The following is a 72,089-nucleotide window of genomic DNA, read 5'->3' on the forward strand; positions in this document are numbered from 1 at the left end:
GGTGTTAGGCCCAGTGTGGCTTGCACGTGATTGCACAAAGGTGAGAAAGGGTACCGTATCCCCGGATAACATGTATGGATAGCGTACACATTCAAAAGATATGTCTATACATCAGGAGGCAGGCTCAGACAGTGTCAAGCACAGTATGGATTTGACGGCCCAGACTACACAGCGGAGGAGCAGGGAGAGGTAAAGATTGCAAATGCTGGGGCCCTGCCCAAGCAAGGGGTCCCACTCGTGGGCGTCGGTACTGGCACTGGGCCCCTCATAGTACGGCGGTGTGTCTGACGGCGGGTGTGCACCACCACCGTCAGAGACACTTGATTGCACTATGAGGGACCCTGTGCCAGTGCCCGCGCCCAAGAGTCTGCCTACCCACCTGTCCAGGGCAACGGCACTCGCACGGTGTCGTGCGCTAGGTGGTGACGGGGGGGAGGCTGCACAGTTAGGTAGTTTTAGAAAGTGGCATATGTTGATGTTGGACATTCAGCTGATGCAAAAGGCGAAATAGGTCAAGTCCCAAGAAGAGGTGGACCAAAGCAAGCCATTTTTCTGTCACCCTGTGTCATCAGGGGAAGGTGGGACAAAATCCTTGGAAACCCATGCATGGTTCATTTTAATGAAGGTTAGATCATCCACATTTTGGGTTGACAGACGGGTCCTTTTTTCTATCAGGATTGATCCAGCTGCACTGAAGACTCTTTCCGATAGCACACTTGCAGCTGGGCAAGCGAGCTCCTGTAAGGCATATTGTGCCAATTCAGGCCAGGTGTCCAGTTTAGCGGCCCAATAGTCAAAGGGGAATGACCTGTGTGGGAGAATATCGATATGGGAGGAAAAGTAGTTTGTAACCATAGTTGACAACTGCTGTCTCCTGTCACTTTCCATCGATGCTGTATTACCAGTTGTGTGAGCGGTACTTGAAAAATCAGTCCACAACATTGTCATGAAACCCCTGTCTCCAACGCCACTTTTGCTGTGTGCACCATGAACACCTCTGCCAAGCTGCCCCCGGCCCGTACGGCTCGTGTGAGAACCATCACCGCTGCTGTGTGCTGGGAATGCCTCAAGCAACCGATTTACCAGAGTTGCTTGTTTATTAGCCAATATTAGGTCAAGGTTCTCCTGTGGCATGATGTTTTGTAATTTGCCTTTATAGCGTGGATCCAGGATGCTGGCCAACCAGTAGTCGTCATCGTTCATCATTTTGGCAATGCGAGGGTCCCTTTTTAGGATCCGCAAGGCATAATCTGACATGTGGGCCAATGTTCCCGATGTCAATGATGCACTGCGAGTGCTGGTTGGAGGAGCACTTTCTGGCAAATCCACATCCCTCCAGTCACGCACAAACCCTGTACCAGACCTTGCCACGCCAACATTTTCACTTGCCCCACGAGATGCATCCTCCTCCCCTAAGTAATCATCCCCATCATCATCCTCCTCCTCCTCTTCTTCCTCCAACTCGTCCAGGAGAGGTCCCTGAGCAGACAATGGCTGAATGTCATCAAGGATTCCCTCCACCTCTTCCTCCTCGTCAACATTGGCTGCAGACGCCTGCTCCTTAAGGTGCGTCAAAGTTTGCATGAGCAGACGCATAAGTGGGATGCTCATGCTTAGGATGGCGTCGTCTGCGCTTACCAGCCGTGTGCATTCCTCAAAACACTGAAGGACTTTACAGAGGTCTTTCAGCTTCGACCACTGCACACCTGTCAACTCCATGTCTGCTCTCAAAGTGCCTGGCTGTGTATCCTCCCACAAATGCATTATGGCCTGCCTCTGCTCGCACAGCCGCTCCACCATGTGCAGGGTGGAGTTCCACCTTGTTGCAATGTCGATAATGAGGCGGTGGTTGGGAAGGTGGAGCAATCGCTGCAGCTTCTGCATACGAACGGAGTGTACAGGCGACCGGCGGATGTGCGCGCACAGTCTTCGCACCTTATGGAGCAGGGCTGTTAACTCCGGATAATTTTTGAGGAAGCACTGCACCACCAGGTTCAAGGTGTGAGCCAAGCAAGGTATGTGGCTGAGTTTTGAAAGGGCTATGGCTGCCACAAAATTACGGCCGTTATCACTAACTACCTTACCTGCCTCAAGATGTACACTGCCCAGCCATGACTCAGTTTGTCGCTTCAAGTACTTGGCCAGCACCTCGGCGGTGTGTCTGTCGCCCAAACACATCATCTGCAACACAGCCTGCTGACGCTTTCCACTAGCTGCTCAATAGGGGGAAACCTCGTGTGCAACAGTGGCAGCTGCAGATGGAGTGCTCGTACGACTGCGCTCTGTGGACGAGCTTTCGCTTCTGGAGGAGGAGGAGGGTGGAACGCCTACAGCCAACTGTTTCCTATACCGTGGGCTAGGCAGCACTGTCCCACCACCGCTGTCCCCTGTGGACCCTGCATCCACCACATTAACCCAGTGCGCAGTGATGGACTCGTAACGGCCCTGGCCATGCCGACTGGACCATGCATCAGTTGTGAGGTGCACCTTTCCACTCACTGACTGCTTGAGTGCATGGACAATGCGGTCTTTCACATGATGGTGGAGGGCTGGGATGGCTTTGCGAGAGAAGAAGTGGCGACTGGGTAGGTCATAGTGTGGTACTGCATAGGCCATGAGTTCGCGGAAAGCTGCGCTTTCCACCAACCGATAGCGCATCATCTCAAACGAGATTAGTTTGGCAATGTGGGCGTTCAAACCCAGTGTACGCGGATGAGAGACTGAGTACTTTCTTGACCTACTCATAGTGTCTGGGAGGGTGAGCTGGACTTGAGAGCTGCATATGGTGGAAGTAGCGGTGGACAGGGCGGACTGAGAGAGGGTTGATGATGGTGATGGAGTTGGTGTTCTTTCTGATGGCCTAGATTCAGTATTTCGTTGATATAACAGTGGGATTCCCTGACTGCTGTGGCCTTGCAACGACACCTCAACATTTGCTGCTGTGCTAACCGGTGGGCTTACAGTGGGGGAAACAATGTAGCGTTGCTGACTACCTTCTTTGTGATCAGTTGCACATGTGGCACTTGAGGTTTGGTGTTGTGTCCACGCTTGCAAGTGCATGCTGGTTAAATGTCTAAGCATGCAACTGGTATTCAAATTTTTCAGATTTTTCCCTCGGCTAAAGGTCTTTGCGCACTTCTTACAGATAACCTTGGCCTGATCATGAGGATTTTGTTCAAAAAAGTGCCACACTGCACTCTTCCTACTTTGGCAGACATTTTGCGGCCTAGCACGCTGTGATCTTTTGACCCTCTGGACAAGCTGACCAGCAACTCTTTTGATTTTTCGAACCTGTCTTTGGAGTGCTCCGGGCCTGCCAGATAACAGCTGTTGCGATGTCGATGTTGTCATGTCGGACACTGTTCACACCAGGGTGTCCGGCAGACAGCGGTAATACCCTGTTGGGTATTCTGTTCCAGTCGGGATAGGGTTAACCAGGTTGTCATGCTGGCTGAGGGCTGGGCCACGCCTTTGGTCTTTAAATAGTTCGTCCTGACTATGGGCGTCGCCGACTATAGCTTTAGCCTAGTGCTAGCAATACCGGTCAGCAGTGGTGGTGTTGGAGCTTCTGATATCTGGTGCAGTATATCCCTCAGTGGTTCTTTCTCCAATCTGTTATATATATATTTGGTTGCCCTTGCACATTATTGTATTCCCTTGTGTATTAACTGTGTTGTGTTTCTTTTACCCCTGTCCATACGTATTTGTGGGGTCTGGTGTCTGGTCCCCTAACTGGGTGGAGGGAGGTGGGTTCAGCTTAGGGCTGGACAGGAGACAGGGACAGGGTGGAGGCTCAGGCAGGCACACCTTCAGTTTAAACCCTGGGTAGAGGGACAGACAGGGTTCCCCTAGTCTGAGGGACATTGCAGGGGTCCCGGGGTTTTTGCCTAAAGTAACCTAGGCATACCATGACATTATAGTCGGCCCAAATAATAAAGTGAGAGAAAAAAAAAAAAAGTATAGATATGGAATATAGGGGTTACTTACTATGGATCCTATACTTTCCCTAACCAAGCAGCTGGAGGCTCTATCCATACAGGTCACTGAACTCAGGGGGGTGGTCCAGCAACAAGGCCTGTCAGCTCCTGCAGTACCTGCTGAGGCTGCAGCCAGGGCAGCTGAGCCCAAGTTTCCCCTTCCTGAACGATTTGCTGGTGATCGTGGTAAGTTCACGGTGTTTCGTGAATCATGCAAATTTTATTTCCGTATGCGTCCACATTCCTCAGGTAATGAGGCTCAACGCGTGGGCTTGGTGATTTCTTTGCTGAGTGGTGACCCACAGGCCTGGGCCTTTTCACTCCCTTCAGACTCACCGGCATTTGAATCTGTAGATTTTTTTTTTCTCTGCTCTGGGTTTGATCTATGACGATCTGGATAGATTAAACTTAGCAGAGTCTAAGATACGCTCACTGCTACAGGGTGATCGACCAGCTGAGGATTACTGCACGGAATTCCGGCGCTGGGCAGTGGACACGCAGTGGAATGACCCTGCGCTTAGAAGTCAATTTTTGCATGGGGTTTCTGGAAGGGTTAAACAGACTCTCCTAATGTACGAGACTCCCGCCTCTCTGAAGGCTGTGATGGCACTTGTAGTACGCATAGACCGACGTCTCCGTCAGGGGGCGCTGGTTTCGTTGCCTCCGGGAGGTGGGGGAGTGGTCGGTGAGGTTGCCGCGGGTGAATCCGTGGAACCCATGCAGATCGCTGGTATAGCACAGTCACCGAGTAACAAGCCTAAACGTCCTTGGCACAGAAGGCAGGGGCTCCGTTTTTTTTGTGGCAAAGGAGGACATTTTATTAACGCTTGCCCCCTGTTACCTAAGAAGGGCGCGCCGGCGGAAAACTGATAGGCTCAGAGGGTTTGGAGGAGTCTAGTCTGAGCCTTTGTGTATCCTCCGTCATGGTTTCCCAGTGTATGCTCCATGCTAGGGTGGTACTTGGGGGGGCAAATGCTCTCTATTACAGTATTTATTGATAGTGGCTCAGCTGCCAATCTCATTGATGAGAGGTTCGCGCATACAGTGGGATTTCCGGTGGAGAAATTGCCGAACCCCATCCGGGTGGTTACCATCAATGCTTCCCCGTTGTCTCAAGGGGAGATCACAGAGTGTGTGTTGGATATACAACTCCACATCGGAGTATTACACTCAGAGCGGGTAACTTGTAAGGTGCTTAGTAACTTACCGGCTCAGATGGTTCTGGGCTTTCCATGGTTGTCAATGCATAACCCTGTTATTGATTGGAAGACCCAGGACATAATTCAGTGGAGCAGGGAGTGTCAGGAGAGGTGCCTGGCTACATGTATTTCCGCTTTGACCCCCAGTATCCCGGAGCCGTTGCTGGACTATGCGGATGTATTTTCTGAGAAGGGTTGTTCGGAACTACCACCGCATCGCCCCTATGACTGTGCTATTAGGTTGAAACCAGGGGCCAAGTTACCTAAAGCTAGAATGTTTAATATCTCAGGTCCCGAGAGGCTAGCTCTCAAGGAATACATTGCGGATAGCCTGAGCAAGGGTCATATTAGACCTTCCTCTTCTCCTCTGGCTGCTGGCTTCTTCTTTGTTAAAAAGAAGGATGGCGGTTTACGCCCGTGTCTGGATTTCAGAGAACTCAACCAGATTACGGTCCGTGATCCTTACCCTATGCCACTTATACCCGATTTATTCAACCAAGTGGTTGGTGCCAGGTGGTTCTCCAAACTGGACCTCAGGGGGGCGTACAATCTTATAAGAGTCCATCAGGGGGATGAGTGGAAGACGGCGTTCAATACCCCTGAGGGTCACTTTGAGAGTTTGGTAATGCCGTTTGGGTTGACTATGGCACCGGCGGTCTTTCAACACTTCATCAATGATGTCTTCTCTCAGCTGTTGGGGAGGTTCGTTATAATTTATCTTGACGACATTCTCATTTTCTCTCGCGACCATGATACACATATAGAGCATGTTAGACAGGTTCTGCAGTTGCTCAGAGAGAACAGGCTCTATGTCAAGCTTGAAAAATGTGTGTTTTTCGTACAGGAGCTACCGTTCTTGGGTTATATAATCTCCGCCTCAGGTTTTAAGATGGACACCGCAAAGGTGCAGGCGGTACTACATTGGGATCGGCCTGATAATCTTAAGGCGCTTCAGCGATTTCTTGGCTTCTCCAATTACTATAGGAAATTTATTAAGAACTTCTCTATGATTGCCAAACCACTGACTGACATGACTAAGAAGGGTACCGACTTTTCTGACTGGTCTGAGCCTGCGGTACAGGCGTTTGAATTCCTCAAGAATAGTTTTGCCTCAGCGCCCATTCTGGTGCAGCCCGATGTCTCCTTACCGTTTGTCGTGGAGGTGGATGCGTCGGAGGTTGGAGTGGGGGCTGTACTGTCTCAGGGCCCTTCTTGGGCCAAGTTGCATCCGTGTGCCTTCTTCTCCAAGAAGCTGTCGCCTGCGGAGCGTAATTATGATATTGGCAACAGGGAACTATTGGCCATCAAATTGGCATTTGAGGAGTGGCGACACTTCTTGGAGGGGGCTGTTCATCAGATTACTGTGATAACCGACCATAAGAATTTGCTTTATTTAGAATCTGCTAAGCGCCTGTCCTCCAGACAGGCTCGCTGGGCATTATTCTTCACCCGGTTCAACTTCATTGTTACCTATCGACCTGGGTCGAAGAATGTTAAGGCAGACGCTTTATCCAGGTGTTTTCCTGGTGGAGAGTTATGTGAAGAGCCGGTGCCTATTCTCCAAAAGGGTGTGGTGGTATCTGCCATCACGACAGAGATTGAGGCAGAGATTGCGGAGGCTCAGGAGGTGGTACCGCCAGGGTTGCCTGCTAATAAATCTTTTGTGCCGCTACATCTACGCTCTAGAGTGTTGGGCGAACATCATGACACAGTACTAGCAGGTCATCCAGGGGTTAAGAGCACTCTGGAACTGGTATCGCGTCGTTTTTGGTGGCCTAAAATCCGGCAGGATGTGGCCTCATATGTGGCTGCCTGTACCACGTGCGCACGGGCCAAGACTCCTCGTTCCCGTCCCGCTGGTAGCTTGCAGCCTCTCGGGGTGCCCAGTAAGCCATGGACTGAGATTTCCATGGATTTTATTACTGACTTGCCCGCCTCGGCAGGGAACTCGGTCATTTTGGTAATTGTTGATAGGTTCTCCAAAATGTCACATTTCGTTGCTTTACCATCTTTGCCCAATGCTAAGACTCTTGCTCAGATATTTATTCGCGAGGTGGTCAGACTTCATGGTGTCCCGTCTGACATTGTGTCTGATCGAGGTATGCAGTTTGTGGCAAAGTTTTGGAGAGCTATTTGTTCTTGCCTTGGAATCAAATTATCTCATTCATCGGCTTTCCACCCTCAGTCGAATGGACAGACTGAGCGGATGAACCAAAACCTGGAGCAATACTTGCGCTGCTTTATTTCCGACAATCAGGAAGAGTGGTCAGCGTTTCTTCCTCTGGCAGAATTCGCAATAAACAACCATTGCCAGGAATCGTCTGGGGAATCTCCTTTTTTTTTGTGTGTATGGTCAACATCCTCAATTTTGCACCTTGCGTCAGGGGTGCTCAGTTGGCGTCCCTGAGGAGGACCAGTTGGGAGCTCAATTGTCGTCTGTTTGGAGGAAAGTCAAGCAGCGCTTGTTGAAGGTGGGTTCCAGGTACAAACGGGTGGCTGACTGCAGACGTGTGCCAGGTCCGGACCTGTGTGTGGGTGATTGGGTGTGGTTATCTACTAGGAACATTAAGCTCAAGATACCGTCACTTAAGTTGGGTCCCAGGTTCATTGGCCCATTTAGAATCTCCGCAGTGATCAACCCCGTGGCATTTCGTTTGGAGTTGCCGGCTGTGTATAAGATTCATAATGTATTTCACAAAGCATTGCTAAAGAAGGTCGTGGGTTTGGTGGATGGTTCCCCCGGGCAACCACCTCCCGTCTTGGTGGATGGCGCGTTGGAATTTGAGGTGTCCAAAGTGGTGGACTCTAGGGTTGTGCGTCGCACTCTACAGTACCTGGTCCACTGGCGTGGCTATGGTCCTGAGGAGAGGACATGGGTGCCGGCCTCTGACATTCATGCTGATCGACTGGTTACTATGTTCCATCGTCGCCATCCGGACAAGCCAGGTCCTCGACATGGTGAGGTTCCGGAGGTCCCTCGTAGAAGGCGGGGTACTGTCATGTCGGACACTGTTCACACCAGGGTGTCCGGCAGACAGCGGTAATACCCTGTTGGGTATTCTGTTCCAGTCGGGATAGGGTTAACCAGGTTGTCATGCTGGCTGAGGGCTGGGCCACGCCCTTGGTCTTTAAATAGTTCGTCCTGACTATGGGCGTCGCCGACTATAGCTTTAGCCTAGTGCTAGCAATACCGGTCAGCAGTGGTGGTGTTGGAGCTTCTGATATCTGGTGCAGTATATCCCTCAGTGGTTCTTTCTCCAATCTGTTATATATATATTTGGTTGCCCTTGCACATTATTGTATTCCCTTGTGTATTAACTGTGTGGTGTTTCTTTTACCCCTGTCCATACGTATTTGTGGGGTCTGGTGTCTGGTCCCCTAACTGGGTGGAGGGAGGTGGGTTCAGCTTAGGGCTGGACAGGAGACAGGGACAGGGTGGAGGCTCAGGCAGGCACACCTTCAGTGTAAACCCTGGGTAGAGGGACAGACAGGGTTCCCCTAGTCTGAGGGACATCGCAGGGGTCCCGGGGTTTTTGCCTAAAGTAACCTAGGCATACCATGACAGATAGCAAATAAAAGGGGATATAGTGGGAGACCAATCAATTTTGGTATAGTTGGTACATACACCACCCAAGACTATATTATAACAACAAAAGGACAGTCATAAACCTAAACTGGAATAAAACGAAAACACATGACCATAGTCCTATCATTAAAAATATTTTTATTTTTATTAAATAATACCATAAAACCAAGGTTTAATTGTAAAAGGCAAAGCATCAAGTATATATGATAATATACATAGAAATTGACATAGAAATTGAAGGGTCAGCTAACCATAATCCTGAGAAGAGGTTACATATATGTGTAGGGTCCCATACCACAGAAAATTATTAAAAAAAAATATTATATATTGACTGCTAAAAGCAGTGTACCAAAATCATGATGTACTCATGATACAATAGTGTTACATAAAAAATAATAAATAAAAATATATAATGGTGCCATAAAGATATGTGGTTAGAAACATGTGTTAACACAACGACATACCAATGAAATAAAGTGCAAAATATGTGCTAGCAAAAAACACAATTTGTGTAATTAATGAACAATAAAGTGCAAAGTGCAATAATGTCCAGCAGGGGTTGCTACACATAAATAAAATTACGATTTTGTAACCAAGAACATATATCTCTTAACAGGTGAGAGCTTATAAAGGCGCAGTTCGGAGATAAACAACCACCACAGATAGTAATAAAACAATCAAAAAACGAAATGGTTGCTGCCAACAACCAGACTATACTGTTAAATAGTTATACCTGTGGATTTATAAGTGCTCCTACACGCCAGAGGTAGCTGCCCTTCCCCAACGCGCGTTTCGGCCAATTGCCTGACGAAGGCAATTGGCCGAAACGCGCGTTGGGGAAGGGCAGCTACCTCTGGCGTGTAGGAGCACTTATAAATCCACAGGTATAACTATTTAACAGTATAGTCTGGTTGTTGGCAGCAACCATTTCGTTTTTTGATTATTTTATTACTATCTGTGGTGGTTGTTTATCTCCGAACTGCGCCTTTATAAGCTCTCACCTGTTAAGAGATATATGTTCTTGGTTACAAAATCGTAATTTTATTTATGTGTAGCAACCCCTGCTGGACATTATTGCACTTTGCACTTTATTGTTCATTAATTACACAAATTGTGTTTTTTGCTAGCACATATTTTGCACTTTATTTCATTGGTATGTCGTTGTGTTAACACATGTTTCTAACCACATATCTTTATGGCACCATTATATATTTTTATTTATTATTTTTTATGTAACACTATTGTATCATGAGTACATCATGATTTTGGTACACTGCTTTTAGCAGTCAATATATAATAATTTTTTAAAAAAAATTTCTGTGGTATGGGACCCTACACATATATGTAACCTCTTCTCAGGATTATGGTTAGCTGACCCTTCAATTTCTATGTCAATTTCTATGTATATTATCATATATACTTGATGCTTTGCCTTTTACAATTAAACCTTGGTTTTATGGTATTATTTAATAAAAATAAAAATATTTTTAATGATAGGACTATGGTCATGTGTTTTCGTTTTATACCATGACAGATGTCTGCTGTGGATGCTCCTCATCTGAGCTATTGGAAGCAGCACCCTCTTCCCCCAATGGATACCAATCTGGGTCAACAACTGGGTCATCCATCACCTCCTCTTCAATGTCATGTGCACCTTCCTCTGTGTCACCGTGTATGGTGGTATAGTGTGCGGGAAGGGGCACCTGAGTCTCATCAGGGTCAGAATCTGGCTCTATACACTGCGAGGACAATGTAGTGCTCTGAGTGAATGTACCAGCAGAATCATCTATCAGCGGCTGTGCATCAGAGCACTCCATGTCAGATTCATCTTGGCCTGGGTAATTCACCATTTCACTTGATAATCCAGGCATGGTATGTGAAAAAAGCTCCATGGAGTAATCAGTAGTATGGCCTGCGTCATTCTTCAATCTTGGTTGGGGTGAAGGACACAAGGAAAGGTGTGGTTCATGAACATGAGCCTCCAATGACGACTCAGTGCTTTTACTTTTTACAACTTCAGAAGAGGAGGCGATAGAGCTGGAGGCTGAGTCAGCAATGTAAGACAAAACTTTTTCCTGATGCTCTGGCGTTAAAAGCGGTTTGCCAACTCCTAGAAAACTAAGCCTTCGAAGCCTTATGGAGCCAGACAATGACGCAGGCTCAACACCTCCTGCATTCGGTCCTATTTTGCTTTTGCCACTACCATCAGATCCACCACCAACACCATCATTACCAGCTGCCAACCCCCGCCCAATTCCACGGCCTCTTCCACCAGCCTTCCTCATTTTTGGTAGAAATGTAGACAAAATCCAACAAACTATATAGTAATGTAAAACAAGGTACAAGGTGTCTATAGGACAGGGGAGATTTAGATTTTCTGCACACACTAGTGGACACTGGACACTTTTGGATTGTGGGAGGCCCACTGAATATCAGAGCGCTATGTCACAGGCTCGATGCAACAGGTGTGAAAAAAGTGACTACAGGATAAGGGAGATTTTGAATTTCTGCAGACACTTGTGGACACTGGACACTTGGATTGTGTGAGGCCCACTGAATATCAGAGTGCTATGTCACAGGCTCGATGGCACAGGTGTGAAAAAAGTGACTACAGGATAAGGGAGATTTTGAATTTCTGCAGACACTTGTGGACACTGGACATTCTATGTGATTAGCCTCAGATTGACTAGGGCTCTCTATCGGTCCCAAGGCCCTGCCAATTCCTTATCAATAAACTTTGGGTAAATCCGCTTAAGGATGGCACCATATGCTACTAATTTACCGGATTTACTCAAAATGAAGGGACTTTGTCATTTTTAGACCCTGGGTCATTTCCACTGTCAGAGGTGTGGGCATTCAGGTGTCTGATGCCCGTACCAGCTGCCCAGGGGGGAGACGCCTCTGCTGGCTCACGCCATACACATACACACATATACATATACATATATACTCAAACCAAGGAAGAAGAGGATAGCTGGGTTGCGTTATACTACTTAACCGGAATTACTCAAAATGAAGGGACTTTGTCGTTTTTTAGACCCTGGGTCACTTCCACTTTCAGAGGTGCGGGCATTTAGGTGTCTGATACCCATCCCAGCTGGCCAGGGGGGACACCACCAAGAGCAGCCGCGTCCCAGCTGGTCAGGGGGGACACCACCAGCATCCCCGTCCCAGCTGGCCAGGGGGGACACCACCACCAGCAGCCACGTCCCAGCTGGCCAGGGGGGACACCGCCACCAGCAGCCGCGGCCCAGCTGGCCAGGGGGGACCCCACCACCAGCAGCCGCGCCCCAGCTGGCCAGGGGTAACACCACCACCACCAGCAGCCGCGTCCCAGCTGGCCAGGGGTAACACCACCACCACCAGCAGCCGCATCCCAGCTGGCCAGGGGTGACACCACCACCACCAGCAGCCGCGTCCTTGCTGGCCAGGGGGGGACACCACCAACAGCAGCCGCGTCCCAGCTGGCCAGCGGGGAACACCACCACCAGCAGCCGCGTCCCAGCTGGCCAGGGGGGACACCACCACCAGCAGCCGCGGCCCAGCTGGCCAGGGGGGACACTACCACCAGCAGCCATGGCCCAGCTGGCCAGGGCGTACACCACCACCAGCAGCCGCGGCCCAGCTGGCCAGGGGTGACACCACCACCACCAGCAGCCGCGTCCTAGCTGGCTAGGGGGGACACCACCAACAGCAGCCTCATCCCAGCTGGCCAGCGGGGAACACCACCACCAGCAGCCACGTCCCAGCTGGCCAGGGGGGACACCACCACAGCAGATGTCCCAGCTGGCTAGGGGGACACCATGCCGCGTCCCAGCTGGCCAGGGGGGATACAACCACCAGTAGCTGCGTCCCAGTTGGCCAGGGGGGACACCACCACCAGAAGCCATGCCCCAGCTGGCCAGGGGGGACACGGCTGCTGGTGTTGGTGTCTCCCCCTGGCCAGCTGGGACGTGGCTGCTGGTGGTGTCTCCCCCTGGCCAGCTGGGACGTGGCTGCTGGTGGTGGTGTCCCCCCTGGCCAGCTGGGATGCGGCTGCTGGTGGTGCTGTCCCCCCTGGCCCGCTGGGCCGCAGCTGCTGGTGGTGGTGTCCCCCCTGGCCAGCTGGGATGCAGCTGCTGGTGGTGGTGTCCCCCCCGGCCAGCTGGGACGTGGCTGGTGGTGTCCCCCCTGGCCAGGTTTGTGGCTGGGTACAAATGAAATAATACATCCATGATTTCACAGCCATCAGAGATCTACCGACCAATCTTTGAACAAATATCTCTGCATGTAAAGGGGCCTTTGCCCATACTAACAATTCCTTTCTTCTCAGGTTCAAGCTGCCCGTTATGACGTACCAAAAGGCGATTTCTGCATATAAGTATTGGGCAGATGAGATGCCAAAGGACACTCGTTCCCTCACAGCTGATTATCTATACTATGAGACCCTCGGGCACCAGATTGTCTTGACGGATTTAGTTGAATGAAACAATTGGTGAAAATGGAGGAAAGCAAGGAAGGAGAAACATCTGGGTAAGAGTCCTAACTGAGGCTGGTTTCACATCTGTGCTTGAGTGGTGTGCGTTTGTATGCGTAGCAATCCTGATGCATCCTGATGCAGATCTTCTCCCTATACTTAACATAGGAATGTATCCTGATCAGGATGAAACGCCAGTGTGAAAGCACCCTGAATACACAATTAGCCCAACCAACCACCTTCCATAGTATCAGATTTGAGCAATGACTATTTCAGTTCAATGGTCTTATTCATTCCAATACAGGAAAGATGTATATCTTTGTACCGTGTTAGCCAGCAGATAGAAAAATATTCAGAATTGAGAGTCCTCAGTGGTTGATACCTTTTAATGGCTAACTGAAAAGATGGTAACACATTGCAGCTTTCGAGACTACTCAGGTCTCTTCATCAGGCATAGACTAATACAAAATCTGAAGAGTCACATTTATGCACAATACAGCACAGAAAAAATGCAATAGATGAGACAAGTGACATGAAGCAGAATAATGATTATGGGAGAGGGAGAAACATAAATATTGGACCAGTTCATAGATAAAGAGTCTGGATATTTTATTGTCCTCTGATAGGGGTCTCCTAATGTGTTGTGATGCCCCCATACTGTCTTAGGAAACATCTGGGTAAGAGTCCTAACTGAGGCTGGTTTCACATCTGCGTTTGAGTGGTGTGCGTTGGTATGCGTAGCAATCCTGATGCAGATCTTCTCCCTATACTTAACATAGGAACGCATCATATTTTATTTTTTTACATTTGCCAGTATATCTTCTTTCTCCCATCTATCCTCTATTCTCCCTCCAATCTCCTCTGCCCCAGAGGTCAGAAGTTCACATTCCAACTACATCCTGATCAGGATTTTGTGACATATGTTTGCATCAGGATGCGGAGAATATCCTGATGCAGATGCCTCTGCACAAATCCTGATCAGGATGAAACGCCAGTGTGAAAGCACCCTGAATACACAATCAGCCCCACCAACCACCTTCCATAGCATCAGATTTGAGCAATGACTATTTCAGTTCAATGGTCTTATTCACTCCAGTGATTTCCCTGATGTTTCCTGAGTTAATTTTGAAAATACACTATATGACAATGTCAAGAGAAAAAATAGAGGCATTTAAAAAGCTCAAATCATTAAAGTCCTTGAAAAACCTTTTAACATAACTTCTCTTATTTTGACTTCACAGAGAAAGTGTCTCCAAGAGGCCAAGGACCAGCGATGCACAGGGATCGGACAGCAGTGAAGGGTCGAGCACAGAGGGCCACAGTGAAGAGGAACAAAGCAGTGATGAGGAAACTGTGTCCACGCAGTCTGTTTCAGAAGCTGACAGATATGCACCCAGTAGCAATATACGATTCTCAACGCATGCAAAATTTCTGCAAAAGGGCTCTTCAATCAGAAAAAATTAAGATCAACAGATGCTGTTGGTAAGTTTGTAAAGTTTACACTCCCCCATTCCAATCTATCTACAGTAGATGGCACTGTTCCAGGCCCATGCTTATATAGAAAATATGTGTGCTGTGTTTTTTTCCTATTTAGAATATTTCAAGAGAGTCCCCAACAAAAAAGAATTGGCGAAGTATGCTAAAGAACAGGGATGGGACACAAATATTCCAGACGTAAAAGAAGTGCAAAGCGCTTGGAAACCCCATGGGCGAAGGCACAAGCCCAATTTTAAAGATGAGGCGATCAAAGAGCTTGTGTTAACACAGAAATGGAAGGGACTAATTGCAACTGAAGACACTGGCAAAGGTGGACGTACCGTAAAGACCATCTATGCTTTTAAAAAGGGTCAAGTGGTATGTGACTATCACGGCGTACTTATGGACCATCAAAGTGCGGAAAAGCTGCAGAGAAGGCTGACCGGAACATCATATATGTACTTTTTTAAATACAAAGACCAAAAATTATGCATTGCTGGCTCCAAAGCACCTTGGTGGTGTCCCACCTGGCCAGCTGGGACGCGGCTTCTAGTGGTGGTGTCCCACCTGGCCTGCTGGGGTGCGGCTTCTGGTGGTGGTGTCCCCCCTGGCCAGCTGAGACTCGGCTGCTGGTGGTGGTGTCCCCCCTGGCCAGCTGAGACGCGGCTGCTGGTGGTGGTGTCCCCCCGGGCCAGCTGAGACGCGGCTGCTGGTGGTGGTGTCCCCCCGGGCCAGCTGAGACGCGGCTGCTGGTGGTGGTGTCCCCCCGGGCCAGCTGAGACGCGGCTGCTGGTGGTGGTGTCCTCCCGGGCCAGCTGAGACGGGTATCAGACACCTGAATGCCCGGACCTCTGACAGTGGAAGTGACCCAGGGTCTAAAAAACGACAAAGTCCCTTCATTTTGAGTAATTCCGGTTAAGTAGTATAACGCAACCCGGCTATCTTCTTCCTTGGTTTGAGTATATATGTATATGTTTGGCGTGAGCCAGCAGAGGCCGTCTCCCCCCTGGGCAGCTGGGACAGGCATCAGACACCTGAATGTCCGCACCTGTGACAGTGGAAGTGACCCAGTGTCTAAAAAACGACAAAGTCCCTTCATTTTGAGTAATTCCGGTTAAGTAGTAGCATATGGTGCAGTCGTTCACCGGATTAGGGAAAAGTGGACTTCGGTTACCGACTGCGCTATATGATACAAATTAACTGGATTTACCCAGTTTAGGGAAAATGAACTTTGGGTAAATCCGGTTAACTATGGCCTGTGATTGGCTGAGGCAGTCACATTTTCTGGTCAGAAGCAACCAGGATGGACAGAATAGTTGAGAAGCAATTATAAGTGATAGTACAAACACTTACACAGTAAAATAACCTTATTATAGAATAAAATAACAATATAGCTCACAAACTTTTAATATATAAAGTGCACACATATAAAGAACGGTGGGTCAGATGCATGGATAGAGCCCATGTAAAAGTGTCAAGCTTTCAAGCCTGAACATTCCACCCCTTCTCCATACTCGTTTCTTCAGAGTCCATAGTCAAACAAAACAGTTCTGTCCCTTTTATAAATTAGGCAAACGCTTGAGCAGGACCACAGGGTTCATCCTCGGACGAGAAGGGCTGGGTCCTTCAGTGCTTTAAAGGAAAACATACTGAGTGTTAGTATGCATTACTTTTTTTATGTCTTTATTTTAACATGAGGGTACCCTTACGCGCAGCAACAGTTGGCAGATATGTGATACCTATTGGCAGTGAATCAGTGTCAGGCCGTTTGAGTGGCCAAACGGACCGGGCGCTGAGCGAGCGCTTGGTCTGTCAGGCAGATGCTGTAGGAGCGTGACTCAGATGTGCACGGACACTGATGGTGCCAGAACATGTTTGTTTCTGAAAACTGTAGAGTATAAAGACACTTCCCATCATTTAGAGCAGGGATCTCAAACCTCAGGCCTCGAGGGCCACAAACAGTGCAGGATTTCCTTAGCATTGCACAGGTGACGATTAAGGAAATCCTGAAAACCTGCACTGTTTGCGGCTCTCGAGGTCTGGAGTTAGAGATACCTGCTCTAAATGATGTGAATTGTCTTAATGCTTTACAGTTTTCATAAACAAACATGCCCTGGCTATCACATTAAATGGCTGTACTTTAACACCAGTTCTCTCACACCAGTTCTCTCAATGTACATAAGCATGTTCCATAATTACCTGGAGGAGCTCCTATTTAGCGACTGGCCCGCCCTTGACAGTGTTTCAGTGCTGGGTGAAGAGCCTAAACCTGCCCTGAAATAAAAACATGAGTATTAGAGCTCTTAAGGAGTGCACCCATTAGATTGGCATCTCAGTATTGAAATCATTTTAAGCCAGCTCACCACTCATCACTATTCTCCAATCCATATGGAGCCTGCACATCAGCCCTGCCTCGACCATAAACACAGTTTCACAATAGATGACAATCTGGCTCAAAACGAATGGATTTTTTTTTCTGTTTCTTTAAAGGTGCATAACAAAAATCAATGTGACATATCAGTGTGACCCCAGTCAACGCATTTCACGTGCAAGATGCATGCTTATTCATAATCTAGACAATGTCTCATGAATAAGCATGCCTGATGCATGTGAGAAGTGCTAACTGGGAGTCATGCTGATCATGGCTTAGATCTTTCTTATGCACCTTTTTAAAGAAACCTTTTTTTTCCCCAAGATTGTCATCAATTTGGTTGAATCATAGTATTGAATTAGTATACCTTTAACTGTCTAATCAAAGGTTCTCTGGTGCCCTCTTCTGCAGCTCTTTAGAAGTCTAAAGGCCACGTCTCACATAGCGACATCGCTTCTACGTCACCGTTTTGGTGACGCTAGCGATGTCGCTGTGTGTGACACAAAGCAGCGATCAGGCCCCTGCTGGGAGATCGCTGCTCGTTCAGGAATGGCCTGGCGATCTCCCGCTTGGCGGGCTGATCGCTGTGTGCGACACCTTCCAGCGACTCTGCAAAGCGGACCCCTATGGAGGTCCGCCTTGTCAGAGTCGCTGGTAAGATCATGCTCGCTGGTGAGATAGTCATGTTTGACATTTCGCCAGCGATGCCGCTGCGGTCCTGCCTCCGTCACGTCACAGCGATCTCGTTAGCGAGATCGCTGTGTGATGGCACCTTTAGAAAACCACCATGGTTACTTACCGGTAGCCGGTTTTTCCGGAACCCATGACAGCACCACATGAGAGAGGGATCCGCCCCGCCAGGACAGGAACCTACTGAAACATAAGGGGCGGCACCTCTCCCCCGCTTCAGTTGGATTACAGAGCATTTGAGAGGACTTCCCGGTTAGTTACATATTTATCCAACACCACATCACACAAAAACACCCGACTATTGTGCACACCCAAACGGTGAAAAAGGGGGGGAAATATACGGGTGCTGTCATGGGTTCCGGAAAAACCGGCTACCGGTAAGTAACCATGGTGGTTTTCCCTTCACCCATGACAGCACCACATGAGAGATTCTGGAGACTTCGACACCTTAGGGAGGGACCACCGCTTGCAGCACTCTTCTACCAAAGGTCAAGTCAGCCGAGGAGGATAGATTTAGTCTATAGTGTCTAAAGAAAGTTGAGGGTGAGGCCCAGGTAGCGGCCTTACAAATTTGCTCTATTGATACCTCTGCTTTCTCAGCCCAGGAGGTCGCCACGGCTCTGGTGGAATGAGCCTTGATGCCGTCAGGAACCGGGACGCCACTAACTGAATAGGCTACACTAATGGCCTCCCTAATCCATCGGGCAATAGTCCCCTTTGACACTCCATAACCTTTCCTAGCACCCTGGAAGGCTACAAATAGGGACTGGGACCTCCTCCACTGAGTGGTTATAGACATATACTCTACTAAGGCTCTTTTAACGTCTAGGCTATGAAACTTTTCCTCCCCTGGGTTTTTCGGATTTTCGCAAAAGGAAGGGAGGACAATTTCTTGGTTTCGGTGAAAGTTAGTTACTACTTTCGGCAAGTAAGCAGGGTCTGTTCTCATAACCACCCTATCCTGGTATATCTGTGTATATGGTGGGTTGACTGAAAGGGCCTGCAAGTCACTAACCCTACGTGCCGACGTTAGAGCTACCAGAATGATGGTTTTTAGGGTAAGATTTTTAGTTGAAATCTGCTGTAAGGGTTCAAACGGCTCCTTCGTAAGGGATTCCAGTACCAGATTTAGATCCCATGGAGCTATTTTCGGTAAGGAAATTGGCCTAGATCTGTGGCAAGATTTTATAAACCTGGCTACCCATCTGTTTGCCGCTATATTGCAATTGTATAATGCCCCCAGCGCTGAAACCTGTACTTTGAGGGTATTTACCGCCAGGCCTAGCTCTAGGCCTGCCTGCAAGAACTCCAAGATGGATTCGATTGGAGGTTCTTGACCTAACGGTTTTCCCAGGAATTGTAGGAATTTCTTCCACGTCCTGCCAAATATGTTGGTTGTTATTGGTTTTCTACTTTTCATTAGAGTAGTCACCAATCCCGGGGAAAACCCTTTATCTCTCAAAAGTGCCCTCTCAAATTCCACGCCGTCAGATGGAGCCCCTTGACTTGTTTGTGGAATATCGGCCCCTGAGCTAATAAATCTGGAATTTCTGGCAGTACCCACGGGTCCGAGAGAGACATCATTTGTAGCAGTGAAAACCACGGCCTTTTTGGCCAGAACGGGGCTATGAGGATTACTCTGGCTTGCTCGTCTCTTATCTTTTTTATCACTGCCGGGATTAACGCTACTGTGGGAAAGGCATAGCCCAGTTTGAACGACCACGGGATTTGTAGAGCATCTACTGCCCACGGGTTTTCCCCTGGGTTCAATGAGCAGAACCTCTTTACTTGCCGGTTGCTTTTGGTGGCAAAGAGGTCGATTACCGGCTGCCCCCATAACTGTACTATCCTTTGGAATATTACCCGATTTAAGGCCCACTCTCCCTGTTTTAACTTGTTGCGGCTTAGAAAGTCGGCTTGAACATTTTCTGTCCCTTTGATATGTAGGGCCTTCAGGGAGGTTAGATGTTGTTCTGCCTTGAGGAAGATTCTTTTGGCTTCGTCCATTAGGGAGTTTGACCTTGTCCCTCCCTGGTGGTTGACATACGCCACTGCCACCCTGTTGTCTGACATAATTCGGACGTTTTGGCCCTGTAACATGGGAATGAATGTATCTAGGGCTCTGTTTATCGCTCTCAACTCTCTTAAGTTGGAGGAAGCCTTCTGCTCTATGTGACTCCAGGACCCTTGGGCTATATGTTCTCTCAGGTGTGCCCCCCATCCCGAGGAGCTTGCGTCTGTCAATATTACATCGGACACGGGCCTGTGCCACAAAGTCCACCCTGCTAAATTTGTGCCGTCTAGCCACCAATTTTCGGAAAGTTCCAGCTTCCCTTCTAAATACCCTTTTAATCATTTCTGGGCTGACAAGATTTCCACCTGCAGTTGTCGGGTATGAAACTGTGCCCAGTTGACCGCCAGGATACAGGCTGTTAGCGTGCCCAACAGGGACATTGCCTTTCTTAGGGTCATGTGAGGATGCTGTATTGCCGTAAGAGTCATTTCTCTCACCTTCTCTAGTTTTTTCTCTGGCAAGAGACAAACTTGTCGGTCGGAGTCCAAGACAAAACCTAGAAATGTCTGTTTCCTTAGGGGTTGAAGTTTTGATTTTTTTAAGTTTACCATCCAACCCAGTTTTTGCAGGGTCTCTGTTATCTTGTCTACCTGATGTGCGCAGTGATGTTCTGAATTGCCAATGACCAGAAAATCGTCCAAGTAAGGCACCATAATCACATTGTGGATTCGAAGGAAAGCTGTCATCTCTGCTATTACTTTTGTAAAAATCCTTGGCGCTATGGAGATGCCGAACGGAAGAGCTGTAAATTGAAAATGCCTGAGGTCGCCCTGGATGTATAGGGCTACCCTCAGGTATTTCTGGTATTCTTGGTGCATCGGGATATGGTAATAGGCATCCTTCAAATCTATTACGGCCATGAAGCAGTTGTGGTGTAACAGCTTTATGGCCGAAGTCACTGATTCCATTTTGAATGTTTGGTTCATGATCCATTGATTGAGGCGCCTCAGATTTATTATTGTTCTGAAGGAAAGATCGGGTTTTTTTATTAGGAAGAGGGGAGAATAGAACCCCCTTCTCTCTTGATCTTTTGGGACCTCTATCAGAACTCGTTTCTCCAACAGTCCTAAGATTTCTGTCTCTATGGCTAACTGCTCTCCTGGTTCCTTCCTGATGGGGGTTACCACAAATGAAGCTCTTGGATGCTAGAAGAAGGGGATTTTTAGGCCATTCTTTATAATGTTCAGAATCCAATTGTTGGCCGATATTTTCTCCCATTCTTGGGAAAAGAACCTCAATCTTCCCCCCACAGGAGGGCTGGTGTCATTGCGGGGATTTTTTGGCGGTTGAGGAAGTTCCCCCAAACATGAACCCTGGTTCTTTTTTCCTCTTGTCGTCCCACCTTTTTCGCTCTCCCGGGGGACGGCCTCGATTGAACCTTCCCCTCCGAAAGGGCGGTCTTCTTTGATCACCCATGAATCTGGGGAAGCCCTTCTTTTTATCACCGGCTTTCTCCAGGATGTCATCCAGGTTTTTCCCAAACAGGAACTGCCCATCACATGGTGACGAGCATAATTTTGCTTTAGATTGAATGTCCCCAGGGCAGCCTTTGAGCCATAACGCCCGTCTTGCGGCGTTCGATAGCCCCGCTGCTCTTGCCGTTAACCTCATTGAGTCGGCGGAGGTGTCAGCCAAGAAGGCGGCAGCTCCGTGTAGCAGGTACATTTCTCCTAATATTTTTTCTCTTGGTACTTTGGAGACTAATTTTTCTTCAAGCTGTTGCAACCAGACCATTAATGACCGGGCTGTACAGGTGCCGGCTATTGCTGGTTTCAGACCCCCTGCCGCTGCCTCCCAAGTGTGCCTTAGGTATGAGTCCGCTTTTTTATCCAAGGGGTCTCTCAAAACCCCTGAATCCTCCAGGGGCAGGGCCGACTTCTTAGAAGACCTAGACACTGCCGCGTCAATCTTTGGGACCTTGTCCCAGACGTCCGTGTCCTTAGCCTCAAAGGGGTATCTTCGCTTTGAAGAGGAGGGAAGGCTACCTGACCTCTACGGTTTCTTCCACTCTCTCTCGATTAGGGCCTGAACCTTCCTTTCTTGCAGGCCGCCAAACATTACATCCTCCAGCGATCTCTCTATTTTCTCCTCCTGCAGGCCCATAGTGGACCTGATGGCTTTAAGGAGAGCGTCCGTATCTTCTACTGGAAAGCAAGGTCTGCCCCCCGTATCACTGTCTGAGGATGAAGATGACCCGTGCTCCACTTGATACTCTGAAGAAGAGGAGCCTGACGAGGAACTCGGGGAGGCTTTCCTACTCTTGCTCTTCTTTTTTAATAATTTTTTAAGCGAGCCCTGTACCTCAGATTTTATTATGGATCTGAGGTTTGTTGCCAGGCTCGGCACCTCTTCAGCCATAGTCCGCTGGATACAGCTGACACATAAGTCCTTTTGGCAATCTTTCGCTAAAGGGCTGCGGCATATTGCACATTCTCTGTTTTTCTTTTTACTTATAGCTTTTTTGCCTCTCTAAGTAAAGGGAAGGAGAGAAAAAAAAAAAGACATAGGAAGGCCTATTATAATGTTGTCTAACTTTCACGGAGATCACTCACCACCCAGGAAAGACCGGTACCTGGCTCTGAGGCTGCGAAGGAGCATGCGCTCTGCGCTCTTTTGACCTCGAGGAATCCCTCGATCGGTGACTTGGACGGCTGCTGCTTTTGCCGCTCGAGCGGCTCTTGCGACCAGAAGCTTGCGATGGGGCAGAGACAATGGGGATGGTGAGCGATCCTCCTGAGACGCCATTGTCACCCCTGCAGCCGCTTCTGCTCCCTCTTTATCGGTGAGTGAGCCCCTCATTACCCCTCCCCCCGCGACCGCCAGCCACCTGGCCGGCGCCGCGCCCGGCGCTATGACCGTCGCGTCCTGATGACGTCAGGGGTCGCGCTCCCAGAATCCTCTGCGCCGCTGACGTCAGACGCCGGTCTCCGCCCCCGACTTCCCCTGCATGCAGGCGAAGGAAGGGCGCGCGCAGGGGGAGGGCGGCACGTGGAGGAACCTCCGAAGGGAGGACATCAGGATGTGCCCGCACGAACCCGGGGCCCGAATCAGGCAAAACCCCGGGGACTGCGCTACCAGCTGCCGACGGCCGGCGTCGCAGGTAAGACAGCCCTGCGGACTCTACACGCCGGGACGGCCCTGGGTCTTTCATCCTGACAGGCACCGCCGCTGTCAGAGGGATTCCTTTCCAGGACAGGAACCCAACTGAAGCGGGGGAGAGGTGCCGCCCCTTATGTTTCAGTAGGTTCCTGTCCTGGCGGGGCGGATCCCTCTCTCATGTGGTGCTGTCATGGGTGAAGGGAAAACATCACATTTTGTTACAAAGCAGGTTTCAGTTTGTATTTTACAGTTAAATAATACCTTGATGTGCAGGCTTGTTCATTCATTTCCTCATCCCACGATCGAAGCACAAGAGTGTGGCCATGACAAACGCTTTCTAGGGTGTTTTCCCTGTAGTTCCTCTCTGCTGTCTCGTTGGAGTGGCCAAGATATCTTGCAAATAGATGTTTTTCTGAGTCTTTTAATCTGGAGATGGTCCAGGATTCGATGACTTTTCGAATCATTTGGCTGGTTACAGAGGGAAGCTCAAACCTAGAATGAAATGTAGAGAATCAAACACATAGCTCTGTACATAGGTTTTCAGAAAGATTTTCTAAATCTTACCTTGTATGATAGCGCGTTATGTCATTGGACACATTATATATGGCCCCCCCTGTGGTCGAAAGGAAGAAATTATTTGGCGAGTTTTCATTGACCAGAACGGGTCGTATTTTGTCAAAATACACCTCTAGCCACTGTAAAAGCAAAAACAAATACAAACATGGTAAGATAGCGAGGAACTCTGGGATTTTCCATGAGGAAAGGATACTTTGCGAAATCTTACTTCTTGTTCAGTTGGAGAAAGCGCAAAGCATGCCACTTGTTGGGCGGATGTCTTGTGTGCCTTCACATCGACTACTATGTAGTCTCCCCCCTGAAATGAGTAAGGCAACCTTCTGTCCCACTCTGAAACCTGTGAGGGAAGACAGATGTGAAAGTTTTAAGTGACAGGTGTCATTTGAGGTGATGAGGCAGAGAAGGTGGTTACGTACTGTAAGATTTTGAATTACGCCCGGGCGCTGTCCATGTTTTAAGACCAGAAGGGTCTCCAAATAGTACAGGACGTTCAGCTGATGATATTTTTTTGCTACCACCTTTTATATATTGGAGTGATTTCGAAAAGGAGTTCTTGGCCACATTTAAGATCTTTAGATATTCCGCTGGCTTCAAATGCGTTGTGGTTAATGCGTCAAACCTAAGATGGAGAAAACATATGGTTACATACGGCCATGTGAAAACCCTGGGGACAAAAGAGCGATTAACAAAATATACACCTTTTGAGCTTGGAAAAATTGCGTTTCCCTAGGGAGCACTCCATTCACTTTACCTTTTATTGTAATTCTGGTGAAATGGGTATTCATTGTAATTACTGTTCACATTGTTATATGTTACAAGTGTTTTATATGACTTGTTATCTTTTGTCTATTTTGACATTTGGGGCCACCTGGTCCTTTTCCCTGTTTTGTCCCTTACCCCTCCCCCCTCTCTCCTTTCCCTTGCTTTATATTGTTAAAACCCCAATAAAATGTTTGGAAAAGGAAAAATTGCAAATATATTTTTTTTTCTGGTTATCCAATAAAATGATCACTGCTAGAACACTTTTCTCATTATTATTTTTTTTTGGGGGGGGACAAAAGAGTGATTGGAACAAAATATACACACATTCATATAAGCTCATAACTCGCCTGTTGCTGACCACCTCCTTTGAGACTCCTTTTGCCAGCGACGTTTGGATTTCCTTGATCACGGTATCAAAAATTTTGTAGGCTTTATACAGCTTTTTGTCTTCATGAGCCAGATTGGTTGCTCTTTGCTGATAACGCAGGAATCTTTTCAAGTTTTTTAAATAATTGCATGATGTCTGGCTTGAGAGCCCGACTTCCTGCAGCTTACCAAAGAACGACCGTGCCTTCTGAATGTCCATTACAAAATCTAAATGCAAGCAGTCATTATTCATATAATAAAGAAACCTCAACACATTTGCCACCTTCTGCTTGATCTTCTTCATTGACACCACGTATGTCTTTAAATATTGCGCAAAACCCATCAGAACTGAATGACTATCTGCAAAACGCTTATATAAACCGGCTTTTTTCATGCGTAATTTTAGCCCAGTCCATTTTCTTTTTAGGGCTCTATAATGTAGGATGAAAGAACAATGGTTCAGACTTTGTTACATAAAAAAAAAAAATAACAGATGAGAAAAGAAAGAGACGGTGCAGATTTCCTCACCTGTTCAGGTCCTCATCAGACCCGTCATTGGATTCATGCTCAGAGGAGATGGCGGATTCCTGCTCATCAGAGAAGGTGTATTCTTCACCGGACGACACTTCGTCCTCCTCGTCCTCTTCATCACTCTGGCATTCACTAGAATCCTTCTCCACTGGTAAGTCTCCTAATTCTTCATCATCCATTACCTGAGGATCCGTGCGGACTGGACTTCCCACACTCACCATTTCCCATTCCTCGTCTATAATAACTGGTGAGTCTTTTGGTTTGGGTGTGGCTGGACCTGCTTGCTCATTCCTAAAAAGTTAGTATGACAATCAGCAAATGCTGGAGACTGGGTGTAAACGACCAGTTATGATGTTACAGCCAGGCTCTAAAACAAATATGCCTCTATACGGGCTCCTCCACACAAGCTGAATTGTGATATCGAAGTAATTATGCAAAATACTAACGGGGTGTAACTTACAAACTGTCAGCATTTTGCAGCCTAGATACACAGATTTTAGGAAAAGCCCGGACAACTTTAACTGTGAATGCTGAGTGTATCCTAATGAAAAGACTAAGCAATAAACTCACTGTACAGGCAATCTCTGGCAGTTTCTTGAAAGAGATACTTGAGTTGACTGAGCAGAGGGATGCACGGCACTAGCACTGCAAGGAAAGAAAGCATTATGTGTGAGTTAGACAGACTGACACAGACTGACTGACACTTACACACTCTTGGACATCTCGCTCTCCTGGACCACTTCAAATTCCACCGCAGGGGTAGTGCTGCTGGCACCTGCAGTCTGCTCCTCAAGTTTGACAGTACTGTAAATTTATAAAAAAGCCACCTGATTAACGGACATGTATATCAAATTGCAATGCGCGATCCTGGGTTAGATTGGGTCGATGCATTTGACCCTATCTGACCAAAAATCAGGGATTTAGATGGAGGCTGTGCTGCTCCTCCACAAATGCTGAATTGTGATATCTGGTTAACCATCCAAAATACTAACAGGGTGTAACTTACAAACTGTCAGCATTTTGTAGCCTAGATACACAGATTTTAGGAAAAGCCCGGACAACCCCTTTAACTGAATGCTGAGTGTATCCTAATGAAAAGACTAAGCAAAAAACTCACTGTACAGGTGATCTCTGGTAGTCTTCTCTTGAAAGAGATACTTGAGTTGATTGAGCAGAGGGATGCACGGCACTGGCACTGCGAGGAGAGAAAGCATTATGTGTGAGTTTAAGACAGACAGACAGACTGACTGACTGACACACACTCTCGGACATCTCGCTCTCCTGGACCACTTCAAATTTCACCGCAGGGGTAGTGCTGCTGGCACCTGCAGTCTGCTCCTCAAGTTGGACAGTACTGTAAATTTATAAAAAGCCACCTGATTAACGGACATGCATATCAAATGGTGATGAGCCATCCTGGGTTAGATGGGGTCAAAAGCATCGACCCAATCTGACCGACAATCAGTGATCGGCCCTAACCTTAAACCCAGTCTGCCAAAAAAGCGCCTGATCCATCCTGAAGTTGGGTCGATCAGTCATTCAACACTAATATAGTAAATATACAAAGTCATGTGATATAGCCAGAACATTGATATGAAAAAGTGGAGCCTACCTGGCCGCAGTTGGCTTCCGGACTATGAGGAACCCTCTATCCTCAAGGAAAGGGATTACGTTAGCCAATGTTTCAAGAGACTTAATGTCGTCCTCGTCTATGCTTGTCCCTTTGGATGAGATTTTTCTAACTCTGGCCCTTGCATCAGCAATAGTGGCTTTCCTCTCCTCGGCAGAATTCTTGGTCATGCACACTCTGTATAGATGTCTGTCCAGTCGCTCTGATACTTTAGAGCAAACTGGGCAGGTCAGGTATGCCCTCGTATATTTTCTAAAAAAAAGCAGTATAAGACTGGTGATGCACCGTGCAACTATTGTCAAAGGGAATACGGCCTAACACATTCATAAAGCACTCAAAAAGTTGCAGACATGACAAAATGGTACACTTCACACCATTCCATGTGGTATCACTGACACAGTGTGACTGCGTATTGCATCAAGTAAGGTAATTTACCCATAGACACCAAGAAGTGAATAAAATTTTTTATACATATTGGCAAATGTAAGACACTGATAGGTAATGTACATACTTGCGCACATGAGCCGGCGGATCCACAAGACCATGGGATCTGTATTAAAAAACACACCATGTAAAAATAAAACCTAGCCTGTAAAAAAAAAAAAAAAAATCTCACAGCCTATTTCCACGCAATAAAACAACAAATACATGCTGGTTGTTTTATTCAATCTTTTTTGGGGCAGCAGTGACTCTGTACATTGGGTGAATTTCGTTCTCTAGTGAAGGGGTCTCAAACTCGGCAGAGTAAATGGGCCGCACATAAAAAAAATTTAAGCTGGCGGGCCGCATTCCTTTCAAACTTAATACAGTCACAATTGATAGCGGTATCTAAGGGGTTAAACGGCTGCCATCGGTGCTAATACCGATCGTGGCCGTTTAAATAGGTTGACATAACAATGTCCCAGTGATCCCACAAACGATACGACATGATGGGATTGCTGGGACATCCTTAGGCTGATAGCTGGTGAGCTGTCACAAGACAGCCCCAGTGATCAGGACCAGCGATGCTGAACACTGGTTTATAATGTAAACATCGGTTATCCAGGAGCCGCGCGACTCCTGGATACCCGCTGTTTACCTTGGAAACCGGCATACACGCTTGTTTCCAAGGTAATCATCAGGTATCTAAGAGCTGCGCGACTCCTGGATACCCGATGTTTACATTATAAAGCAGCGTTCAGCGTCGCTGATCGCTGGTCTCTCGCTGTCACACGCGATACGTGCTGAGCAGCAGGAGACCAGAGATCGAAAAACGACCCAAGCCGATCGAGCACGATCAGCAATAACCGGCAAGGGGGGGCGGTCGCTGATCCCCGTCACACACCGCGATCTCGCTGGTGAGATCGCTGTTGCGTCACAAAATCAGAGATCTCGCTAGAGAGATTGCTGTGTGTGACGGGGCGTTAACCTCAGCGGATGATACTATCAGCTCTGCATGTGAGCCGGCGCTATCATCTCGCTGTACACGCACAGCCACAGTCACCTGCAAAATCCAGCAATGGGAGGAAAGTCACGCCTCTTCTCTCTGTGTGCTGGCGTGATGTCATTACAACGCACCAGAGGGATGTCATCACGCAGGACCACAGCCACTACGGAGCGGCGCACTCCTCTCTTCTAGCGTGAGCAGTGGTGTAACTACAAAGTTATGGGCCCTGGTGCCATGCCAAAATACACGCACATCTCCACTCCGCACACCTCATACACATGCGGCTCTGCTCCGTACACCTCGGTCCTCATACACACACGGCTCTGCTCCATACACCTTGTACACACTCGGCTCTGCTACATCCACCCTATAAACCCCTCTTGACCCACAAATAAACTTACCTGCATCCAGCGCCATGACAACCAGCACAGACATTAGCGTCCTGCATACACTGAAGCCCCTGATCATGTGACCTCTGACTCCTCCCCTCCTGTGACCTCATCACAGATCCTGTGCACACAGCCATTGCATGCTCCTAATGCATGCCACTGCCTTCCCCCTTCTACCTATCGCAGGGAGTGCGACGTGGTGCACTGTGGGCCTCAGATGACTGCTTCAGGGGCTGCATGTTTGAGACCTCTGCTCTAGTGGATAGTCGGTTATCAGATTGCTTTGCTATGCACTATGCTAGCAGTTAACTGGATTTACCTGAACCTTAGATTTGTGGGAAGTGGAGTTAGGGACCTCTGCAATAGAGAATGAAATTCACCCATAGCAAGTCGTCCTACAACTGCCCACTGTCCAAATCCAGCATATTGAAGAGAGATAGTAGCAATTCTATGCACCCATCCACATCAATAGCAGCAGGCTCCATGCCAAGCAGGATAGCTTTACCAAAACGTTTCTGTGATAATGCCCTGTGTTCAGGCCACTGAATAAGTTACAGGGGGTGTGCTATAAATTTGAAACATTGCAAGCCCCACCTCTGAAGACCAAAAGGGGAGAAGCATCACATTTTTCTTTCAAATTAGAAACATTGTGAGCCCTCCTTCTAGGGACCAAAGGTGGGAAATGCTTCATATTTCTTTTTTCAAAGTGGCATTCACAGTCTATGTGATGTCTTTTTTTTTCTTTTTTCACTGTGATTTCAGAAGCAAAAATGCTCCTATACTCGCCCTCCCTCCAGGTTCTGCTCATGCCTGGATGGAAGCCATAAATGGTGCTCACTGTGCGATCGCCAGGGAGGATGAGAGTCTGTCGCCTTATCTCATTTTTTTGTTTGTTTTTTTCACACAGCTGTAATGTACACAGGGACATGTTAGTGTATAATCTAATATATAAAGCGCAAAGTGTGTGTGTATATGTGTGTATGTCCGGGATAGGCATCCGCACAGTCGCAGCTACAGCCACAAAATTTGGCACAGTCACACATCTGGACCCCGAGAGCGTCCTAAGCTATGTTGTGAGGTGAAATTTTAACCCCGCGCGTTCCAATTCACCAAACAATTTTGCCCCTATCTACCTACTGGGGGAAAAAGTGTGTGCGCGTCAAGCCCCGCCCCTTATTATGATGTCATAATGCCCCTATTTGCATACTGGGGAAGCAGTGTGTGCGTATCAAGCCCCGCTCCTCATTATGATGTCACAATGGTTGCCATGGCGACGCTGATGTCATCATAGGTTGCAAGCCCTGCCGCCGCTCATTATGTCATAATGGTGGACTATGGGATGGAGGATGTATGATGGGTATATGGGCACTGGACTATGGGATGGAGGATATGTATGACGGGTTTATAGGCATGGGACTGAGATGGCGGATATGTATGATGGGTATATGGGCACGGGACTATGGGATGGAGGGTGTGATGGGTATATGGGCATGGGACTATAAGATTAAGGATGTGTGATGGGTATATGGGCACTCGACTACTCAATACCTGGATAAGAATGAAGTGATTAAACAGAGTCAGCATGGGTTTGTAACTAATAAGTCATGTCAGACTAACTTAATTTCCTTCTATGACGGTATCACTGATTGGGTGGATCAAGGAAATGCTGTAGATATAGTATATCTTGACTTCAGCAAAGCATTTGACAAAGTCTCTCATACAATCCTTATTGAAAAAATGACTAAGTATGGAATGGACAAGGCAACTTTTAGGTGGATTCATAACTGGCTTAGTGATCGGACCCAAAGAGTGGTCGTAAATGGCTGCACATCCAGTTGGAAGAATGTTTCAAGTGGGGTACCACAGGGCTCTGTCCTGGGCCCTGTATTGTTCAACATCTTTATCAACGATTTAGATGAAGGAATTGAGGGTAAACTAATTAAATTTGCTGATGACACAAAGCTAGGAGGGATAGCTAATACTAGAGAAGAGAGAGAGAGGATTCAAAAAGATTTAAATAAACTGGAGAAGTGGGCAGCAACTAACAGAATGGTTTTTAACAGGGAGAAATGCAAAGTACTACATCTGGGCAATAAAAATGAAAAAAGCATATACAGAATGGGAGGAATAGGGCTAAGTGACAGCACATGTGAAAAAGACTTGGGTATACTAATAGATCACAGACTGAATATGAGTCAACAGTGTGATGCAGCAGCAAAAAAGGCAAATGCAATTCTAGGATGTATTAACAGAAGCATACAGTCTAGATCACGTGAAGTCATTATTTCCCTCTACTCCTCTTTGGTCAGACCTCATCTGGAATATTGTGTCCAGTTTTGGGCACCACATTTTAAAAAAGACATCAACAAACTGGAGCAAGTTCAGAAAAGAGCGACCAGAATGGTGACCGGTCTGCAAACCCTGTCTTATGAGGAAAGGTTGCAGGATTTGGGAATGTTTAGTTTGCAAAAGAGAAGACTGAGAGGAGACTTAATAGCTGTCTACAAATATCTAAAGGGCTGTCACATTGTAGAAGGATCAACTTTATTCTCATTTGCACAAGGAAAGACTAGAAGCAATGGGATGAAACTGAATGGGAGGAGACACAGATTAGATATTAGAAAAAACTTTTTGACAGTTAGAGTGATCAATGAGTGGAACAGGCTGCCACGAGAAGTGGTGAATTCTCCTTCAATGGAAGTCTTCAAACAGAGGCTGGACAGACATCTGACTGGGATGATTTAGGGAATCCTGCTTTGAGCAGGGGGTTGGACCAGATGGCCCAGGAGGTCCCTTCCAACTCTACAATTCTATGATTCTATGACTATGGGATGGCGGATATGTATATGGGCACGGGAGAGGGATGGAGGATGTGTGATGGGTATATGGGCATGGGCCTATGGGATGGTGGATATGTATGATGGGTATATGGGCACGGGACTATGGGATGGCGGATAAGTATGATGGGTATATGGGCACGGGCCTATGGGATCGTGGATATGTTTGATGGGTATATGGGCACGGGACTATGGGATGGAGGATGTGTGATGGGTATATGGGCACGGGACTATGGGATGGCGGATATGTATATGGGCACGGGAGAGGGATGGAGGATGTGTGATGGGTATATGGGCATGGGCCTATGGGATGGTGGATATGTATGATGGGCATATGGGTACGGGACTATGGGATGGCGGATAAGTATGATGGGTATATGGGCACGGGCCTATGGGATCGTGGATATGTATGATGGGTATATGGGCATGGGACTATGGGATGGAGGATGTGTGATGGGTATATGGGCACTGGACTATGGGATGGAGGATATGTATGACGGGTATATGGGCACGGGACTATGGGATGGTGGATATGTATGATGGGTATATGGGGACTGGACTATGGGATGGAGGATATGTATGACGGGTATATGGGCACGGGACTATGGGATGGAGGATGTGTGATGGGTATATGGGCACTGGACTATGGGATGGAGGATATGTATGATGGGTATATGGGCACTGGACTATGGGATGGAGGATATGTATGATGGGTATATGGGCACTGGACTATGGGATGGAGGATATGTATGATAGGTATATGGGCATGGCACTATGAGATGAAGAATGTGTGATGGGTATATGGGCACTGGACTATGGGATGGCGAATATGTATGATGGGTATATGGGCATGGGACTATGGGATGGAGGATAAGTATGATGGGTATATGGCACAGGACTATGGGATGGAGGATAATTATAATTTGTTATAACTAACCACAGTTAGTTACTATGCCCGGGCAGCACCAGGCTCTTCAGCTAGTATATATATATATATATATATGTACACACATACACACACTATATAATTGCATTGTGCTTCCACTTCCGCAACGTAAATCCTGCGTCGCTGAACCAATCCCGGCCAGCCAGAACCAATCAGGGACAGGTGCAGTCCAGCCGCGAATTGCTACGGGAATTGAACCATGCTCACCGGAAGTGGAACCCACCCGCCGCCAGGAGCCACCTGGACCCGCCGTCGCTGGGACCCCCCCTTCCCCCTTTGCCCAACATCGCCACTGCGCTGCCTGCAGCCACCTCCGTGCACAGACCGCAAGCCACGGCCTTTCCTAGAGGCTGTGGCTGCATGGAGGTGGGTGCAGGCAGCACTGCGGCGATGTAGGGCGAGGGGACACCTATACACACACCGCATGTGTATATATACACACACACACTACTAACTCAGATCACATGACTGTGACATCACCAAAGGCTCTCAAGCAGGTATAGACAGCAGCTCCCCTGCTCTGCCCCTCTCTTCCCCCACTTTATCCACTCTCTGCCCCGATGTCCCCTCCTGTGCTCCGCTGACTCCTTCTCTGCTGGCCCCCTGCTGTGCTCCACTCAGCCCTGCTTTACTTGCTCTGCTTCACTGACCCCTTCTCTGCTCCGCTACCCCCCGCTGTGCTCTGCTCACCCCCGCTCTGCTTGCTCTGCGCTGCTGACCTTCTCTGTTCCGCTGTTCCTGCTGTGCTCCACTGACCCTTCTCTGCTTCACTATCCCCCACTGTGCTCCGCTGTCCCCAGCTATTCTCCGCTCACCCCTTTTCTGCTCTGCTGTCCCCCTCTGCGGTCTGCTAACCCCTCCTCTGGTGTCCCCTGCTGTGCTCCACTGACCCTTCTCTGCTCCGCTCTTCCCCTGCTGTGCTCCACTGACCCCTTCTCTACTCTGCTGTCCCCCACTGTGCTCCCTTGACCCTTCTCTGCTAACTCCCGCTGTGCTCTGCTGAACCCTTCTCTGCTTTGCTGTCCCCTCTCTGCTCCGCTAACCCCTTCTCTGCTCTAATGTCCCATGCTGTGCTCTGCTGTACCCTGCTTTGCTTGCTATGCTCCACTGACCCCTTCTGTACTCTGCTGTCCCCCACTGTGCTCTGCCTAGCTAAAGAGCCCGGCGCTGCCCGGGCATAGTGACTAACTGTGGTTAGTTATAACAAATTATAATTATCCTCCATCCCATAGTCGAGTGCCCATATACCCATCACACAACTTCCATCCCATAGTCCCATGCCCATATACCCATCATACATATTCTCCATCCCATAGTCTCATGCCCATATACCCATCATACATATTCTCCATCCCATAGTCCCATGCCCATATACCCATCATACATATTCTCCATCCCATAGTCTCATGCCCATATACCCATCAAACATAGCCTCCATCCCATAGTCCCGTGCCCATATACCCATCATACATATCCGCCATCCCATAGTCCCGTGCCCATATATCTGTCATACATATCCTCCATCCCATAGTCCAGTGCCCATATACCCATCACACATCCTCCATCCAATAGTCAACCATTATGACATCATAATGAGCGGCAGGGCTTACAACCTATGATGACATCAGCATCGCCATGGCTGACATCATAATGAGGGGCGGGGCTTGATACGCACACACTTTTTCCCCATTATGTAGATAGGGGCAAAATTGTTTGGTGAATTGGAATGCGTGGGGTTAAAATTTCACCTCACAACATAGCATAGGACACTCTCGGGGTCCAGACGTGTGACTGTGCCAAATTTTGTGGCTGTAGCTGCGAATGTGCGGATGCCAATCCCGGACATACATACATACATACATACATACATACATACACACACTTGAGCTTTATATATTAGATAGTACAAACACTTCAACAGTAAAATACCAACTTTATTATTGAAAAAATGAATTACAATAATATAACAGTCACCTGTCCCTTTGTCCACCCATAAACCTAATATATAAAGTACACAGATATGTTACTAGCTGTTACTAGCTGTTACTAGTGGTTCAGCCGCTCGACCCTTATTCACATTCACGCCACTTGGCAAGTGAAAAGGTTTTAAATACTAGAGTAGGGACTGTCCCACAAGGGTTGCCGTGACGTGGCGGGATGGCTTGTACATTATTTTGATCAAAATTATGTTTACTAAATACCCTTATTATTATTTGCAGTATATTTTTTACTTTTTAGTTCAGGATATTTGTGTTTTTTGCTTTCTCTGGTTAATGGTCATGTGTTAATATGCACTTACATTGTGCATACACATTAACTTACTTTTCTCAGTTCAGATTCGTTTTTTTATCACTGCACATAGTATAATGACCCCCACACAGCTCTCCGCACGGTCTGTTGAACCCCACACAAGCTTCACATTGTATATTTGCTTGCTCACAATATAGTGACCCTCAAATAGGCCTCCATAAAGTATAAAGGCTCCCTCATAGCCATACACATAATATAAAGCCCTCCACAAAGCCATCCATATATTATAATGGCCCTACATAGTCCTCCATATGGTATAATGTACCCCCATTGCCTTCTATAAAAAATGCTTCCCCATAGTCTATATATTATAATACACCACACATAGTCCTCAATATAATTTAATCTAGCCTCCATATATTATAATGCAACCTGTATATAATATTATGTAATCTCCACAGTACTCAATTGTAAAGCAGCCTCTATAGTTCTTCATATAGTATAATGTAGCCTCTATAATCTTCCATGTTGCCTCTATATTTATCAATATTGCAAAATGTAACCTCTATACTACTCTACGTAGGATACAGCCTCTATAATCCATATAGCATAATGTGTAACTACAGTCCTATCACCAATAGTGTGATGTGGCCCTACAGTCCTGTGATCCATAACCTAATAGGGCCATGCAGTAAATAATAGTTAATATATTTAATTTTGTATTAAACATAAATTGATTATATAGTCAATAATTTTTACCACAAATAACTTTGCGGCACCTTCCCTTTAATCAATTATGTCTTTTAGCATATGATTAATTCCAAATTCTTGGTTAAGTCGTCTAGTAAGGAAAAACACCAGTTTCAGTATATCATATCTTATAATCTCTCTCTTTTTAACTTTACAGAAGTTCCATTGGCATTGCAGGAGAAGGCGGCAATCGAGGACATTCTGAGGCAGAACAAACAGACGAGGAAAAAACAGTCCAACAGACTGACAATGCTGAAAAACTGTTCCATTTCAGCAGACTAATTGAAAAGTACCCTGTAGGAGTGGACAATTATCCGCCATCCCTGTCCACCTGCAGTCAGCACACAGAGAATTTTGCAAAGTACTGCCAGGATAAATGGAGGCGGCAACAGAACAATTTACGGGTTTCAAATGCAATCGGTATGTTTTTTAATGGATTGTTTTCTAATTTTCATTTTAATTCTGTCTAGCAGAAGATGTATTCTTTGGGATGTGCTGCCCTAACATTTTATGTTTGCTGAATATTTTACAGTATTGTTTTTTCTTGTAGATTTTTTCAGGCATTTCCCCAAAGATAAAGACTTAAAGCACTATTTGAAAAAACAGCATTGGACAACGAATCTACCTGGCCTACAAGATGTCCAACGTGGATGGAAACCAAAACCAAAAAGAGGGGATCCAGAGCACATTATCAAGCTTAAAGAAATGGTCAGGTCACAAAACAGGAAAGGCCTTATCACAAATGATCAAATGAAAGGAGAAGGACTGCACACAACTCAAGAATTTACTAAGGGTGACATTATTTGTGATTATCATGGGTCGCTTATAACAGGAGATGAAGCTGAAACATTGCAATCAACAGTGCGTGAAAATGAATGCTATATGTTTTTTTTCAATATTGGTGAAAAGGTGTGGTGTTTTGATGCCAGGGAGGCTCCATGCAAATGTCACCCAGACATGCCTTCAACATTTGGACGAAAGATCAATCATTCACAAAAAAATAACAATGTGAAACCTGTTCTTAAATACATGCTTGATGATCACACCCCATCAATCCTATTCTTGGCTATTTGTGATCTCAAACCAGGGGCAGAACTTTTGTTTGATTATGGAGTTAGACAGAATGAATTTGGAGAAGCTTCAAATGTATCGTGGCTGAACACATGACTTTATATTATTTACAAAAGTATTTTACTTTATATGTTTGATTCTAACTCTGAAAGTGGTGAAGAGGACAATAACGCAGGTTTTTATGATCGGCATCCTTTGTCTGATCCAATAATAAAAGGATATTCTGATTACTTGAAGAACCATTGCAGGCTGGAGAGATATAAACAAAATGTGGAAGATGTGGCGAGGTTTTTATATTTTATCAACAAGCGCCGTGTGACCCTCAATTTTGCAAAAAGAATTGAAAAAGCCCATCTATTTTTCAAAAAGGTGCAAGACATTGGCCTGTGCAACCAAACGGTGATAAACTATCTAAAACATGTCCGGAGATTTGTACATTATCTACTCTTTGCGACAAGTTTAATTCGGCAAAATGAAAGACTCTACAAGCAAATGAAATATTTCAAGAATGTGACTGCGGTCATCCAGAAGACATTTTCCAAGGGGGTTGCAAAAGAGGTTGTCAGCAAAAGGTACGTCATCATCCATTATTTATCCTTACAGAGGTATGCACAAATATTTTTTTTTGTAATGTATCTCTCGATCCCTCCAGGTTTTTCCACGCATGCTTTAACCCCTTCACCCCCAAGAGTGGTTTGCACGTTCATGACCGGGCCAATTTTTACAATTCTGACCACTGTACCTTTATGAGGTCATAACTCTGGAACGCTTCCATGGATCCCGGTGATTCTGACATTGTTTTCTCGTGACATATTGTACTTCATGTTAGTGGTAAAATTTCATTCAAATAACTTGCGTTTATTTGTGAAAAAAATGGAAATTTGGCAAAAATTTTGAAAATTTCGCAATTTTCCAACTTTGAATTTTTATGGCCTTAAATCACAGAGATACAGCACACAAAAAACTTTATAACTAACATTTCCAACATGTTTACTTTACATCAGCACAATTTTGGAACCAAAATTTTTTTTTGCTAGGAAGTTATAAGGGTTAAAAGTTGACCAGCGATTTCTCATTTTTACAACACCATTTTATTTTTAGGACCACATCACATTTGAAGCCACTTTGAGGGGTCTATATGATAGAAAATACCCAAAAGTGACACCATTCTAAAAACTGCACCCCTTAAGGTGCTCAAAACCACATTCAAGAAGTTTATTAACCCTTTAGGTGCGTCACAGGAATTTTTTTGAATATTTTAAAAAAAATGAACATCTAACTTTTTTTCACAAAAAAAATACTTCAGGTTCAATTTTTTTTATTTTACCAAGGGTAACAGGAGAAATTGGACTGCAAAAGTTATTGTGCAATTTGTCCTGAGTATGCTGATACCCCACATGTGGGGGTAAACCAATATTTGGGCGCATGGCAGAGCTCGGAAAGGAAGCAGCGCCATTTGACGTTTTTGGCTGGAATTGAGATCGGACACCATGTCGCGATTGGAAAACCCCTGATGTACCTAAACAGTGGAAACCCCCCACAAATGACACCATTTTGGAAACTAGACCCCCTAAGGAACTTATTTAGATGTGTGGTGAGAACTTTCAACCCCCAAGGGCTTCACAGAAGTTTATAATGCCAGGGCATGAAAATAAAAAAATCGTATTTTTTCCACAAACATGATCAATTAGTCCCCAATTTTTTTATCTTCCCAAGTGTAATAGGAGAAATTGAACCCCAAAAGTTGTTGTCCAATTTGTCCTGAGTATGCTGACACCCCATATGTGGGAGAAAACTACTGTATGGACACACGTCAGGGCTCGGAAGGGAAGTAGTGACGTTTTGGAATGCAGACTTTGATGGAATGGTCTGCGGGTGTCATGTTGCCTTTGGAGAGCCCCTAATGTACCTAAAGAGTGGAAACACCCACAAATGACCCCATTTTGGAAACGAGAACCCCTAAGGAACTTATCTAGATGTGTGGTGAGCACTTTGAACCCCCAAGGGCTTCACAGAAGTTTATAATGCCAGGGCATGAAAATAAAAAAATCGTATTTTTTCCACAAACATGATCAATTAGTCCCCAATTTTTTCATTTTCCCAAGGGTAACAGGAGAAATTGGACCCCAAAAGTTGTTGTCCAATTTGTCATGAGTACGCTGACACCCCATATGTGGGAGAAAACTACTGTATGGACACACGTCAGGGCTCGGAAGGGAAGCAGTGCCATTTTGGAATGCAGACTTTGATGGAATGGTCTGCGGGTGTCATGTGCGTTTGGAGAGCCCCTGATGTACCTAAACTATTGAAACTCCCCACAAGTGACCCCATTTTGGACACTAGACCCCCCCACGGAACTTATCTAGATGTGTGGTGAGCACTTTGAACCCCCAAGTGCTTCACAGAAGTTTATAACGCTCGGACGTGAAAATAAAAAAATCATTTTTTTCCACAAAAATGATATTTTTGCCCTCAATTTTTTATTTTCCTAAGGGTAACAGGAGAAATTGGACCCCAAAAATTGTTTTGCAATTTGTCCTGAGTAGGCTGATACCCTACATGTGGGGGTAAAACACTGTTTGGGCGCATGGCAGAGCTTGGAAGGGAAGGAGCACCATATGACTTTTTCAACCCAGAATTGGCTGAAATTGAGATCAGCCGCAATGTTGAATTTGGAGAGCCCCTGATGTGCCCAAACAGTGGAAACCCCCAATTCTAACTCCAACCCGAACCCCAACACACCCCTAACCCTAATCTCAGCCCTAACCCTAGCCCTAATCCAAGACCTAACCCTAGCCCTAACCCTAACGGAAAAATGGAAATAAATACATTTTTTTAAATTTTATTATTTTTCCCTAACTAAGGGGGTGATAATGGGGGGTTTGATTTAGTATTTATGGCGGTTTTTATTTTTGGCAGCTGTCGCACGCTAAAAGACGATTTTTATTGTAAAAATAGTTTTTGCATCACCACATATTGAGAGCTATAATTTTTCCGGATTTTGACCCACCGAGTCACGTGAGGTCTTATTTTTTGTGGGACGAGTTGACGTTTTTATTGGTACCATTTTCGGGCACGTGACATTTTTTGATCGCTTTTTATTCCGATTTTTGGGACGCAGAATGAACAAAAACCAGCGTTTCATGAATTTCTTTTGGGGGGGTGCGTTTACACCGTTCCGCGTGCGGTAAAATTGATAAAGCGGTTTTATTCTTCGGGTCAGTACGGTTACAGCGATACCTCATTTAGGTCGTTTTTTATGTTTTGTCGGTTTTATGCAATGAAAACTATTTTATATAAAAAATAATTATTTTTGCATCGCTTTATTCTGCGAGCTATAACTTTTTTATTTTTTCACTGATGACGCTGTATGGTGGCTCGTTTTTTGCGGGACAAGATGACGTTTTCAGCGGTACCATGGATATTTATATGCGTCTTTTTGATCGCGCGTTATTGCACTTTTTGTTTGGCGGTATGATAATAAATCATTATTTTTTGCTTCGCTTTTTATTTTTAAGGGGTTCGCTAAAGGGGTTAACTAATGGGACAGTTTTATAGGGCGGGTCGTTACGGACGCAGCGATACCTAATATGTGTACTTTTATTGTTTTGGGTTTTTTTATTTAAAAAAAATTAATTTATTGGGGAATATTTTTTTTTTTTTACTAATTTATTTGGCGATTTTTTTTAAATTATTTTTACACTTTTTTTTAATTTTTTTTTACTTTATTACATAGTCCCAGGTGGGACATCACTGTCCTGTGACAGATTGCTGATCTGTCACATCACAGATCACTGTGACAGATCAGTAATCTGTCACAGGAAGTGCCGAAGGCTTCCTCATGCCTGCGCTTTGCAGGCACTGAGGAAGCCAGCTTCCTGTAGGCCCCCGTCGCCATCTTGGATCCGGGGGCCTGTAGGGAAAGAGCCCCCCGCAGCAGCGCTGCACATTGCGCTGCCGTGGGGGGCTCAGGGAAGCACGGAGGGAGCCCCCTCCTTGCCGATGCTTCCCTTTAACTCCCGGTACACCGCGATCGTGTTTGATCGCGGTGTGCAAGGGGTTAACGTGTCGGGGGCGGTCCAAGACCGCCCCTGACACATTGTGCCGGGTGTCAGCTGTGATAATCAGCTGACACCCGGCCGCGATCAGCGGTGCTCACCACGTGGGCGCCGCTGATCGCGGTAGACGTACTATCCCGTCCATGGGCATAGGGGCCCGGGTCCCATGGACGGGATAGTACGTCGGATGTCAGGAAGGGGTTAATAATAGGCTTTACTTAACAATCACATTTACTAATCTTTCTCTTAGGTACCTGGATTTGCAAAAATCTGACAAAACACCACCAGAAAATGAACCCCAACACAGCAGCTCCAGGTTATTTATTGCAAAGCAGGCATGATCTCCTATTTCAACAAACAGTTGACAAAATTTAATATTCTGTTTTCTATCTCCCCTAAAGAGAAGCAGAAGGGAGCAATGGAGAAGAGGAGCAAAGGGTCCAGGAAGATGACAATGCACAGGGTGAAAGAGATGGCTCCAGTTACTCAAGTTCAAATATTAGGACTCAAAGGTGAGTACATCGTTAAATCAATGCCACAATTACAAGTAAGGCCTCTTTCACACTTCTGTTTTTTACAATCAGTCACAATCCGCCAGGTTTTGAAAAAAACGGATCCTCAAATTTTTTTTGAGGATCCGTTTTTTTCCCCATTGACTTGCATTAATGGCGGATTGTGACGGATTGCTGTCCGTTGCATCCGTTTTTTTTGAGGATCCGCCAAAAATTGCTGTCCGTCACCATCCTCAAAGATTTCAAAACGGAGCTTGTAACGTTTTCTTCTCTGGCGGATCCTCCAGACACTCATTTAACCCGACATTCTTTCTGGGTGCCGGAGAAAAAAAAAAAAAATTTCTCTCTCTCTCTCTCTCTCCAGGATTTCCTTTAAATTTCCGCATTTAAAACAGATCCTGTGCCATCCGTTCACATCAGTTAACAACGGATCCGCTTGTATGACTTTTTGGCGGATTTGAACTGATGCAAAAAACTGAAGTGTGAAAGAGGCCTTATTTATAAGGGATCTACAGAATAAGGGTAGCTGTACATGGCCAAACAACTGAATTATTGCTCAAATGAGCACATTTGGTTGACTGTCAGGCCGTTTAATCATGGCACTTCACACGGCACTCAATGACTGTCACTCAAGAGTTACCAGTCACTGATCATTTAGAGGAGGTTGTGAGACTAGATAGGAAACACAGGTGAAGGTAAGGTCTAATGTATGTCCGTCTGTGTGGGTGGCTATGGAAACCACTGAATGAGTCCAAAAGATTAAACAAGCAACAGGAGTTTGGAAACTGCTGATGTGCAGGTGTCAGTAGATTAAGGTAACTCCGGTTCTGTAAGTCTGATTCAAAAGTCGCAAAGTAGTTCTTGTAGAGCTAAAATTCCTCTACATACCCTATGAATTTGGGGTGGATGGCTTTTCCCACTGAAAAGCAACAGCCCGAAAACCGTGAAATCGTTCAGTGATTGCATCTTGTGGCCATTGTTCAATAACACATTTTTTTCATGTTATCATTCCGATTCCTGTTACTCTGTTGCAGAAGGAGTCTCTGTCCCCAAACTTTGAAGATAAATAGAGGGCATCCAGGCCTACGTGGAGATATGCAGTACTTGTATATTGACCAAGACTTTGGGCACCAGCATTGACCAAACTCCGGTACCGATTGCTCCTGTACCGTAGGTCTTATTCAAATGCTGCAAAGTAGCTCTCGTAGCCCTGAAAGTCCTCTACATAGATTGAGACGATAAGGACAATGACTTGTTCTTCGGAGGGGCCTCAGCCTAATAACCGGGCAAAGTTCTCTCAGTAGCAGCCGCTTGTAGACAGTATACGGAATGACATATTACCGGCGTTCTATTGCGGATATCTCCATCGCAGAAGGAGCCTCAGTCCCCAAACTTTTAGGATAAGTAGAGGATATCCAGATCTACATGCAGATATGCTATACACAAAGAATCACACTTAGATAATATTGCATTAGACCTTCGTCATATCAGACCTTGTCCAATCAACTAATACCACTCAAAGTGCCCAGAAAATGTAATGCTATTATTTCTACCAGGCAGAGAGCGCCAACTGAACCTAGGGCCAGAAAAAGGTCCATGATGACAGGTATGCAGTTGAGTAAAAGAAAACGCCCCAGGTAATTGGTGAATATGCTAATTGACATTGTCTTTGAACAATAGACATTTCTCTTTTAACATATGTATTCATCTTCTTTCCTTTATAGAGATTAAGAAGACCGCAGTGATCAGCGCCCAAGAAGATGTTCCCCATCTATAACTTGTTAAAGTTTTTGAATTCATGTTGTTTGTTTTTTCTCTATTCTAGGTTGAGGTTAATTCTACAATTCCAGGTGAACGGGGCCCTCGAGGTAATGGTAGAAAATTGCGTGTTGTTGTTGTTTAATTTTTATTAATATACTGTTTTGTATTAGTGTAATAACTTTTTATTTTAGTGATAAAGATAAAGCGGAGGTCAACGGCTATGATGAAACAAATCTGACAAATGTAGATTCAAATGGCATAGTCATTTACTACCATCAGGTTTCTGAGCGGTTTCGTTTAATGCTTTGTCAGTATCACTAGAATTCATAATAATTTAAAGGTCAGGAAGCCAGCAAAGTGTTTCTGCCGCACAGAGCACTGCAGTCCCTTGAAATTGTCCCTAGGGCCGCAGAAAAGATTACCACCCCTAACAAAGGTAAGTGGACCCTCAGCTCTTTGCCGCTCTCACGCACACCTCTTTCTGTAGGTCAAAGGTCAGAAGCACCTCGTGCTATTGAGGCCAATCTGGAATGTCCTGGAATCTCAAGAAGCAGCAGAGAAGATGAAACCGTAAGTAACCACAAAGTTGCACAGTGTTTTATTTAACTCTTGAGTATTTTGTAAGGAACCTTTTGCTGCATGATTATTCCTGACCATTAGAGTGGAAGGATAGGAAACATTCTGAAGCAACAGGATCCGTGAAAAATATGCATGTGTGTCCATGGAATGATTTGTCAGGCTATCAACAACCACACAGGGCAACAGGGCCTCCTCCAGCCCCCTGGAGGGCCACACAACCTCATACAACCCCACTGGAGGGCCAAATGGCCTCCTCAAGACCTCTGAAAAGCCACGTTGCCTCACCCAACACCCTGGAAGGTCACAAAGCCTCCTCCAGTCCCCTGGCAGCCCCTGGAGGGCCACCTGCAGCCCCTGAGAACCACCTGCAGCCCCTGAGAACCACCTGCAGCCCCTGAGAACCACCTGCAGCCCCTGAGAACCACCTGCCTCCCCTGAGAGCCTACTGCAGCCCCTCATAGCCATCTACAGCCCCTCATAGCCATCTACAGCCCCTCAGAGCCCCCGACAGCCCCTCAGAGCCACACACAGCCCTTCATAGCCATCTACAGGCCCTCAGAGCCTGCTGTGGCCCCTCAGAGCCTACTGCAGCCCCTCAGAGCCACCTACAGCCCCTCAGAGCCATCTACAGCCCCTCAGAGCCTACTGCAACCTCTTATAGCCTACTGCAGCCCCTCAGAGCCATTTACAGCCCCTCAGAGCCTTCTACAGCCCCTCAGCCTGCCGCGTCCCCTCAGATCCTACCACGGCCTACCAGAGCCTGCCTCTGACCTTGACTATCTCTGCCTATCATTCTCTGTACCTTCATTTGCTTCACTGTGTCACTATGTGCCTCGGCAGCACAAATTGAGAGACTAGTAATGGGACTGAGATGTCATATAGAACAGTACAGCTGTAAATGCATCTTATAAAGTATACTACACTGTTTAATATATATATTTTTTTTTCTCCACAGGTCGAATGCTGGCAAGAAATATGGCACCTATACCAAGCTCCTTTATAACCGTTTTCTTGCCTGACATGTTATTTTTGGCCTAATCCTAATTTCTTACAATAAATAAAATGTTATAAATGTTTGACATGTTTTTTGCCTCTTTAGTGTAGTAGTTGGGTGTAATGTTAATTGAATATATTTGGGCATATTCAGCATGAGACTATATATTTTCCACTGATAATGCGTCTTGGAGGCTACTGCAACATGCATTATTGTTAGGAAAAATATACTCCCCACACACCTGCAGTAGTGACACCTGTCTGGTTGTCTTCACCAACAGTGATGCATGTGGGGGAGTCCCCAGTGTTCCCCACCCAAAAATATGCATCACTGCATGTGGGTGGGCAAACAAACCATGGGACATTCTTACACGTTGTCAATGTTGGTGTAAACACCCACTGTATATGGGTGGGCAATGACACCCCAGGAATACCCACACAATTTGTCACATTGAAAAGCCCAGATTGTTGACGATTGGCAACAGAAGATGTGAGTCTTCTCTCTATCGCGTTCTGTGCCTCTGTGTGCCCGTTCCAGACAATATGTGACTTTCAATGACTCTCTGTGCCTTTCTCTGCCTCTCTATCATTCTCTGTATTCATGTGCCTCCCTGTGCCTCATTGCACCTCTCTGTGCCTCTTTCTGTACCTCACTGTGCCTCTTTCTCGCTCACTGTTCCTCGACAGCACAAATTGAGATTGAGAGACTGGTGAAATGATTCAAATATGTCACATTGAACAGCCCAGCTTGTTGCCGATCGCAACAGAAGATGTGAGTCTTATCTCTATTGCGTTATGTGCCTCACTGTGCCTCTGTGTGACTGTCCAAGCCTATATGTGACTTTCAATGACTCTCTGCCTTTCTCTGCCTCTCTATCATTCTCCGCCTTCATGTGCCTCTATGCCCCTCACTGTGCCTCATTGCGCCTCTCTGTGCCTCTTTCTGTGCCTAAATGTGCCTCTTTCTCGCTCACTGTGCCTCGGTAACACAAATTGAGAGACTGGTGAAGTGATTCAAATATGTCACATTGAACAGCCCAGCTTGTTGCCGATCGGCAACAGAAGATGTGAGTCTTTTCTCTATTGTGTTCTGTGCCTCTCTGTGCCTCACTGTGATTCTTTTTGCCTCTGTGCATCTGAAAATATTCAGAGGGTGAGAGCCAGCTATTGCACTCATTTTTGCCACCATTAGCCGGCTCTCACTTTTGAAAATGACACACCCAGGGTGAGAGCCTGCTAGCATGTTCTGTGCCTCTGTGCCTCACTGTGCCTTTGTGTGCCCATCCCAGCCTATATGTGCCTTTCAATGACTCTGTGTATTTCTCTGCCTCTCTCTCATTCTCTGCCTTCACGTGCCTCTCTGCACCTCACTGTGCCTCATTGCACCTCTCTGTGCCTCTTTCTGTGCTTCTCTCACTCACTGTGCCCCAGCATCACAAATTGAGAGACTGGTGAAGTGATTCAAATATGTCACATTGAACAGCCCAGCTTGTTGCCGATCGGCAACAGAAGATGTGAGTCTTTTCTCTATCGCGTTCTGTGCCTCACTGTGCCTCACTTTGCCTCTGTGTGACCTTCCCAGCCTATGTGTGCCTTTCAATGACTCTGTGTCTTTCTCTGCTTTTCTATCATTCTCTGCCTTCATGTGCCTCATTGCACATCTCTGTGCCTCTTTCTGTGCCTCGGTAACACAAATTGAGAGACTGATGAAGTGATTCAAATATGTCACATTGGCAACAGAAGATGTGAGTCTTTTCTCTATCGCGTTCTGTGCCTCTCTGTGCCTATTTTTGCCTCTGTGCATCTGAAAATATTCAGAGGGTGAGAGCCGGCTATTGCACTCATTTTTGGCAACATTAGCCAGCTCTCACTTTTAAATATGACATACTGAGGATGAGAGCCGGCTATTGCGCTCATTTTTGGCAAAATTAGCCAGCTCTCACTGTTGAATATGATATACTGAGGATGAGAGCCGGCTAGTGTGCTCATTTTTGGCACCATTAGCCGGCTCTCACTTTTGAAAATGACACACCCAGGGTGAGAGCCTGCTAGCGTGTTCTGTGCCTCACTGTGCCTCTGTGTGCCCATCCCAGCCTATATGTGCCTTTCAATGACTCTCTGTGTCTTTCTCTGCTTTTATATCATTCTCTGCCTTCATTTGCCTCTATGCGCCTCACTGTGCCTCATTGCACATCTCTGTGCCTCTTTCTGTGCCTTACTGTGCCTCGTTCTCGCTCACTGTGCCTAGGTAACACAAATTGAGAGACTGATGAAGTGATTAAAATATGCCACATTGAACAGCCCAGCTTGTTGCCGATCGGCAACAGAAGATATGAGTCTTATCTCTAGCGTGTTCTGTGCCTCACTGTGCCTCTGTGTGCCCATCCCAGCCTATATGTGCCTTTCAATGACTCTGTGTCTTTCTCTGCCTCTCTCTCATTATCTGCCTTCACGTGCCTCTCTGCACCTCACTGTGCCTCATTGCACCTCTCTGTGCCTCTTTCTGTGCCTCTTTCTGTGCTTCTCTTGCTCACTGTGCCCCAGCATCACAAGTTGAGAGACTGGTGAAGTGATTCAAATATGTCACATTGAACAGCCCAGCTTGTTGCTGATCGGCAACAGAAGATATGAGTCTTATCTCTATCGTGTTCTGTGCCTCACTGTGCCTCTGTGTGACCTTCCCAGCCTATATGTGCCTTTCAATGACTCTCTGTGTCTTTCTCTGCTTTTATATCATTCTCTGCCTTCATTTGCCTCTATGCGCCTCACTGTGCCTCATTGCACATCTCTGTGCCTCTTTCTGTGCCTTACTGTGCCTCATTCTCGCTCACTGTGCCTAGGTAACACAAATTGAGAGACTGATGAAGTGATTAAAATATGTCACATTGAACAGCCCAGCTTGTTGCCGATCGGCAACAGAAGATGTGAGTCTTTTCTCTATCGCGTTCTGTGTCTCTCTGTGCCTCACTGTGCCTATTTTTGCCTCTGTGCATCTGAAAATATTCAGAGGGTGAGAACCGGCTATTGCACTAATTTTTGGCAACATTAGCCAGCTCTCACTTTTTAATATGACATAGTGAGGATGAGAGCCGGCTATTGCACTCATTTTTGGCACCATTAGCCAAAAATCGTTAGTTCCTGTGTCTTCAACTTAATTAGTATGCATCAGTCCTGTTTATCTACCTTAAATAACAGCAGAACATATTTAATTGCAGATCAGATAATACAAAAGAGGCTCCTCTCTGTCTGGCCCCAGGGCTACCTAGCTCAGAAACCGCATGGAGCAGGTACACAAAAGCGTGTGAACAAACTCCTATAAGTCCCCCTGATCAATTTAAAATACTAAAAGACAGAGTGGCACTGTTAGTATTTTATTTTGTTTCACAGGGCAATCACTGGTTAAGTGGAAGTAAAATCGTCCTCTTTTCAAGAACTCCACTACTGGCTAAGTGGAAGGGAATCTTGCCACTTGTCCAGCCGAACTTTCAATCAGACAACTGGACACAATCCCTTCCACTTAGCAAGTACTGGAGTACTTGCCAAGTGGCAAGATTTTCATGGCCATGTAGCTCAAACGGTGTGGGGCAGATACACAAAACCATTTGTACAAACTTCTATAAGTCCCCCTGATCAATTTAAGACCACCCTTGGGATTCTGGCATTTTTACTTTTTAAATAACAGTGGCTAAGAATTGAATACAGTAAAAACCCAGTACTCGCTAAGAGGACATGTTCGTGTCCAGTTGTCCAGTTTTAGGTGTTATTTCAATTCAAGCATATGTCCATATTTTCTTCCTGTTTTTGATTTCTTCGTCACGAAAGTACATGTACAGGATAGATTTACACACCAGCAGTCTGATCAAACCATCGCTGAATCGCTGAGATGCTTTGTGACAAATTTATAGGGGTTCAGGCCTATATCAATGTAAGCCTACAGGAGGTCTCAGGGCTATCTAGCTATGGGACAGTGTGTGGCAGGTACACAAAAGAGTCTCTACAAACTCCTAAAAGTCCCCCTGATTAATTTAAAATCCTAAAAGACAGAGTGGCACTGTTGGTATGTTATATTGTTCTACAGGGTCAGTACTGGCTAACTGAAGTAAAACTGTCCACTTGTCAATGACTCCAGTGCTAGCTATGTGGAAGGGAATCTTGCCACTTGTCCAGCCGAACTTTCAACCAGACAACTGGACACACTTCCATCCAGTTAGCCAGTACGCAAGTGGTTGCCAAGTGGCAAGATTCTCATGGCCATCTAGCTCAAACGGTGCGTGGCAGATACACAAAAACATTTGTACAAACTTCTATAAGTCCCCCTGATCAATTTAAGACCCCACTTGGGTTTCTGGCATTTTTGCTTTTTAAATAACAGTGGCTAAGAATTGAATTCAGTTTAATCCCAATACTCGCTAAGTGGACATTTTCGTATCCAGTTTTCCGGCTTTTGGTGTTATTTCAATTCAAACATATGTCCATATTTTCTTCCTGTTTTTGGATTCCTTGTCAAGACCGTACATTTAAAGGATAGATTTAAACACCAGGATTCTGATCAAACCATCCGTGAATCGCTGAGATGCTTTGTGACAAATTTATTGTGGTTGAGGCCTATTTCAATGTAAGCCTATGGAGGAGGTTTCAGGGCTATCTAGCTATGGGACAGTGTGCAGCAGGTACACAAATGTCTGTGTGCAAACAGATTCAAACAGGTCTAATTAGACACCTAAAACTTAGGACAACTGGAGCACTAATAATAAGCCTGTTTCATTAACCTAAGGCTTGAATATTGCATAATATTGTATAGCAATTGCTATTAGAACCTAAAATTTAGGGTAGTTACCCTGTATCTGTATGGCTATCAACATGTGAGGGTGCAAAGCTATTATAGAATTAACATTGGCCCAGTGAAATTCAGACCGGTTTCTGCCATTTTGAAACTGAGTAAAACATTTTATTTGGGGTCCTATCATGGATTCAGGTTTCAAAAGTCATACATAGTGGAGCCATCTCTTATACTGTTTTTGTTGCACTAGGCATTGCACATATAGCTACTATTTGCTTTGTTGCTAATTAAATCATTTCTGGTAGCTGGCTCCATCCTGGCTGAACATGGACAATAGAAGCTCCCCCCCCATTACTGATGATTCACACCTTATAGTTGTCCTCTTGGTCCTCCCTCAGTGTATAAAAGGTGATACCAAATTGTCTAAAACTCATTCTGAGCTTGTAAAGTGAAGGAAAAACATCCCAGCTGAACATCGCAAAGAACCATTCCTTTGGAATCCTGCAACAATGGCATCTTCCATGAAGCAATTCACCAAACTTCTAGTCTGCAAGAATTGTATGAAGCTTGAACATAACTGTCACGCTGGGCTTATTTCTTCTAAGGCTGAAATACCCGGGGCCCCTGTGATGTCCCTTTAACTAGGGGAAACCCTGTCTGACCCTCAACCCAGGGTTTTTGCTGATGGTGCAAATGCCTGAGCCTCCAACCTTTCCTTATCTCCTGCTTAGCCCTGCACTTAACCCTCCACCCAGTGAGGAGACACACCACCAAAGCCCCCACACAAATTATGACAGACAGGGAGAACTTAAACTGCACTGCGCCGCACGCACTCAGGAATATACAGTAATGTGAACAGGGTACAACTAAACACAAATATGGGAAGGAGAAAGGATAACAACGGATCATACGCCACCAGATACGAATCTCTCTCTCTCCAACACCTCCACTCCAGACCGGAACCACTTGGTATGAAACACAAGCTATAATCGGCGACGCCCATAGGCCAGCATGACTATTTAAAGACCGTGGGCGTGACTAAACATCCAACCTGGTCTCCAGCAAGATTAACCCCCGAGAGCCTGAAGATCAAGCCGGCGCCACTGAGGCTATAGTGGCTGGAGGTGGAACTACCTCTGCCTGCCGGACGCTGTGTTGTGAACAGCGTCCGACATGACAGTACCCCGTCTTCTACGAGGGACCCCAGGGCCCTCAAGACTCATAGGACCCGGCTTGTCCGGATGACGACGGTGAAAAGAACTGACCAGCCGATCCGCATGTATGTCTGAGGCTGGAACCCAAGACCTCTCCTCCGGACCATACCCCCGCCAGTGCACCAAATACTGAAGAGTACGGCGTACTACTCGAGAGTCCACTACCTTGGCGACCTCGAACTCTAAATCGCCATCCACCATGACTGGAGGTGGCATCGGCGTCGTGTCCACCAAGCCTACCACCTTTTTCAATAAAGCCCTGTGAAAAACGTTATGTATTCTGTACACCGCAGGAAGTTCCAACCGATAAGCCACTGGGTTAATGATGGCAGAAATCCTAAAAGGCCCAATAAACCTTGGACCCAGTTGTAAAGATGGGATTTTGAGTTTTATGTTCTTCGTAGCTAACCACACCCATTCACCCACACACAGGTCCGGACCTGGCACGCGTCTACTGTCAGCCACCCGTTTGTACCTGGCACTCATGCTCAACAAACGCTGTTTCACCTGCCTCCAGACTGATGACAATTGGGCTCCTAGCTGATCCTCCTCCGGGACACCCCCGGAGTCACCCTGACGTAAGGTACAAAACTGAGGATGTTGACCGTACACACAAAAGAATGGAGACTCTCCTGATGACTCTTGGCGGTGATTATTTAACGCGAATTCGGCCAGAGGAAGGAAAGTAGACCACTCCTCCTGGTTGTCGGACACAAAGCATCGTAAATACTGTTCTAGATTTTGGTTCATGCGCTCAGTTTGTCCATTAGACTGTGGATGAAACGCCGATGAATGTGACAACTTGATCCCCAACCTTGAGCAAAAAGCTTTCCAAAACCTCGCCACAAATTGCGTACCCCTATCAGATACTATGTCAGACGGTACTCCGTGGAGTCTGACCACCTCCTTCACAAATACCTGAGCCAACGTCTTAGCATTGGGCAAAGAAGACAACGCCACAAAATGCGCCATCTTTGAAAAACGGTCAACCACCACCAGGATGACCGTGTTCCCTGCCGAGGCTGGCAAGTCAGTGATAAAATCCATGGAGATTTCTGTCCATGGCCTATTGGGTACCCCCAGAGGCTGTAGCGTGCCAGCAGGACGGGTTCGGGGTGACTTAGCCCTAGCGCACGTGATGCAAGCTGCCACGTACGTGACCACGTCCTGCCGGATTTTGGGCCACCAGAAACGACGCGATACCAGCTCTAAGGTGCCCTTCACCCCTGGGTGACCAGCCAGTACCGAATCGTGGTGTTCCTTCAACACCTTAAGCCGAAGATGCAGGGGTACAAATGATTTGTTGGCGGGAAGACCTGGTGGTACCTCCTCTTGGGCCTCGGCAATCTCCGCCTCTACCTCAGTCGTGAGAGCCGAGACCACTACCCCTTTCTGGAGGATGGGTACCGGCTCTTCCCGAGGTTCTCCCCCCGGAAAACACCTAGACAAAGCATCCGCCTTGGTGTTTTTAGCCCCGGGACGGTACGTCACAAGAAAATTGAAACGAGTAAAAAACAATGCCCAGCGAGCCTGCCTAGGAGACAGACGCTTGGCCGACTCCAGGTAGAGCAGATTCTTATGGTCAGTGATAACTGTGACCTGGTGAGCCGCCCCCTCCAAGAAGTGTCGCCATTCCTCAAAAGCCAGTTTGATGGCCAACAACTCCCTGTTGCCGATATCATAATTCCGTTCGGCCGGCGACAGCTTCTTGGAGAAGTAGGCGCATGGATGCATCTCGCTCAAGGACGAGCCTTGAGACAGTACTGCCCCCACTCCCACCTCCGACGCATCAACCTCTACCACAAAAGGTTTAGTCACGTCTGGTTGCACCAGAATGGGGGCTGAAGCAAAACTATTCTTCAGACGCTCAAATGCACGTATAGCCACCTCAGGCCAGTTCGCCAGATCGGCACCCTTTTTTGTCATGTCCGTGAGCGGTTTGGCGACAGTCGAAAAGTGTTTTATAAATTTCCTATAATAATTCGCAAACCCAAGGAACCGCTGGAGTGCTTTCAGACTCTCCGGCCTCTCCCATTGCAGCACCGCTTGCACCTTAGCGGTGTCCATTTTAAAACCGGCTGCGGACACAATATATCCCAAAAAGGGCAACTCCTGGACAAAAAATAAACATTTTTCCAGCTTAGCATAGAGCTGGTTCTCCCGGAGCAACTGTAACACCTGCCTAACATGCTCCAAATGAGTGTCCCGATCGCTAGAATAAATGAGGATATCATCCAGGTATACAATCACAAATCTCCCCAGGACATGAGCAAATACATCATTAATAAAATGTTGGAAAACGGCAGGCGCGGTGGTCAACCCAAACGGCATAACCAGACTCTCAAAATGACCCTCAGGAGTGTTAAACGCCGTCTTCCACTCATCCCCCTGACGGACCCTTATGAGGTTATACGCCCCCCTGAGGTCCAGCTTGGAAAACCATTTCGCCCCCGCTACCTGGTTGAACAAATCCGGGATCAACGGCATTGGGTAGGGATCACGGATAGTAATCTGGTTTAACTCTCGGAAATCCAGACACGGGCGTAACCCCCCATCTTTCTTCTTAATGAAGAAAAACCCCGCGGCTACAGGCGAGGACGAAGGCCGGATGTGACCTTTGCTCAGACTCTCCGCGATGTAGTCTTTCAGAGCCTGTCTCTCAGGACCAGAAATATTAAACATCCTGGCCTTAGGTAATTTGGCCCCGGGTTTTAACCTAATCGCACAGTCATAGGCTCTATGTGGAGGCAGTTCTGAGCAACCCTTCTCAGAGAAAACATCCGCGAAATCCTGCAAAGCCTCCGGCAGGCTGGGCGTCACGGCGGACACACATGTGGCCAAGCAATTGTCTTGGCAGAAACCACTCCATTGTACTATGTCCTGAGTTTTCCAATCAATTACCGGGTTGTGCCTGGACAGCCATGGAAAACCCAGGACCATTTGAGCTGGGAGATTACGGAGGACCCTACATGTAACCGACTCAGAATGTAGGACCCCAATGTGGAGTTTCACCTCTGCCACAAACTCAGTAATCTCCCCTTGAGGGAGGGGAACAGCATTAATGGTCACCACCTGTATGGGGTGAGGAAGTTTTTCGATCTTAAACCCGGCGGTGTGTGCAAACTCCTCATCTATGAGATTGGTGGCGGAACCGCTATCCACAAATACTGATATAGGTAGCTCTCTGCCGGCGATAATAACCTTACCAGGGAGCATACATTGAGATACCATCATGGAGGATATGCATACGCTCAGTTGGGCCTCCTCCATACCCTCTGAGCTTAACAGTTTTCCGCCGGTGTGACCCTCTTAGGTAGTACCGGGCAAACGTTAACATAATGACCTCCTTTACCACAGTAGAAACATGCTCCGGGCTTCCGGAATCCCGGAGCGCGAGGCTGAACCTGTGCCACGCCAGCAATCTGCATAAGTTCAGGGGACTCATCTACTTCAACCACACCTGCACCTCTGTTTTCCCCCAGAGGTAGCGTCTCCTGTGCCCCCTGACGAAAACGGCGATCAATACGTATCACCAAACTCATGGCAGACTCCAATGATGCCGGAGTCTCATACATCAGGAGGGCTTGTTTCACCCTCCCTGATACCCCATGAATAAACTGGCTCCGCAGTGCTGGGTCATTCCACTGTGTGTCTACAGCCCAGCGGCGAAATTCCGATCAATAGTCTTCTGCCAAGCGCTCCCCCTGGCGGAGGGCGCGGATTTTAGATTCCGCTAGAGCCAGTCGGTCAGGGTCATCGTAAATGAGCCCGAGGGCAGAAAAAACATTATCGACCGAATGAAATGTAGCAGAGTCAGCTGGTAAGGAAAATGCCCATGCTTGGGGGTCACCACTCAGTAATGACAACACCAGCCCTACTCGCTGGGCCTCATTACCTGAGGATATTGGCCGCATGCGGAAGTATAATTTGCAGGCCTCCCGAAATACAACAAATTTGCTGCGATCGCCTGAAAATCGTTCTGGCAGCGGAAACTTCGGCTCTGCACCGATACCTGCAGATGCCGTTTGCACCTTTGCTACTACCAGGCCCTGCTGCTGAACTGCCTCTTTCAACTCGGAGACCTGTATGGACAGCGCCGCCAACTGGCGGGTTATGGAATCTAATGGATCCATGGACTCCTGAAAAAATGTGGGCCGATTATAATGTCACGAGGGCTTAGTTCAACTAAGGCTGAAATACCCGGGGCCCCTGTGGTGTCCCTTTTACTAGGGGAAACCCTGTCTGACCCTCAACCCAGGGTTTTTGCTGAAGGTGCAAATGCCTGAGCCTCCGACCTTTCCTTATCTCCTGCTCAGCCCTGCACTTAACCCTCCACCCTCCACCCAGTGAGGAGTCACACCACCAAAGCTCCCACACATATAATGACAGACAGGGAGAACTTAAACTGCACTGCGCCACACACACACACAGGAATAAACAGTAATGTGAACAGGGCACAACTAAACACAAATATGGGAAGGAGAAAGGATAACGACGGATCATACGACACCAGATATGAATCTCTCTCTCTTGAACATCTCCACTCCAGACCGGAACCACTTGGTATGAAACACAAGCTATAATCGGCGACGCCCATATGCCAGTAAGACTATTTAAAGACCGTGGGCGTGACTAACCTTCCAACCTGGTCTCCAGCAGGATTAACCCCCGAGAGCCTGAAGATCAAGCCGGCGCCACTGAGGCTATAGTGGCTGGAGGTGGAACTACCTCTGCCTGCCGGACGCTGTGGTGTGAACAGCGTCCGACATGACATCGGAGACCTGTAAGGACAGCGCCGCCAACTGGCGGGTTATGGAATCTAATGGATCCATGGACTCCTGGAAAATGTGGGTCGATAATAATGTCACGCGGGGCTTAGTTCAACTAAGGCTGAAATACCCGGGGCCCCTGTGATCTCCCTTTAACTAGGGGAAACCCTGTCTGACCCTCAACCCAGGGTTTTTGCTGATGGTGCAAATGCTTGAGCCTCCAACCTTTCCTTATCTCCTGCTTAGCCCTGCACTTAACCCTCCACCCAGTGAGGAGACACACCACCAAAGCCCCCACACAAATTATGACAGATAGGGAGAACTTAAACTGCACTGCGCCGCACGCACACAGGAATATACAGTAATGTGAACAGGGTACAACTAAACACAAATATGGGAAGGAGAAAGGATAACAACGGATCATACGCCACCAGATACGAATCTCTCTCTCTCCAACACCTCTACTCCAGACCGGAACCACTTGGTATGAAACACAAGCTATAATCGGCGACGCCCATAGGCCAGCATGACTATTTAAAGACCGTGGGCGTGACTAAACATCCAACCTGGTCTCCAGCAAGATTAACCCCCGAGAGCCTGAAGATCAAGCCGGCACCACTGAGGCTATAGTGGACGGAGGTGGAGCTACCTCTGCCTGCCGGACGCTGTGGTGTGAATAGCGTCCGACATGACAATAACCTACGCAAACATCTCAAGAGAGTTTGCATGAAAACTTCAACTGAAGAGGAGATTATGAGAGAAGTGGAGATGGCTACAGAAAACATGCACAAAATAGTCCATTCGTTGAGTATTGTGCCATACAATTCCCTGAATTTAGAAAGCAGTCAATTTACAAAGCCCCAAGATTTCTTTGCAGACTTCTTGGAGCGTTCTGGCTGCATTGTGAGCCACAAACCATCTGAAAGGTATGTACTCTGTTATTTTACATTGTTATTGGTGGGGACACATTTTATGGGACTAGTAATGTCTATGGGCATCTAGTTGGAAGCCATCTTGGGCTGAATCCAAGATGGCTGCCATCTAGATTCCAGCCATCTTGGACTCTGCCCAAGAAAAAAATCAATGTAAAGGGATTCATGGGACATATGATTAAAGGGTAGAATTGATTCGGAAAAATTAATGTGTGGTCATTTTCTTCATGTATGCAGTGAAGAAAATAACCACAGCTAACATTTTTTCTGAATGAATTCTACCCTTTAATCATATATCCCAGGAATCTCTTTACATTGATTTTTTTCTTGGGCAGAATCCAAGATGGCCTCATTGAATTATTTATGATTTTTTACATGAGACATTAGTGTTGGGGCCTAGTCATTTTAAACTTAGTCATTTTTCAAATTTATCATGGTTGTTTGACAAAAAAGTGTCATTTGGTGTATAACCTGTAACCTGCTGTAAGCAAGCATGCACTAGTTCTATGGCCCCCTTTCTAATTGAAGCTTTTTTTGTCCAAATTTATCTAAGATGGCTACCACTATGATGGCCCGGCAGAGAGTCCCATAATGCTAAGTGGTTTTAGTCTATAAATATATTTGTGTGTTTCTAATCTTATTTGGATATAGAGGTGAATTAATGCAGATTTTGATTTTATTCTGTAGGATATCAAGAGAAGAAGAAGAAGAGGAGGAGGAAGAAGAGGAAGAGACTACTGGACTTCCCAACCTGACCGAGACAGCTAGGTAAGTAAAATGTCACCAGATTGTCTAAAACATTTGTAACAGCTTTAAAATTAGTAGAGGAATCTTCTGGTGTCAATACATGCCCTAATATTTTTTTTCTTGTCTTTTTATTCTAGTTCAAGCACTACTAAACCCCATCCAAAAAAGTAGTGGCCAAGGATTTCCAGAAGCATTGCAGTCTAGACCCAGTTTTAGACAGCTTTGGAAAGCATCTGAAGAAAAACTTTGCACACTCAACCAGACAACAGATTGTAAGCGTGATTTAATCAATTTGCATGTGTTTGATGAATCGTTACTGTTGTATACCCTAACGTATAATGTGTTTTTCATTTTAGATTGACAACGTTTCCCGGTTTCTGTTTTTTGTAAACTCTGCTGAGATCACTGTCGACTTTTTGAAAGATGTGAAGAAGACCAAAGCATTTTTTCGCAAATTTGAAACAATGAAGTCAACAAAAGGCACAGCAAACAAATATTTAAATCATCTACAGATGTTTGTTAAGTTTATGCTATTGGAGGACTACCCAAACGAAATTACAGAAGAGATGAAAAATGCGGCTGGTCCATTTAAAGACACCTTAAGGGACATAGAATCTAGAATCAAGCAGAATCTTGTGGTTGAGAAGATGAGGTAAGTATCCTAAGTTTATACCTTAGCTACAATTTGAATTCATACAATTATGGGGATTCGAAAATGCTATAAAATTATGGGAAAGGTGGATTGATTATCAGAAAAAGGTCTAGATTAAGATCATACTCACACATGTGCTATAGTTCAATTTTCTTGCTACATTGTGGGGGCAGTAAGATAGAACCCTTAGCATAAATGATCTGTCAAATGATGGAAACAAAAGATAAATTGATCGTATTAGATAAAATAACAAGATACTGTAAAAAAGAGCCTTTAATGTAACTACTTTTATCACCAACAGGTCGGACCCCATATCTCTCACCCTGGAGGATTGCAGAAAAGTTTTTGAAGTGGCCAAATCGAATATTGCTGAAATATTTAAAAAAGCACAGTTTCATATGGAGTTAAATGAAAGGGAGAAGACACAGGCCTGTTATCACCTTGAGGCTGTACTTGTCCTGAAACATTTAAGAAAGCCATCGGATGTCCAAAATCTAACGGTAAGCTTCTTATAATTCATCACCTGACATACTAGTGCCAGACAAGTTGTTGTGCCTCATCTTATGTTTTTCTATGTTCCTTCTCTTATAGGTAAAAGACTGGATTGAAAGGAAAACAATTAAACTCAATGGAAATGTATTCACTGTAATCCGGACTGAGCAGGCTATTTGTATACTGGAAGAAGAGGATGCAGGGGTAAATGTTAAAAACACTGCCAACAAATATAACATTGTGCTATATTTTGTTCATGTTTTTGCCATTTGCAATCATATCTTTAACACAATGTTTTCCTTTCACAGAATTTCTTTACTTTCTTTGAGGATATAAGGCCGACTCTACAGCATAAGGATGCAAAGGTTGTGGATGAATTCTTTGTTTCTTCAAAAGGACAGCGGGTTATTAATGTCAGCAAAGATTTGGAGCGGTTCCAGAAAAAGTAAGTGGTCAATAGGAATAGCAGAGCATTTTTAGACTTAGGACCTCATTAATTCAAAGTGTTTAAAATAAAAACTACCTTTTTTGCCCATTATAACCAACCACAAGAAGATTTAATCTTGCCACAGCAAGGACATTTTTTTGTTATACAGCTTGAATAAAAACCGCCCGCATTGCATTATCTCAAGCATTTACCGATAGTAACAAATGATTTTACTTCTCAGGTATCAGCTGCCTGTAACCTCTTGGAAGATGGCAATCAGACTATATAACAGTTGGGCAGTAAAACATCTCTCAGAGAGGGAGAAAGAGCTCACGGATGCGTATGTACACTTTGGAACAAGAAGCAACACAGAGGAAATAGCTCAGTTGGTCAAAGGAATGGTACAAGTGACGGCACAGGAAGAAGGTGATCAAGGAGAAACATCCAGGTAAATGACCTAACTTTATCCACAGGCATCCCTAATATTTATCTTCATACCATGAGACTTAAGTAATGATGCCTTAAACTGTATGATTGCAACATAATTGTTCTTTAGTCCAACAGGGATATACACCATTTTGTCTTTAATATAACTTACCTTTCTTTTTAACTTCACAGAATTCCAGCACCCAAGAAGCAGAGAATTGGAATTGAAGAAAAAGAAAAGAGCAAAAAGAGAAAAAGAGATGAGGAAGAAACAGATGAAGAAGAGACAGACGAGGAAGAGACAGACGAGGAAGAGACAGACGAGGAAGAGACTGAAGAAAATCAGGGTCAAAAAGAGAGTTGCTTCAACAGTCTTCTGAGAAAACATCCTGTTGATCTAGATAAGAAAGGACCATCTTTAAATGCATGCAGACGCTTCACAAAACGGTTTCCAAAGTATTGTCAAGAGAAATGGAGAAGGAACCAGTACCAACTCCGCGTTTTAGATGTTGCTGGTAAGGTTTTATTTATTTAAATTTGAAATATGTTTTGCTGATGGCATTGTGTTATTTGGTATGTGATTATTGAATATTTTATGTTTGCTGAATATTTGACATTTTTTTTTCTTGTAGATCACATCCGACATCTTCCAAATGAAAAAGATGTGATGAACTACATACATGCACAGCGTTGGGTCAACAACCTTCCTCGTCTGCAAGATGTGCAACTGGCCTGGAAACCTCACAGTGGCAGAGGGAAGAAAGAAGATATCCAAAAATTGGAAGATTTGATAAAAACACAGGACTGGAAGGGCCTCATAATTACCAACGATGAAACGAAAGGACAAACGGTACACACAACGCATCATTTTAAAAAAGGAGACATAGTCTGTGATTACCATGGAATTCTTCGAGAAGGACAAGAGGCCGAAGACTTACAGAAAATGATACCAGAGGACCAATGCTACCTGTACTTTTTTAAAGATTCTGGCAAATCATTGTGCATTGATGCAAGAGCTGGTCCTTGTAATTGCCACTCTGACATGCCGTCAACATTTGGAAGAAAGATTAACCACTCGTGCAAAAGAGACAATCTGAAAACTCTTGTGAAAAATCTTTTTGAAGACAACACCCCATACTTGCTTTTTACTCCAAAAACAGACCTCAAGCCTGGAACGGAGCTATTTTTCAACTACGGAGTAAAAAAGACATGATTTTGGAGAAGGTGAGGACATCTCATGGCTGGCAACTTGACCTAAAATTTACATGGACTTTCAACTCAAAGGTTAAGAGGTAAGTGGTCCACTGAGATGTTTAAAAAAAAGTTAATTCTCTTTTACATTTTTTATGTGTTGAAGTTAATGAATATGTTGTATAATAATTGTTATTGATCTGTAAGATTTTTCGTAAGTTTAAGTTTATTTAGTACAATATGGCCTCCTCCATAGGCTAGCATGTTAATGTTAGCCTATGGAGAAGGTCTCAAGGACTTCTGGCTCATGGAGACAAAAGTGCCTGTACAAACTCCTATAAATCCCCCAGATCAATTTAAGACCCCCCTTGGGTCTTAACTCGCTAAGTGGAAGCCAAATTGTCCACTTAGCGAGTTCTGGGTATCCAATGTACTCAGTACTTAGCCACTTTTATTTAAAAAGTAAACATCCCAGAAACCCAAGGGGGGTCTTAAATTGATCAGGGGGATTTATAGGAGTTTTTACAGGCACTTTTTTCTTTCTGCCCCACACCGTTTATGAGCCAGGTACCCATGAGGCCTCCTCCATAGGCTAACATTGATGTAGGCCTAAATCCATATTAATACGTCGCAAAGCGTCATAGCAACTCAGCGATGGTTGCATTAGACTCATGGCGCCTAAATCTATCTGCTACATCTACGGTCTTGACAGGGAAACCAAAACATGCAAGAGAATGTGGACATACCTTTGAATTGATTTAAACCCCAAATCTGGACAAGTGGAAGACAAATTGTCCACTTAGCGAGTTCTAGGTAATCAATGTATTCAGTACTTAGCCACTTTTATTTAAAAAGTAAACATCCCCGAAACCCAAGGGGGGTCTTAAATTGATCAGGGGGATTTATAGGAGTTTGTACAGGCACTTCTTTCTTTCTGCCCCACACCGTTTATGAGCCAGGTACCCATGAGGCCTCCTCCATAGGCTAACATTGATATAGGCCTAAATCCATATTAATACGTCGCAAAGCGTCGTAGCAACTCAGCGATGGTTGCATTAGACTCGTGGCGCCTAAATCTATCTGCTACATCTACGGTCTTGACAGGGAAACCAAAAAATGCAAGAGAATATGGACATACCTTTGAATTGATTTAAACCCCAAATCTGGACAAGTGGAAGACAAATTGTGCACTTAGCGAGTTCTGGGCAAAATCCAAAAATCGCTCTAAGTCCAAAAATCCTGAAAAATTTTCTAAGTCCCAACGGTTCTTTCTGAAAAGTGTACCCAGGCTCCTGGAAGCCTCCTAGGTACACCTCCCGAGACTCCCCCCTGCCTGGAAGTCTGTCTCATCTCGAAATTTTTCTAAGTCCCAAAATATGGTTTTTCTCCATAATTCGACTTTCCCCCCATAAACCACACATTCTACCCTCATGTGAGGCACTCTCCCTCGGGTCCCCTCAACATATTGACGCCGCAGAGTGGTGGGAGAAGGGGAAATCCGATTTTTGATCAAAAATCCAAAAATCGCTCTAAGTCCAAAAATCCTGAAAAATTTTCTAAGTCCCAAAATATGGTTTTTCATCCATAATTTGACTTTCCCCCCATAAACCACACACTCCCCACTCGCACTGTGCACCGTAATATGTTGCGGCCTTGTACCTCCATCGACCCCATGCAACCTGCGCCTACTCAGGCCCCCGAACCACTATCAACAGTCTGGGACCTGGATGATGAGGAAAACTTACCTGCAGTGCCAGCAGGTCCTCCAAAAAATAACATGCCAGTAGGACCAGTTAGCCAGCCAGAATCAACCAGCCCACCACCTTCCACCACCCCAGAAAGCTCCACCGCAGTCGAACTGAGACGCTCCGAGTGGTCAACAGCTGGCAAACCCCCCGAACGTTACGAACTGGAGCAGTTCGTATGGCAACAAGAACTATTGTCTAAAAAGGCCAACCCGAGCCTACCAAAGCCCTTGCCCAAGGACTGGCGAGCATACAGGATGGGGGAGTGTAGGAGGAGGGACCCCCGCCGAGTGTCCGGGCCGGAACCAGGGGGACAGTCATCTAGGTTCCTAGAAGGTCAGTTTCTGGGGAGCAGAGTTAAGGTACGGACCGCTGAGACTTCCAGGATGGTTAGGGGAGGAGCCTCTATAAAGGGGGAGGGAGCGCCAGTCAGAGTGATTCAGCAGAACGGGAGAGAAGTTGCAGGAGACCGTGGGAGTGCCAGGGAGCCAGAATGACGAGCAGCAACCAGAGAGGAGGACAGAGACAGGAGGGAGGCCCTCGGTGGACCGCAGGGAGACGGCGCCAAGCTTATCAACAGAAGGCCGCCGCTTCACACCAACCCGCAGCTGCTGACGCCTTGATCCAGCCTGCAGCCTCGGCCTGCTCACAGCCTCCAGCGGCCGTCGCCGCTTCACTTCAGCTCGCGGCCGCGGCCTACCCGCATCCATCCGTGGCTGTCGCCGCCTCACACCAGCTTGCAGCTGTGGCCTGCCCGCTGCTGCCTGCGGCTGTAGCCGCTCCACTCCCGACCGTGGCTGCAGCTTGTCCAGTGCCGCCTGCAGCCACCACTGCCCCGCTCCAGTCCTCAGCAGGGCCCGGGCCGTCGTCCGCCACTGGTCCCCTAGTGCAGCTGCTGGCTTCGCCGGTGGCCAACCAACCGCAACTCAGTGCCGCTGCCGCCCGCCCCTGTCCGGGAGCTGTGGCCTCCACTCTCCCACTCCCCGGCGGTATCCCGCTGCCTCTGCTGGTGGACACTCCGCCAAAGAACTCTTCTAGGGCCTGTTGTACCCCTCCCTCACGCCCAAAGACTACGCCAGATCCTCAGCGGCTGGGCCCAGCGGCTGCGACGCCGAAGCACCACCGTACAGGACACCGAGGGACGTCAGGACGGATAAGTGACACATCATAATTAAGGACCCATAGTCAGCCATGCCGCGGCCCTATAGTGACCGGCCTTTGCCAGAGTAGTCGTGCTCTCATAAATAGTGTTTGCTTGTATTTGGTCCCTGCGAGGACAATTTTTGTTATTTTGTTTGGTTGCTTAGGATAGCTCCACGGGCATCTATCTATAAAAGTTACTACCTAAAGTTCAATCTGTCTCATGTCTCCTCACTTCATCCCTCGTACCTGCCACTACCACACAGAACATGGTACCTTTTTCCTATTGGGATACCCCAAAGCCTAGTTGTTGAGGCCAGTCATCCCTGTTCCAGATGTGCTATTTTTTTAAATAGTTTTTTTTAGACAAGAACTTTTCTTTGTATGTATACCTCTTGTGTTATAGAGCTGAGCATTAATGCATAACCTACACCTTTAGCTATAATCTCAGTAATGTGTATATCTATCTTACACAATTTCTTGGCACCCAATAGTCCCTCCTCGGGCTAAATCTAAGAAACCTTTTCGACTGTTTCCATTACTAGAGGTAGATGTATTGCTATGATATTGGCTTCTGTGCTACTGTACAAATCCAGAACTACAGATTTTAGGCTGCTTTAGAGGTAACTTACCTTTGCATGAGAATTAGGAAGCCCTCCCATGAATGCCTTTTTTTCCTAAACCATGTATACATGTGTGTGCTATAGTGTAAGTGTGTTAATATATTCCCCTAATCTACTGCCGCATTCTCTGGGAACCAGCACCACTCTGCGCCTCTTCTGAGTCAATTCAGATTATGTGGATCACTCTACAAATCAGGCATGTAAACCACATAAACCAATATTAGGCGTTCCCATAACGCACAACCTGCTCCTGTATCTACAGTTGAAACCAGAAGTTTACATACACTATATAAAAAGACACATATGCATATTTTCTCAATATCTGACATGAAATCAGAATAAACCTTTCCCGTTTTAGGTCAATTAGGATTACCATAATTATTAATATTTGTGAATTGCCAGAATAATGAGCGAGAGAGAGAGAGAGAGAGAATGTTTAAGGCATTTTTATACTTACTGCAAAATCAAAAGTTTACATGCACTAAGATTACTATGCCTTTTAGCAATTCTGGACTGCCCATATGATGAGATCATATGTTTGGAAGCTTCTGATAGTTTTCTTGGCAACATCTGAGTTAATTAGAGACACACCTGTGGATGTATTTTAATGCACCCCTGAAACACACTGCTCCTTTGTGTAGCATCATGGGAAAGTCTTAGTGATGGGCAGTCCAGCTCTTTTTGGTGATCTGGCTCTCACGACTCCGCTCACCAAAAAGTGCCATCTCTTTTTGGATCCTAAATGATCCCTATTGCATCCGGGTTCAGGCGTCCAAACCCCGCCCCCCTACCACGTAAACCCCGCTCACTTTCTAGGGACCAAATAAATTGCTCAATGGGCGGAGTTTTGTTTGGGTGGGTGGAGTTACGTCTGCTGACCACCGGGATTTTACATTCTAAACCTCCCCGCTCTTTTATATATTCTCAACTCCACCCGCCTCCCAGCACGTTTCGTGTTCCAAGCAGGGAGCCACCAAAGGTGCTCTGCTACACTCTAAGCAAGAGCTGCAATGTGGCTTTGCTGAACTACCCTGTTGTGTGGGGTGCGAGTGTTGGAGCGTGGTCAGGAGTTTCCAACTTACCTGGATGGTGGGGCACCACACCTCAGGAGGAGGTGCAGTACCTCTGTGGCGACTGAGCCTCAGGGGCGCCACACACCCACATTGAGCTTTATATATTAGATGTCTGTGAAGCTCTTTCACTTTTTCTTATAAGGAAACTGTTTCTGATATCCGCTTTTTGTGACATCTTATTGCTCTTGAGTGATCAGCTTCTGTGCATTTGCGAGCATGCTTTCAATCTGTATCTGAACATTCATGTGCCGCTCAAAGGGCACCTCTGTATATGTTGAAACATTTTCGTAGGAACTGATAATGGTATATAGTAATGTGTTTAGTACCCTTCTGCATGATTTCTAATAATTTATACACTTACGGTATACACGACTACATGTCTTGTTTTTTTTCCCTTTGTATATGTGCAGGCAAGGTCAACTATGTGTGTAGGGCTTAAAACCATATGCCATTGCCTCTACTTAAATACTGGTACAATCGTTGGGCCTTTCAGTCCTCTTAGGCTACTTTCACACATCAGGTTTTCGGCGTCAGGCGCGATCCGGCGTCGTGCCGGAACGCCGGATCCGGCAAATGTTTCGTAAAACCGGATGTGACGGATCCGGTTTTCTGCCGGATCCGTCTTTTTCTTGACAGACAAAACCGGATCCGTCTCATCCGGTTCATCCGTTTTTCTATCCGTTTTTCGACGGATTACGCCGGATCCGGTTTTTAAAATTGACCCTTGTGGCCTTGCGAACGGGATTGGCTACTGGAAAACTATATATAGCATGTTCCTACAGCCCTTCTTTGACAGGTTGTAGAGGAGAAAGTGCAGGTTGGAGAGAAGAGCAAGTTACTGGCGAAGATGGATGTTGTCATTGGAAATATTTTGAAGAATTTGGCGGATTTTATAGCGGAGGCGAATCGTTTGAGGTTGATTGTTCTGGAGAAGGAGAGAGCGAGACAGCAGCGCATCAGGCATCGTAGACGACGTTTGTGGATCCACCCCATCACAGCCAAGAGAATGACGCGTGGGGTCTATTCTACACTCTGCATGGACCTTCGACGAAACCCGGATACATTTTTTGGATATGTTAGGATGAAAATGGAGAATTTTGATTACTTGGTGGAGCGCATTGCACACCTCATAAGAAAAGCGGACACCTATTGCCGCTTCTCTGTTTCACCCGCAGAGCGTCTGATGGTGACTTTAAGGTAAGCCACATTTATTGGATATGCTCGCATCAGAGCACACTTTCACTGCAATCTTGTTGGTGGTAGTTTGTATCTCCAAGTGTTATAGCTCAGTTTTGGTATGTAATGCTGTGATTTAAAACTAATTTATTATTTTTTAATTCCCCACAGATTTCTTGCAACTGGAGAATCCCTTTCGTCACTGCATTTCCAGTACAGACTCGGGATTTCCACCATATCTGGAATAGTGAAGTACACATGCCGTGCACTGTGGGACTCCTTAGCTGAAGAGTTTTTACCAGAGCCCACAACAGAGAGGTGGATTGAAATTGCTGACAAGTTTCAACAGATATGTCAGTTTCCAAACTGCTTGGGCGCTGTGGATGGGAAACATATCCGCATTGTAAAGCCAGCTGGATCGGGATCGGAATATTTCAATTACAAGAAATATTTTTCAATTGTCCTCATGGCCATCGCTGACGCGGAATACAAGTTTATTGCGGTTGATATTGGGGCCTATGGCCGCTCCAATGACTCTCAAGTTTTCAAACTGTCTGCCATGGGGCGTAAACTGTATGGAAACACCTTCCAGTTCCCACCACCTAGACCGCTGCCGCAAACATCTGGTCCACCTATGCCATTTGTCTGTGTAGGGGATGAAGCCTTTCAGCTGTCAGAACACCTTTTGAAACCGTACTCTAGCAGAGGATTGACAAGACCAAAACGCATTTTTAATTACCGCCTCACAAGAGCAAGAAGAATGGTTGAATGTACCTTTGGTATTCTGACAGCCAAATGGCGGGTCCTATTGACTGCGATCAACCTCAAGACAGAAACTGTGGACGAGGTGATCAAAGCGTGCGTGGTACTCCACAATTTTGTTATCTGCAAGAAACCCATTTCCATTGAGGACACCTCTGAAGAAACCACCTTGCAAGATTACCATGACATTACCACTAGAAGTTCTGTGACGGTTTCAGTAATGAGAGACAATTTTGCAATATACTTTATGTCACCTCAAGGCAGAGTACACTGGCAGGATGACAGAGTGTGAAAGATTTGTGCCCTAACCAAACTTGTGTACCTTCTGGACCAACAGTATATACCTTTGCCAACCAAAGTTGGCTATCTTGTCATGGTCTTACTATTTTTAGCTTTAGGCCACAGGTGTGTACCTGGTTGTGTTTTATGCAAAGTATTTCACCTTTTAACAAAAGTTGTGTACATTGTTAGGAAATCACCAACAATAAACACAACTTTTTAGGTGAAATACTTTGCTTCAAACACAACCAGGAACACAACTGTGGCAAAAAGCTAAAATTTACCCACAGTTATATACCTAGTTTTGAATACCATTTCACCTTTTAAATACCCTGTATTTAACCTTTTTCGCCGCAGAAAGAAATGACAGACAACCAGTGTAAAATAATTTAACTTTTATTGAAAAATGTTTGTTTTAGTAAACTTTTTTAAAATTTTAATAAACTTGTTTAATAAAGCTTTGAAACCATAAAACTGGTCATTTTTATTTAAATACACACATTATAAATCAGTGTAGTGTGTGGTGGAAATACTGCTGGAGGGGCTGCGGGACACTTCGACACTGGGAGTGTGGAGAGAGGACTGGGATTGTGGTGGGGAAGGAACAGTTAGAGGTGAAGGTGTGGAAAAAACTACAGAATGGGTGGACATGTGGGAAGCAGAAGAGGTGGTGGGTGGTGGAGTGGAGGGTTGGACAGGGACTGTAGGAGCAGATGATGTTGATGGCAAGTTGTATGGGGAAGGAGTTTGGTACGGGGCAGGTTGCTGGAAGTGGGGAGATGTCTGGTACGGGGCAGGTTGCTGGAAGTGGGGAGATGTCTGGTACGGGGCAGGTTGCTGGAAGTGGGGAGATGTCTGGTACGGGGCAGGTTGCTGGAAGTGGGGAGATGTCTGGTACTGGGGAGGTTGCTGGTACTGGGGAGTTTGCAGGTACTGGGGAGGTTGCTGGTACTGGGGAGGTTGCTGGTACTGGGGAGGTTGCTGGTACTGGGGAGGTTGCTGGTGCTGTGGAGGTTGATGGTGCTGGGGAGGTGGATGGTGCTGGGGAGGTGGATGGTATGTAATAGGAGGGGGAGGATGGAAAGTGGCTGGAGGGGGTGTAGATGTAATAGGAGGGGGAGGATGGAAAGTGGCTGGAGGGGGTGTAGATGTAATAGGAGGGGGAGGATGGAAAGTGGCTGGAGGGGGTGCAGGTGGAGGAACTACTGTGGTGGGAGGAGGAGGTTGGGAGGTAACTTGCTGGAGAGCAGCATGGCATGAATGCATTACATGCATCTGCTGGGCAGGAGAGAGCGTTTCCATGCGCTTCACAACAGACCTGAAAAAGGTGTGGTTTGGCGAAGATCTTGCTTCTGAATGCATGGTTTGCAGAAGTGTCTTCACCTCCAGAATGCTGGAGTTGATCTGCTGATAGCCTGCGGAGATTTGCTCTGACAAGACTTTTAGACAGTTCTGGAAAGATGCATTCAGATGCAAGAACTCTGGCGCATAAGTCTTTTCCTGACCCCTCTGCCGCTGCCGCCCAGTACCCGCAGGTGTACTAGAGGTGGCAGGGGCAGAAGGGTGGGGTAAAGGGAAAGCGATCTCCTCACCAGCAGCTTCATGTAATGTAGGCGGCCACGATGCTCCTGTGCTGGTGGATGGGACAGATGGGTCGAATGTATGGGAAGGCTGGGAAGGTGCAGATGTACCGGGGCGGTCGAAGTGTCCCTCAGTGCCGGTCTCCTCAGGGATCGCCTCAGAAGGGTCCAATCGTGCAGGCTCCAGAGTGCTGCTCACCGTGCTGTGGAATAAAGAGAAAAAAAAACAATTAAAATACTGACATGGTATGGCCCTGGCTGAAAAAAAAAATTTACATCTAACATTTTTTTCACATGTGGTGTGTAATATTTACCTTCTAGTGACCATTGTTTCCCGGAGGAACGACAGGGCTTCTGCGTACTTGTACTTGCTCCTGCGTCCTCCAGATCCACTCGGGGCCCGCATCTCTTTATTGAACTCCTTCTTGAAACGATCCCTCACAGACCGCCACCGATTCACAATTCTGTTCCCTGAAACGAGAAAGGACAAAGTGGTTAGTATACAACATCAGTGTTTCCCAAACTCCAGTCCTCATGGTCCCCAGGGGTCATGTTTTCAGGATTTCCATAGTAAATAGAAATCCTGAACACATGATCCGTGGGGACCACGAGGACTGGAGTTCAGGAAACACTGGTTTACATCAAGCAACCGGTACTGTATATACTTACGCTCTTTAATCTGGGCCCGAACATCGAGGTCCTCCCAGCGGCCCACAAGGAGCGAACAGATTTCCTCCCAGAGTCGTCGGGTAACGATAAGGTCAGCGTGGCGGCGGTCAGCCATATTCCAGAGCGGCTCCCTTTCTCTGACGAGATCGATGAGGTGGTCCACATCGAGTCCTCCATCCTCACCGTCAGAGTCGGGAGCACGCTGTGAAGGCTGTTAAAGAAAAAGACAAAAATAACATAATTAGCCTCCACAAAAGAAATGAAATAAAAAGTGCAAAAAAACAAAGCAAAAATATTTATACTTACACGCTGGTGACCGCCGCGTTGCTGTCGCCGACGACCCTGGGAGGCACTGCGAGGACCTCTTGGCCGAGCACCAGATTGGGAAGACTAGAGAAGAAAACAAAAAATGTTATGTCTTTGGATGTAGGCATTTGTTTGCTGTGTGTGGTCTGCAGAACATTGTTTTCTATGTGTTGTGTGTAGTGTGATGTTGTGTTTCTGCGTTTGATGGAAAAAACTTACCAATTGTGAGCCCACTCCAAGTGTCTGTCCACCCCTTCCTTCTTCTTCTGGGAGCTCCTCTTCATCTTGTGAATCCTGTTTTGAAATAAAAGGCAATGAATAGACATATATTACAGAGATGATGGATTTTGGAAATAAAAACTTACCGTCAAACGCTGACGATGCGAGGGAGGGCTCCCAGAAGATGATGTGCTGTCTTCCTGGTGGCCACACTCCATGCCTGTGGGTGGTGTTCCACCTGCTGCCATTGCTGCTGCTGCTGCATCTATTGGGCGGCTGTTGAATAAAGAGAAACAAAGGGCCAATGAATATCTTGATATTCAATAGCCCTAGTTTGGAGGATTTGGGGGATCCGGCGTGTCCGGCTTTTACGCCAGAGACAAAAAACGTTACAGTCTCCGTTTTTTCCAGACGCCGGATCGCATCACATTGCCGGATCCGGCGAAAATCGGATGAAACGCATGGCCATCCGGCGCGATCCGGCGCAAATGCAAGTCAATGGGGGGGAAACCGGATCCGGCATTGCATTTCGCCAGATCCGGTTTCTGTCAAAAGCGCCGGATCGCGCCTGACGGCGAAAACCTGATGTGTGAAAGAGGCCTTATTGTTGCTCATCCTTTTACATGCGCCTTCTCCTTTAAGAAGTTATTCTTGATGTGTATACCAACTTTCCATGGGTAAAAGGGGTGTGATTTGAATTTTTTTATGTTTTTAAAAACTTTTTTTTCCTTTTCACTGTGTTCAATAGTCCCCTTAAGGGAACTTGAAGCTGCGATCATCTTATTACTTGTGCTATGCATAGAGGTTCATCATCCCTGCTATGTGTAGCAAAAATTACAAACTATGATCGCCAGCTACAGGAGGATTGTAATGATAGCCATAGGGGTCTTCAGCCGACCCTAGCTATCATGGCAACCCATCACATCATAAGCACACTGATTGGTGCTTGGAATGATGCGATCCCTGGCATGTTGAATGCCGCTGGCAGATTGACCTCAGCATTTAACAGTATAACAGCTGCGGGTGGAGATGTTAAAGGCACATGATGGCTGATTAAATGCGAGCTACTGTTAAAGGCAGGGAGCCGTCATATATCGTAGGGGGTTAAAACTGAGAAATACTTCTCGTAATATACGGTACATAAATATTCTCTTTCCTGTGTCTGGCTGTAAGACAACTGGCTGCAGCAGGAGCCTTCTCCCTCTGTAGCATTACTGGAAGTCCATTTTTTTTTAGCTAAACTCTAAAACTCGACTGGTCAGAAGCCAAAAATTGCCGAGATCAGGAGAGAGGGAAACTCTTAATATATCTTATTGACTAGAGTACAACACTGAATGCAAACTTATAGCTCTGTTTTCTCTCTGTTCCTAGATAATCCTGCTGAGAGTGCTGAACCTACGACTGTGGAATAGCAGAAAAAAAAATTCTAATAAAACCTGAGCGCCTTTCTTTATTGTAACCATGACAATATTGAACATTGCTTTATACTTGATTGACTTTTTTAAAGGAATTGACCAGAAAGCTAATGTGACGGCTTCAATTAATCACTCGCTTCTGAACTCTCACGCCATTTATGCAGGCATCACTTCTGAACTCTCGCGCCATTTATGCAGGCATCACTTCTGAACTCTCGCGCCATTTATGCTGGTATCACTTCTGAACTCTCGCGCCATTTATGCAGGCATCACTTCTGAGACAGGGCACTTTTTTTTTCGCTTTAATTTGTTAGCTATCTTTTAGCACAAAAAATCCCTTAAAAAGTTACTTGTTTGTCTAAATTGTTTGCCAGAAACCTTACTACAGCAAGAACTGGGATGACATGAGCCAATAAGAAAAAAAAAATTGTGACATTTGAGAAAAGTGGCATTTGATGAATCTGTCTAAAACATCTGGATAAGCAAAGTTTTTAAAAAAAAAAAAATAGCTTAAAAAAAAACAACTTGCAAAATGGCACAAAATATATAAAAAATAAGATGCATGTACTAAAGACACTAAAAAAGCGCAAATTACTTTAAAAAAACAAAACAACAATGATTAATTTGGGCCAATGTGGGAATTTACCAGATCAGTAAAACTTTTTTTTCTTTCTTTTTATTATAGTAGCTTTTTTCTTTTCCCCTTTAATCATTTTCTAGATCTACGATACCCCTTTTAAAAATTAAGATTTTCTCTGCTTTGTTTCACTTATTGTTTGTTTTTGTACTATATGATTTTGATATAATTGTTCAAATTTTGGTGAGGGTGACAATGGCACTGTTTGGGTCTCTTATTGGTATCATTTGTTTAACCTCTTACCGACATCCGCCATACATAAACAAATATTGTGATCCCGCCCCATACCTGGCAAATACTTGGCACACATCAAAGTTCCGCCTCTAACAGTGGATGGAAGCTCTGCCCACAATTGTTAACGGCTTTTATAGCACACAGACATGGGGGACGTACCACTCTGTGCGCCCATTGATGCCCAATGACGTGATAGTGGGGTACTGATGGGTTGCTATATGACAAACGGGGGTCTG

At 46.1% G+C, this 72,089-nt stretch overlaps 1 protein-coding gene across 2 annotated transcripts; it reads right to left on the reverse strand.

Annotated features, from left to right (window-relative positions):
* Nucleotides 1–16,902: 16,902 nt before the first annotated feature.
* On the reverse strand, nt 16,903–28,693 carry LOC141059345 (uncharacterized). 2 transcript variants are annotated; one of them, XM_073555668.1, is made up of 13 exons: nt 28,621–28,693; nt 27,305–27,343; nt 26,776–27,045; nt 26,281–26,358; nt 25,872–25,967; nt 25,734–25,808; nt 25,161–25,454; nt 24,614–25,063; nt 23,921–24,123; nt 23,713–23,841; nt 23,493–23,623; nt 23,190–23,420; nt 16,903–16,968 (listed from the first exon to the last, which is right to left on the reverse strand). In XM_073555668.1, the coding sequence occupies exons 1-10, from the start codon at nt 28,665–28,667 to the stop codon at nt 23,720–23,722; spliced, it is 1,674 nt and encodes a 557-aa protein (XP_073411769.1). In that variant the 5' UTR covers nt 28,668–28,693; the 3' UTR covers nt 16,903–16,968; nt 23,190–23,420; nt 23,493–23,623; nt 23,713–23,719. The 2 variants fall into 2 exon arrangements, with proteins under 2 accessions (XP_073411769.1, XP_073411770.1); XM_073555669.1 differs by lacking the exon at nt 25,734–25,808.
* Between the last annotated feature and the right edge of the window lie 43,396 nt (nt 28,694–72,089).

The sequence above is a fragment of the Dendrobates tinctorius genome, unplaced genomic scaffold, assembly GCF_039654945.1.
Source record: "Dendrobates tinctorius isolate UK_male_01 unplaced genomic scaffold, ASM3965494v1 ptg000227l, whole genome shotgun sequence".
Classification (NCBI taxonomy): domain Eukaryota; kingdom Metazoa; phylum Chordata; class Amphibia; order Anura; family Dendrobatidae; genus Dendrobates; species Dendrobates tinctorius.

What these genes read in the sequence shown, in the direction of transcription:
- LOC141059345 (XM_073555668.1), bottom strand. Translation starts at nt 28,667, where the DNA reads ATGCAGGACGCTAATGTCTGTGCTGGTTGTCATGGCGCTGGATGCAG. An exon ending in CGGAAGCCAACTGCGGCCAG is followed by an intron (nt 26,359 to 26,775) that starts GTAGGCTCCACT and finishes CTCTCCTCGCAG; the next exon opens with TGCCAGTGCCGTGCATCCCT. An exon ending in AGCGAGATGTCCAAGAGTGT is followed by an intron (nt 25,809 to 25,871) that starts GTAAGTGTCAGT and finishes CTTTCCTTGCAG; the next exon opens with TGCTAGTGCCGTGCATCCCT.